At 38.9% G+C, this 64,300-nt stretch overlaps 3 protein-coding genes across 5 annotated transcripts in view; 2 read left to right on the top strand and 1 right to left on the bottom strand.

Moving 5' to 3' along the window:
* LOC142182181 (uncharacterized protein At1g51745-like) overlaps nt 1–2,823 on the top strand; it is a 3,846-nt gene extending 1,023 nt beyond the window's left edge. Inside the window, exons 1-3 of one of the 2 annotated variants that reach the window (XM_075256206.1) lie at nt 1–117; nt 1,240–1,464; nt 1,567–2,823. The exon at nt 1–117 is cut by the window's left edge and continues 1,015 nt beyond it. In XM_075256206.1, coding sequence (XP_075112307.1) covers nt 1–117; nt 1,240–1,464; nt 1,567–2,402 — 1,178 coding nt within the window. In that variant the 3' untranslated portion in view covers nt 2,403–2,823. Of the gene's footprint in view, nt 118–1,239 lie in introns of both variants that reach the window. The other variant, XM_075256205.1, reaches the window with a different exon arrangement.
* A 979-nt stretch (nt 2,824–3,802) lies between these two features.
* On the top strand, nt 3,803–12,399 carry LOC142182180 (large ribosomal subunit protein eL28z-like). 2 transcript variants are annotated; one of them, XM_075256204.1, is made up of 3 exons: nt 3,803–4,028; nt 4,356–4,519; nt 12,042–12,399. In XM_075256204.1, the coding sequence occupies exons 1-3, from the start codon at nt 3,881–3,883 to the stop codon at nt 12,045–12,047; spliced, it is 318 nt and encodes a 105-aa protein (XP_075112305.1). In that variant the 5' UTR covers nt 3,803–3,880; the 3' UTR covers nt 12,048–12,399. The 2 variants fall into 2 exon arrangements, with proteins under 2 accessions (XP_075112305.1, XP_075112304.1); XM_075256203.1 differs by lacking the exon at nt 12,042–12,399 and adding an exon at nt 5,615–5,964 and having other exon boundaries at nt 3,804–4,028.
* Nucleotides 12,400–21,093: 8,694 nt separating this feature from the next.
* On the bottom strand, nt 21,094–27,018 carry LOC107811566 (anoctamin-like protein At1g73020). The gene is given in 17 exon segments (XM_016636525.2): nt 21,094–21,473; nt 21,562–21,720; nt 21,798–21,905; nt 22,000–22,082; nt 22,228–22,358; nt 22,471–22,541; nt 22,620–22,733; nt 22,811–22,943; nt 23,686–23,855; nt 23,857–23,965; nt 24,068–24,172; nt 24,264–24,355; nt 24,482–24,582; nt 24,657–24,783; nt 25,275–25,390; nt 25,542–25,611; nt 26,646–27,018. Coding segments are annotated over 17 exon segments (2,001 nt in total). The 5' UTR covers nt 26,832–27,018; the 3' UTR covers nt 21,094–21,347.
* Between the last annotated feature and the right edge of the window lie 37,282 nt (nt 27,019–64,300).

Below are 64,300 nucleotides of genomic sequence, written 5' to 3'. Positions count from 1 at the left end.
TTGTTAAATGCAAACAGAAAGAGAGTGAAATTTCCAGCATTTTGGGGTTGTCTGAGAATGGCTCTTCTGACAGGTTGTTTGATGTGCCTTTAGTTACAGAAGAGAAGCATTCTGCAGGTATTCATGTGCAGTAGCAGAAATTTCTTTGCATTGTACTGTTTAAAATTTCATTGGAGTAGCAGTGTTATCAAAGGCTCATTTGAGGTCCGCTTAGCACTTAGTTAAAGCTAGGTTGTCCATTTGGCAAGCTTAGGTGGTGCTATAGTGTAGGCGTGAAGGTTCTAAGACGTGTGCCTCGATTCCAATGGGTCTGTCTTTAAGTGGACGATACTAAACAATAAATATATTTGTCAACTGATACATTAATTGTTAAAAAACGAGGTTTAGAACCATGGAATCTTAGGGTGGATAACGTCTGTGCATACTGCATAATATGGTTTAGAAGGTTTATATGCAATAGGATTTCCCTTCCCTTTGGTTATGGAAGACCCAAAACTAATGTGCTCCAGGTCTCATGGAAGCCCCATTGGCCTTTGTTCTTTGGCATAAGACACGACTTAGTTTAAGTGATTTGAAGTGGTAGATTTTGGGTGTGGTAGTTTTGGTGAATCATTCCTCTTAACTTCGCAGTTGGTTTGCATTATAAGAGTTTTAACTTAGAGTGGGACTCTCTCATACTTCCAGTTTTCTTCTCTACTTCATGTTGGGGTTTGTGGCTGAGTTCGGCAGATTAATTAGTAGAAGCACCCATTTCTGTCTCATGTTTTCTCATGACACTCTAATGTGTTATATACAAAACCTGATACACCAGCCTCCGCACGTCTTGGACTTCTTAGATCTCACTCTAGAAAAATTTCTAAACTCTCATTGTCGAACTTGGATTAAGAACTTATCTTCTAATGCAACTGTTCCCAAAAAAAATATTTTTTTCTTTTGATTTGTATTGAGGATACCTTTTCAGTGGGAGAACTTGTCATGACACTTCTTTGTACGTGAATTTGTTTTCAATTTCTTCTCTTATCAACGTTATGGGTTTCTAGTAGCTTTTTCACCAATGATTTCTGAAGTTATGTTAAAAAAGCTTTTCTTCCGCTGTTTATTGTTCCTTTTTCCGGTTTTTTATTTCTGATTTAACATGGTTGCTCTTCTGCTGTCTGATCTATCTATGTCTGCCTTTTCCCCATTGGATTGTTGTTCTTGTTATTTGTGTATGCTGATGTTCTTTATTTCTCCACACAGGCTTGTCTCCTATAATGTCTTGTACATCTCAGAAGGCTAAAGGTGGTGTTGGGGCACAGCCTAGCCAGGGCAGCCAAGTTGAAGCTATGTCGTTTGGGAGTGAGGAGCTTGATGACTCAGACTCTACTAGTTCTGGTAGTGACGATTTCCAATGTTTTAGCCAGAGGATGGAGAAAGGAACTTCAAAGTGGCAGTTGAAAGGAAAGAGGAATTCGAGGCAGACAAGTAAGATTACAAAGAAAGATTCTGTAAAACACAGAGACTTAAAAGATGAATCAAATGTATATTTGACTGCTATGGATCTTGATGCATTCCCTCTTTCTCCAGGTCGTAAAGTTGGTTGCTATAATACTGGCGGTTCCCATGCTTCAGAGAGTTTGACATATCGTTTAAAGTCGAAATCAGCAACAACTACGCCTCAGTCCGAAACAAGATCCATAGTGGATGAGTTGCGAGGTTGGGGCAGGAATGTTTCTCTCAGAGAGGCTCGTATGAAGGGGCCAACAGCTGAGCTGCTAGCTCCCCAGAGGTTGCTACCCTATCGCCAGTCTCGATATACAGTTAACCCCAAGTATGAGTCATCAGATTTTTCTCTTAGGCACCACATAGCTGATTCTTCACTGTATGATGTTAATCTTGAGGTCAAAGCCAGCTATCGTCCACAGCATGTTCCATATATTTCTCTAATGAGCAAATTGAATGGTCAGCCTATCATAGGTCACCCTCTCACAGTTGAAGTCTTGGATGATGGCTTTTGTGATAATCTGCTAGTCAGTGGATCTGAGTGCTATAGCAGCAGCTATGACTTGGATGAGGATCACAGTGAGAACAACTCAGCTTTGCAAGGTGCGGATATGGATTATGAATCCAAGCCAAGTTTGGCGGCCAGGATATCGACTAGGCATCACATGGTGCAACCTCGTGGTTCACCAACTAAGTCACCCAAGACGAGGAAAAACGGCCTCCTTTCAAAGAAGATTAGAAAATTGTCTTCCTTAACTGGTTCTCACCAACAAAATAAAGAGAAGAAACCTGTAGTAGAGAAGCTTAAAGGCCCTGCAGTAGCTTGTGTCCCCCTGAAAATAGTGTTCAGTAGGATAAATGAAGCATTAAATAGCTCAGTACGACCTGCCCACCGTTCTATTATACCAAGCATCGGTTGAATGATGCTCCATTGACCGGAAAGGCCAGAGTAGTGAACTATGAGGATTTGTTCTGTAGGAATTCTGATTTTTAGCAGCCCAGTCTGGGTTCTCGAGTTGAATCTTTTTTGTACAATAACAGGGTGTGATCACCGTTGTGGAAAATGTGGTGCTGGGGGAACTCTGCTGATTGGTTGCTTTGTCTGGTGTATATAATGTAACGTTAGGTGAGGTGTAAAAATGGTGGTCTGATTAGGATTGGTTCAATTTTTCGACTTTGATTTAGAGGGTTAATAACTTTATGCTTTTTATATTTATGGTACAGATTGCACTGGCTACTTCAGTGCATCATTTAAAATCTCTTCCCCGTCTATCTATTTTGTATTTTGAGACGTTGAGAACTGAGCCTCATTTTTGAGAATGAAATCCTAGTTTTGAGATCCTAGTTTGATGTAGAACGAGGAATTTCAAGCGTTGGGGAAGGGACATTCTCATTGCAAGAAGCAATGTCACTTCTATGTGGTGAGATGGTGGCACGTTATGTCATCTGTATGTAGATTGCAACACTTGGAATTCAGTTTTGGATCAACTGGAACTTCTTTAAATTTATGTGAATTTACTTATGTCGCTAGATTGCGTGTGATAATGTTAGTAATGTGTAGCTACATTGCAATTGCAAAGGAGAAATGCGTATGGTTTTGAGAACCAGGTTTTGTAGTTGCAATTTCACGATGATATTAGACTAGTTTTCTTCTCTTTGGCAGTAAAAACTAGAAACTCTAATGGGGTCATTTATGATAAATTTGCTTGTAAGTGTTCAAAAGCACTTTTACATTTTTTTTTTTTTGGCTTTAAAGTACTTTTAGCAATATCTTAGAGTTTATATAGATAACCTTTTATCCCCCTAGACATCCAAAATTGGATAAGGAGGGGCACAATTGTTTTAGTTCGCTATACCAAACAAAATAAAGTAAATTATTGATTCACACTTTCAAACAAATTAAAAGGAATTAAAAATAATAAATTTATATTAGACTCTCTTTAATAGGCATGACAACTGTTACATATACAATTCCTCCTCCTACCTTTTTTTTTTTAAAATTAATATAAAATAATTAAAGAATTTGTCATCATAAATGACCGTATGTTTGGACTAAATTAATTTCTCTCGAGAGCGTTTATACGTGAAAGAAAAAATGAAAAAGATAGAGCAAAGATCACTTCTAGCCCGCGATCAAAATTATTTATATATAGTAATCGCAAAAATGTATAAAATTTACTATATATTTTACATATATAGCGGCTATATATTGTCATTTTTACAAGGAGAAAATGGGCCATTTCCGTAAATTCAAATGTTCAGGCCCGTCCAATTCCTTGCCTAAGGGCTTTTAGATGCCAATATATAATGCAAAATTTACACACTTTTGCGATCTTAAGTTCACAACATCTTCCTCTACCGCCGTCAAAGCAAAACCCTAGGCTCTCAGTTAGTGGAAATGACAACAGTTCCAGGGCAACTTGTATGGGAGATCGTGAAGAAAAACAACTCCTTTTTGGTTAAGGAGTTCGGTAATGGTACCGCCGGTGTTGTTTTCAGCAAAGAACCTAACAATCTTTACAACCTTCACTCTTACAAACACTCTGGTTAGTCCCCTTACATTTGTACCTCTTAAAATTGTCTAATTGCTTTTATAGATCAGGATTTTGTTTCGTTGATTCCAATCCGTTAAAATTATCTATTGATTGATGGTTTACATGCAATTTGTCATATGTCGTTCGAATGTTATTTAGGATTTTCATAGTGTACACATTTGGTTTTTTAATTGAAGTTGAGGTCTGTCATGTTTGGTATTGTTTTTAATTGTGGAAAGGTTTGCTTAATTCACAGCTTGTTTGGATTATTGTTGCATATTTGGCATGGGTTAAATTAACGTGAAGTGAATTTTGTTTTATGGTGTTATGATTGTTTAGGCCTAGCAAACAAGAAAACTGTGACTATCCAGGCTGAGGGGAAAGATAAGTCTGTGTTGCTTGCCACATCGAAGACCAAGAAGCAAAACAAGCCTTCAACTTTGCTGAACAAATCTGTGATGAAGAAGGAATTCCGCAGAATGACCAAGGCTGTAACCAACCAGGTTGGTTTCCCTTGATTATTTGCTATGTAATTGTTTGTAGCCAAACAGCATTATGGTGACTTTGTATCCTTGCAGTGTTTGTCATCAAATCAAATTTCGATAGCTTCTCTATTTTTGTGCTTACAGAGATGTGTTAGGATTTCTCACCTTCATAATTTTGAGGTTGAACTTTTCTCCAGAATCTGTCATTGTCCTTTTTATTAAGGTTAAGGGTTTTATGTGTTTGGACTTTGGATTGCGTATTATTTTGATTATTTAGAGTCTACACCCTTGAATTAATATAAATCGTTGATAATAGTCACATTTGAAGTAATGGTTGGTTAGCTTTGAGAATTAGTTACGTTGATAATAGTCACATTTGAAGTAAGGGTTGGTTAGCTTTGAGAATTAGTTATCTTTTTTATATAGTGCCTGATGGACTATTTTGGTTATTTGAAGTGATCAGATGAATAGTCCAAACCAAATAGGTTGTCAGGGTCTATATTTGGAATAAAGACAGTAGTACTACATTATGATGAGTTGCTATTGTTCTCTTGCGTTTGCCTTTTTCTTTGGAGATATATTTAAAATGTTAATTTATCAGGGTTTTCCCATTATGCCTTCTGATGTGTTAGTTGCTAGTTCTCAGTTCTTGCTGTATTCCACGAGTTGTTAAGGTTTTCTGGAGATTACTTCTGGTGAATACTTCTGAATACTAATATTGATGTCCTGTTAAATAATGTAGCAGTTGCTTTGTTTGAAGTAATGGTTGGTTGTTAGCTTTGAGAATTAGTTCTTTTGTCAAGGATCCATATGCAGACTGCACATGAATCATTTTGACTGAGTTGTTATTCTTTCCCATTTGCCTTCAATTTTCTTGGGAGATACTTGTGTAATATTTTATCTGCCAAGGTTTTTCTCATTGTTATGTCTGTCACATTATGTTTTTTAATCCTATTTTCTAGTCTGTTCTTACTGTATTGCATGAGTTAGCTTTTCCATAGGTTACTTCTAGTAACTACTTCTGAACATTAATTTGTCTTTGTTAAATAGTTATCTCAGCCTTGTCTATTTTCACATTTTGTATGAAGATATTTAACATAGCTAATTATACAGGTTGCAGACAACTACTACAGGCCAGATCTGAAGAAGGCAGCCCTTGCAAGGCTGAGTGCCGTGAACAGGAGTCTCAAGGTTGCCAAGTCAGGTGTTAAGAAGAAGAACAGGCAGGCTTAAGACTTCATGCTAGGAAATGCTATGGCGTGTGACTTGCAACGCATGGTCCTTTAAGTACCAAAGTTTTGTGTTAGAATTTTATCTTATATTTCTTTCTGAGGTAGCTATTGGCAAGAACACTGTTTTTCTAGTTTTGACTCTTGAGCAAATATTGGCTTCCTTTATCAGTTTAAAAAGATTATTAACATTAATGTATGGACATGGGGCTTTATAAATGCGCGTCACTTCCATTTGCGTGGTTATTTTTATTTTTTGCATCTGGTATAATTTTTTGCATGTCCTTAAGTAAAAATAGCTAAATTGCCGGTTTTAAATCTATATGTTTTAGTATTATTTTATGTGAATAAAGCACCAAAATGCGAATATTGTTATGAAATAAAAGCAATTTAGTGAAGCATGAACAAGAAATAAAAGCAATTTAGTAAAGCATGAACAAGAAATAAAAGTAACTTAGTAAAACATGAACAAGAATAGAGATAGAGAGAAGGAAGAGATTTTCTTCTTCAATTGTGTGTATTTTGCTATCTATTACAAAGCCTTTATATAGGCATGAAAAGTGAAGAAAATATGTCATGAAACATAGAAAATATGTCATTGAATATGTCATTAACCATTTGAGAGAAAGATCATGGAGGAAGAGTAGACATCCACCATATTTTGATTTTATCATAACACTCCCCCTTGGATGTCCATAAATAATGTGCCTCGTTAAAACCTTATTAGGAAAAAAACCCTATGAGAAAAAAAAAATCCTAATGAAGAAAAAAGAGTACACATATTTAGAAATACGCCTTTTGGTTGCCTCGTTAAAAACCTTGCAAGGAAAACCAATGGGACAAAACCTTGAAAGGGAAAAAGAGTACAACGCGTATTAACTCCCCCTGATGAGATCATCAGTTCACATCGTTGAGTCTTCATATCCCAATCTTGTACACTAGTTTCTTGAAGGTTGATGCCGGTAGATATTTGGTGAAAAAATCAGCCATATTATCACTTGAACGAATCCGTTGCAAATTAATATCACCATTCTTTTGAAGATCATGTGTGAATAATAATTTAGGTGAAATGTGCTTTGTCCTAACTCCTTTATGAATCCTCCCTTTAATTGGGCTATGCATGTTGTATTTTCTTCATACAAAACTGTGGGTAGTTTATCACACTTCAAACCACATTTGTTTCGAATAAGATGTATAGTAGACCTCAACCATACACATTCTCGACTTACTTCATGAATAACAATTATCTCAGCATGATTAGAAGAAATAGCCACGATTGATTGCTTAGTCGATCGCCAAGATATGACAGTGCCTCCACATGTAAACACATAGCATGTTTGAGATCAAGCCTTGTGTGTGTCAGATAAATATTCTACATCGGCATAACCAACAAGATCGGGATTGCAATCATTGCCATAAAATAAGCCCACATTGGTAGTCCCTTTTAGATAACACAATATGTGTTTGATTTCACTCCAATGTCTCCTTGTAGGAGCAGAGCTATATCTTGCTAAGACATTAACTGAAAACGTTATGTCACGCCTTGTAGTGTTAGAAAAATACATTAGTGCATCAATTGCACTAAGATATGGTACTTCAGGACCAACAAGTTCTTCATTATTTTCATGAAGTCGGAATGGATCTTTATTTATATCGAGTGATCTCACAACCATCGGGGTACTAAATGGATGTGCTTTATCCATATAAAATTGCTTTAAAATCTTTTTAGTGTATGCTGATTGATTGATAAAAATTTCATCTTTCATATACTCAATTTGTAGACCAAGACAAAAAGTCTTTCCAAAATTTTTCATTTCAAATTCTTTCTTTAAACAGTCTACTGCTTTAGGAAGCTGCCTGGGAGTTGTAATGATATTTGAATCATCAACATACACAGAGATTATAACAAATTCAAATCCAGATCTTTTTATAAAGATACAAGGACAAATTGAATCATTCTTGTACCCTTCTTTCAATAGGTACTCACACGGGCAATTATACCACATGCGCCCTGATTGTTTCAATTCGTATAAGGATTTTTGAAGCTTTATTTAATAAATTTCTTGGAAACATTAATATGCTTCAGAACAATTTTAATCCTTCAATGATTTCCATGATACACATATCAAGTTTTCATGTATTGCCAGATTAAAACCTGAAATGATTATATCCGCCATAAGAGAACATGTCTCCATATAATCAATGTGAGGATATTCACTATTTTCTTGTGTCACAAGTCGTCTGTTTGTCTATCGACTTGAACTTTTTGCACAAGAATACATTTATACCTCCATTGGCTTTATACTTTCATGTGTTGGGACTATCCACGCAACTTCACATTTTTTCAAGTGAAGTCAATTTTCATTGCTTATTTTTCATTTGGCCAATCATTTATGTGTCCAAATTTCATGACAGATTTGAGCTCAAGATCCTCGTCAATATTAATAATATTGAGCGCTACATTATGTTAACAATATCATCGACGATCACTTTACATCAGTTCCATTATTACCTAATAAAGACATAACTTATTGAGATCTTTTTATCTCATTATTTTCAGGTACCTGAGCCTCTCCCATGAGGTCTTATGAAGTGTTATGTCGTGGTGCTCTTCTAGGGCACTTGCCTCCTTATTATGACTATTTTGAATATTTGCCCCTCTCCTTCTTCAAGGAGTTTTATCTTTGGAACCGATTGGTCTGTTACACTTCATACGTGCCATAGACTTTGTCCCTCATAGACTTTATTCTATTTGGAGCATTAGCAGCTGAAATATGACATTTAGCTTTGGCTCAGCAAATGCGTCTGACAATAATTTGTAAATGAATTATCACTTGAACTTCAAGTTCATATTTTCTTGTACGAGGATCTATATGTATTCATAATAATTCATTTCACGTATCACTTTCTCAGCTGCCCATTTTCTCCCCCTAATGTTGGGATCACCAATACATTTCCCAACCTTCTTTGGGAACTCATCTTTGTGCATTTTGGTGGCATAATTAAATCATATAGCACATACATATTTCTATATAGAAATTATTTTCTTCTTGACCCTGAACCGATTGTGATAGGGAGAAATTTTTATAACTTGGCTAGATGCGTACAAGTGCTGCTGTATATTAAATAATAAATCTCATACCAAATTTCGTTTTTGGGAGTTTTGTTCTCATAAACAATGATTTAGCTATAATTGGAGGCATACAATTTCTGCTAAACCAACTTGGATTTAAACCAGTATTATTAAGATAAATCATCATAATTTATATTCTGGAATTGTGCTCTAATAATTTGAGCAAGCAATCTTGCAAAAACCAAATTGCAAGTTGATAACAAATGCACATGTGACCATAAAATAGATGCATCTATTAAAATCATATAATAGTAAATGGTTCACATGGCAGGTGACTGGGCCCATATATATATCACCTTTTATTCCTTCCAGAAATCAAAGGATTCAATCCCAACCTTTAACTGATATATCATGAGAATAAGCAGCACAAGAGAATTCTTGAAGAATCTTCTATTCTTCAATATATGTCAATGTAATTCTTAATTAATTTTTCGCATCATAATTGAACCGAGATGGTCAACCGGTCATGCCAATTAATATTTGTTTTAGTAAACCTCTAGTTTACTTGTGGCATATGATTCCAGCATCATGCTTATATTTGTGTAGTACAAATAGAAAGAAGATCGGGTAACCTTTCATATTTACCCGGTATGATTATAGAAATATGAAGATATTCAATCTTCCTTTCATTTATAGTCTCAATATGTCAATCACTTTGACTTATATAGTTGAAACTCAAAAAGTTTCTTTTGAGACTTTACAATATCAATGTCATGAATAAGTTTATTCATCCAGGTAGTAACAAATTAGTTTTTTCGGAGTTCTTAACAACTTTTGTACTAAAAGATCTTTTATCATACCATTCATATGGTAAATGTCTCCTTCACGGAGAAAATTATATCATAATAAATTGTCATGGTCAAAATCATCATAAGCAAAATCATTTCTTGCTTTAACTTTGCCTTTAATAACTTTTATAAGGCATGACAAAATAATATTTGGCATATCACATGTACACGACAATTTACATATTCATGTAACCACACAATAATATTTATTCTCTTTATTTTTCTCAAACCTCCCTTAGAGGTGAGTTGTGTGATATTCATATAATCATGAATTGCATGTCTTTATTCTTTTATCACATATTGCCACATTCAACTTTAGGAATGGGTTTGCATTCTCAATGCTTATCACACGTCACATTCTCTTCAAGGAATGGATCATAATCAGCGACATGCTTTATTATTTTCATACCAATTTGATGGTAAACATTGCCTTCACATTCACTACAAGAATGGAGCAAATCAAGTGGGACAATTTTTATGCCTTTTCATGAAAAATTTATTATTTTTCTTTAGTCATCATTATATCATCAATATGGTACATTGGGACTCAAACCCAATGTCTTACCAATATAAAGGCATGTTAGGCCATAATAAATTGGGACTCAAACCCAACTCTTATCATTATGGAGCATCAGGACTTGATCCCGATGTCTTATCCTCAATTAATGGCATAATAGGCTAAACAATATTGAGATTCATTCTCAAGCCTTAATTTCAATCACATGCCAAGAAAGTTATACACAACTAATTTGCAACTTAGCAAATTAAATTTGCTTTCTTAAATAAGTGTACAAATCTCAAATCAGCGTAAAGCTTTATTAATTATTTGTAGCATATATATAAAATACAATTGTTTGTAGTCAGAATATTTCTTCTAAATTCTATTAGAGTTTAAAAGGATCATAAAATCATTATCTTAATATTTATTGAGTCTCTCTAAAAAATATTGTTGTTTTCGGGGTATACCCTACCTATTGGATTTGATTTAACGCCATGACTTTCATTCACTCAATTCAACCAAACAATTAGTGAATAAATTTATCAAAAGTACATCATATAGGTAACAACACATATATAGTATTAATACATAAATTCAGCATTTATATTACCTGAAAAGTGACATTATATGTAACAACTTACCAGTTGTAGCTTGTGCATCATTCATATAAAATACTTAAAAATGGTAAATCAGTAGCAAACATCAAGTAGGTCATGGATACTCAAAAATACCTCTTCTAGTAGTCATACTAATCATTGTTTGTTTTCAAATGATACGACCATAAATTATGAAGTATACTTTCTCAATAGCTGGTTTGTTTTCCAAACTTCAAAGAAGTAATTAATCAACCTAGATAAAGATGTGAAGTATTTCTTGTTTTCTTCAAGATGATTTATGCTTTTAATCAGTATGACCAATTTTATTTTATTTTTTATTCCTTTTTTTTGGTACTATATGCAAGTGTAAAAATCCAAAAGGAAAAAAATATTCATCCAAGTAAAAGAAAATGTTAAAAGCGGCAGGACAGATTGAAGATAGTTAACACATAAATATGTATAAGACAATTTATATAAAATATCCTTGGTTACCATGACATGCATCATATCAACAATTAACTGCTACTATGATTTTAACATATAGAACTTCAAAAATTTTATTCCATTCATGTGATATAAAAGATGTAATATTAATATGTGCTTATGCAATACAGGTGTAGTACGAAGTTGTGTGCATATGAGATTTTAAAGGAATGACAAGTATAAGATAATCATACCTTCTTACATTTCATTACTTACCATATGTAGTTTCTCTTTACATTTAACCATGTGATGATATGTATGGCTTCTAATTGTAATCTTTCTGGATGTAGGAAAATTTTTGTAGATATATATATACAATATAGACAATTGGTTAGAGACTCGTGCTGATAACGTGTTATGAAATAAAAGCAATTTCGTAAAGCATGAACAAGAAATAAAAGCAATTTAGTAAAGCATGAACAAGAAATAAAAGCAACTTAGTAAAACATGAACAAGAATAGAGATAGAGAGAAGGAAGAGATTTTCTTCTTCAATTGTGTGTATTTTCCTATCTATTACAAAGCCTTTATATAGACATGAAAAGTGAAGAAAATATGTCATAGAATATGTCATGGAACATAGAAAATATATCATTGAATATGTCATTAACCATTTGAGAGAAAGATCATGGAGGAAGAGTAGACATCCACCATATTTTGATTTTATCATAACAAATATGAATTATTCATTGCGCTTGTTTGGGGTTGAAAGAGTCCAACTTCTGTTGCCCATTGATAAAATAAGTCTGATTGGTAAACTATCAGAATCATGTCTTGAGATAAAATGAATGATTAATGCCAGTATGTTCTCAGGTTTAGGGAGGTTGATACTATTCAAACTAAAAGGATGGGGCAGGCTAAGCAAATGATATCGTCATTTTGCAGTAAATCAAAAAGGTCGCAGCGAGGACTGAATTTTTTTTTCGTTTTTAATGATTTGGAACTTTTGGATTATGTGATGGAGTGATTGACATGTTTATGGCTGGTTTGCTAAAAACAGCCCCTGTTGTCAGTCTTGTATTTAGAAGTTGGTTACTTCTAATCTAAACTTTATAATTCAAAGTTATAATTGGGACTAGGCTAATAATGTTTCGCCTTGGGTTGTTAGTGATTTATGTAATTTCCACACTATATTCTATGGCATTATTATGGGTTATTATTATTGTTTTTCTATGGCATTATTACGGGTTATTATTATTATTTTTACATTTATTTTCTATTTCTTACGATACTGATATTATTTCTCCGGCTTCTGTTGCTATGACTGATCTATTGTCTGTTATTTATTTTCTTCTTCTTAAATCAAGGGTCTTTCGGAAATAGCCCCTCTATCCCTCCGGAGTAGGGTTAAGGTCTGCGTACACTCTACCCTCCCCTAAGGGTAGGGGTGTTCACAAAAACCCAAAAAACCGAACCAAACCGAAAACCAAACCAAACCGACCAAAAAAACCGATACTTTTTGGTTTGGTTTGGTTTTGGTTTTGAAATTTAAAAACCGATCAAATTTGGTTTGGTTTTGATTTTAATCAGAAAAAAATCGAACCAAACCGACTATTTCAAATTTATTATTACACCTATATATATGTATATTATTATACAAAGTTTCAAAAAATTTATGGTAAATGTTAATAGTTTGCACTTTTAATATAGTTATTTACCTTTACATTCTAGTTTGATTGGTAGTTTTCTTTTGTTTAGTGTAAGAATCCATTTCGTGTTAAAAATAACATATTTTTAATTGAGTCCTTAAATTATTCATCACTATTTGATTCAATTATCATCAATATATTTTGGTAAATAATAGATTTCTCAAAGGGTAATTGATTTGATAGTGTTACATTGAAAATGTGGTCGCCAGAATATGTGTTTGGTAGTGTATGTCTTATATTTAAGAAAAAACCGACAAATAACCGAAAAAACCGAAAAACCGACATAAATCGAATCGAGAAAAACTGACTTAATTGGTTTAGTTTGGTTCTAATATTTGAAAAACGACTTACTTGGTTTGATTTCTTTTTAGGGAAAAACTGATCCAAACCGGACCATGAACACCCCTACCTATGGGTGTCTAACGGGTGGGTCTGGCCGGGCCGAACTGGGTAGGAAAATTTAAGAACCGAACGGGTTGGGGTTCGGGCCGGTTACGGGTTGGGACTTACCGGGTTTAATGGATTCGGGTTCATACGGGTAAAAAATGAACTGTAAGGGTTACGGGTACAAGGGGCCGGGCCGGGTTAGTGTATTTTTTTTTGTTTGTATTTTGTATAACTATTGTAAGTTATATTAATATAAAGTAAAAATATAAAGAATACAATGAAGATGAGAAAAACTTGCACTTATAAATTGCAAGTGCTACATTTATTTCAAAATTACAAAATTGAAGTTTGCATTTAATAAGTAAATTAATAAAAAAAGAGAAACTAAATTTTCATGCATAATAATACTTCAAATTAATCTAACAAACTAAAACATTAAGCATAAATACGTCTAATAATTTTAAAATAACACAAATTGTCTCAAATCAACTTAAATACGAATTTCCGGAGGACGCGCTCAAGACAACTCTTCATATGCCTCCTTAAACTGCCTGTGCCACACTTTGGGCGAAGATTTAAGACTCGACCACGGTTGCAGTTATCATGGGCTGCCCAATCAACAATTTAAAAAAGAAAAAAGAAAAAGAAAGAAACTAGCCGTTAACCGGTCTGGGCCGGGACGGTTTAACCGGTTCTACAGTATTTCTGTTGACCGGTCCGGTAAACCGGTTGAAAATAGGTGAATGGACCAAACCCCCCTACCCCTTTAACCCAGCCCCACCCAGCCCCCTTGTATCGGTCCGGGCCGGTCCGAAAACGGATTGACCTGGCCTGTTAGACACCTCTACTCTCCCCAGACCCCACTTCTAAAATTTTATTGGGTTGTTATTGTTATTATCACCCGTGCAAAGTTAGCACGGGGTATTGTAGGATAAACTACTTTACACTGTAGGTTTTCTCCCTATCAGTAATTTTCAAAGTAACTGTCAGGGAAGGAGAGGATGCTAGGCAGTAACTTTAGTTTATTTATCTAACCTGGATGAGAAAGCCGAGTACGCCCCAAGTGTTTGGAGACCTCTGTTACTTAAATAAAAAAAGAAGAAGAAACGATGGTAAATAATTCAAAGAGAAAAGTGTTGATCTTTTTGGCTCCAAAATATCCTTTTTGATAAGGAAACTTCATGATTAGGAAATTGTAATTCCTTGAGTAGTAGTTTTGTTTTGATTTGACAGTTGGCCACTGGAAGAAATCCAAACAAAGTCCAAACGTGCAGAGAACCTAATATTAGTATATTAGATCCGTCACTTCAAGGTTGTTAACAACGATTCCTCATTAAAGAAAATAAGAGATACGAGAAGTTTAAGTTTTTGTAGTTGAAACGTTCCGCGAGGGTTGACTGAGTTGGTTGGGTGAGTGATTTCTCACATGGAAGACATGTGATCGATTTCTCTCACCAGCTGTCTCCAAGCTCGTTGCGCCAGACTTATCTGATGCGGTTTACGTTTTTGGTGTGATTTGCGAGCTATTGCAAGCAAGAAACTAATGACTACATCAAAACATGAGTACCTCTACCTTCCGTCCGAGAATAATGAACACCAATTTAACACGCTTTTACCAACCTGGGCATTTGACTAGTAGCAAAAGTCACCTGCAGAATATTTTGAAAAGTATATTGTTGCTTATTCCTTGCTGCATACGCCCTGTTATTGCATTTTCTTTCGTATAAAAGTGGCTAACAATACCATTATTCTCAATTATAAACAACATAAATGATCTCATTCTAGGAATCAGTTGATGAAAAGGAATTCAATTCCCAAAAGACCAGCTGCTTCATGCAGCAAAGAGAAGCAAATTATGAAGAGCGATGAAACTGCAGCAAAGCGTGGAAGTTTCAACCGCTGCTTCTCTTTCATGGAAATCTCAATTGATCCTGGAATGAAGTCGTTGAAACATGTCGATTCAAAGAAGTTCAAGGAAGAAATCAAGAAATGGGCTAAAACCGTAGTCACTTATGCCCGCCAAGTCAGTGACCGTTTTGGGAGCTCTCGTAGTAGTTGATACAACAGTTAAATATTAACAAGTTGATCAACATCTCTTCTACCAAATCAGGCAGAGTACTGTTTGAGAGATCTCGTCAAATAAGGTATGCGAGGAAACAGCTGCCTCGTCTGCTCTCTGCCATATGCCAAAATCAAAGAGCAGCACAACAGAAAAACAAATTAAGCAGAGAATGCTTTGAACCATAAATGCAGCGACCCAATAAAGATCCAAGAGGCTGCGGGGTGTATATAACGTTTCCCTTTTGACCGTCCATTTCGCTGTATATAATTTGCTAGATACAAACATGGACTCTATTCTGTAGCAACTTTATGCAAATTTGCGTTTTTCCTTTTTAGGAGTCAAATGGCATTTTCGTGCGAAACTGGATCAGATGAAATGTCATAGCGATTGTATTCCACAAACATACATTTAGGAGGCTGTTTTCGGTTTTTGTTTCTTCTGTTGCTTGTCCTTTATATTTTGAGGGCAAAGACCCTATGTCAGCGATTATAAGAGAAATACACTCGTTTTTGTTTCTTCTGTTGCTTGTCCTTCACCTCTCTTTCTTTGTCTCTCTTTGATATTTCTGGGGTTCAGGTTGAGTTTGTTGAATTTGGCAAAACATTTTGTCCCACATCGGTGGGAAAAGAAGGGTTGGAGGGATTTTCCCCCTATAAAAGAAGGCTTAATGTTTAGGATTTATACAAATGCCTTAAACAGATGAGAAGACAAATGAGAGGTATGTATAAATCCTAAACATTAAGCTTTCTTTTATAGGGGGAAAATCCCCCCAACCCTTCTTTTTGGCCTGCTGGTTTCTATTGATTCAAGTTGTTGTTGAGGTTCCTGAGTTGGAATCTCCTCTACTGGCTCTCCTTCCAGAGGGTAATCTTCATTTGTTTCCTCCTCTGCTTCTTGTGTAGGAAAAATAAATTTTCCCTCAAACTCCACCTGCTTAGAAGCACATTCATTTTGTTTGGTATCTTCTGTTACCTTATTTACCATAGCAGATTCATCAAAGGTAACATCCCTGCTGAATATTACTTTCTTTGTCATAGGACACCATAAGCGACATCCTTTGACTCCAGAAGTAATTCCTATAAAAATAACCTTCTTTGCCCTTGGATCCAATTTTGACTCCGTCACATGATAATATGCAGTTGAGCCAAACACGTGCAAAGAGTTATAATCTACAACAGGTTTTCCATACCATTTTTCAAATGGTGTCTTGCCATCAATAGCAGCAGATGGTAGACGATTAATGAGGTGGCATGCATATGTAATTGCCTCAACCCAAAATTCTTTGCCCAAGCCAGCATTGGACAACATACACCGTACCTTCTCCAGCAAGGTCCGGTTCATACGTTCTGCCACTCCATTTTGTTGTGGTGTATGTCTAACAGTGAAGTGTCGGACGATGCCATCATTTTCACAGACCTTACTGAAATGATCATTTTTGTATTCACCTCCATTATCTGTGCGAATACACTTGATCCTCTTGCCTGTTTGATTCTCCACCATCGTCTTCCATTTGAGAAAAATTCCCAACATTTCATCTTTGCTCTTCATTGTATACACCCATACTCTTCGGGAAAAATCATCAACAAAGGTTACAAAATAGTGCTTCCCACCCAATGAAGGTGTTTTGGAAGGACCCCAAATATCAGAGTGTACATAATCCAAAATGCCTTTAGTATTATGGATCGCTGTACCAAATTTAACCCTTGTCTGTTTCCCTTTAACACAATGCTCACAAAATTCCAAGTTGCAAGCCTTTACTCCTTTTAACAATCCTTGATCTGATAGAGTTTTCAAGGATTTTCCTCCAGCATGTCCCAAGCGCATGTGCCATAGCTTGGTTGCTTCTGCCTCTTTGTCGTCACTGGATGTCACTGTCGCTGTCCCAATAACTGTACTGCCACGATAGCGGTACATATTATTATTCTTCCGATTAGCCTTCATTACCACTAGTGCACCGGAGCATACTCTCATCACTCCATTTTCTGCAATGATTTTGAACCTTTTTGATTCTAGGGCTCCTACAGAGATGAGATTCTTCTTCAAATCCGGTACAAATCGAACATCTGTTAATGTTCTGATCATTCCATCATGGTTCCTTAATCGTATCGAACCAATTCCATATGAGGTAAGAGGGCTGTTATCCGCTGTGTGGACGACTCCATATTCTCCTTCTTGAAATTCCACGAACCAGTCCCTGTTGGGACACATATGACAGCTACAAGCCGAGTCCATCAACCATATGTCTGATGATGTTGATGACTCTGTTGTAACTAATGAGAAGTCTGAATCATTACAATCAGCTACATTTGAATCTATAATGGCCTTTCCATTGTTATGTTTGGCCTTATTCTTCAACTTCGGACAGTCTTTCTTCCAGTGCCCTTTTTCTCGACAAAAGGCACATTCATCTTTGCTGGGTCTGGATCTTGACTTGGATCTTCCCTTCTTTGTCCTCGTTTGACTTTGAGGACGACCCCTCACAAACAGTGCTTCTCCTTCTCCGCCCTTCTGTTTTTCTCGCTTTCTTTGTTCATAGCTGTACAAAGCCGAACAAACTTCTCTGAGAGAAACTTCGTCATTTCCATGGAGTAGAGTAGTTTCAAGGTGCTCGTACTCATCAGGAAGTGACGCCAACAACATCAAGGCCAAGTCACCATCTTCATAAGTTGTATCCATATTTTGCAAATCTGTGACCAACTTATTGAAACTGGTGATATGTTCATTCATAGTGGTACCAGGAACATAGGTGAAGTGAAACAGTCTCTTCTTCATGTACAGTTTATTTTGACTGTTTTTCTTCAAAAATTTATCCTCCAGTGCTTTCCATAATTTACTTGCAGAAGTTTCCTTTGTGTATGGATATTTCTGCTCTCTAGCAAGGTAGGATCGAATGGTACCGCAAGCAACACGATTGATAATTCTCCAATCTTTTTCTCCAATAGCATCTGGTCTCTTTTCTTCAATAGCAAGATCTAGCCCTTGTTGAAAAAGTACATCTAGAACCTCGCCTTGCCACATCCCAAAATGTCCGGACCCGTTAAATATTTCTACCGCAAATTTCGCATTTGACACAATTCTTGTCATAAGCGAAGATGCCAATGATGACGTATTGTTGACACTTGATGTAGATTCTTCTTGTTTATTGTCTCCCATCTTTGATACAAATATTATTTAATAGCTGACGACACAATCAAGATTATTTCCTTTCTGGTGTGGAAGATCAGACTAAGCTGCAACCACAGAGCATACTAAGACAGAATCTTGACACAGTTACCAAGATAAATCTTTTCTTATGTGGAAGATGAGACTATGCTGCAACCACAGAGCATACTAAGACAGTACCTTGGCTCTGATACCAATTGTTGCGGAAGCCAAATGTATATAGTGTGAATAAGTCACAACTACTATACCAAAAATTATGACAGCCACCAAATAATAAATAAGACAATAAAGCAACAATAAAGGGAACACCAGAATTTACGAGGTTCGGCTAATTTTGCCTACTCCTCGGACACAACCAATATTTTATTTCACTCCAAAAATACAAGTGAAATAATACTAAAGAGAGAAATACAAATGCCTAAAACAGATGAGAAGGCAAATGAGAGGTATGTATAAATCCTAAACATTAAGCCTTCTTTTATAGGGGGAAAATCCCCCCAACCTTCTTTTCTGGTATCAGAGCAATAACGAAACCTGTTCGTCTCATAGAGATGGTTGCTTGTGCAACCTCAATTGCAGCTGATGATGTTCCTACTACTTATAAAGACGCTGTCCAAAGTTCAGAAGAAGATAAGTGGAGGATTGCCATGAATGATGAAATACAGTCCCTTCATCAGAATCATACATGGAGATTGGCCAATCTCCTGAAGGAAAAGAAAGCAATTGGGTGCAAATGGGTATTTGCAAAGAAAGAAGGATTTCCTAACCAAGTAGATGTTCGCTACAAAGCAAGATTGGTGGCCAAATGATATGCTCAAAAGGAGGGAATTGATTACAATGAAGTGTTTTCTCCAGTTGTAAAACATTCCTCCATTAGAATTATGTTGGCTTTGGTAGCACAATTGGATTTGGAACTAGTTCAGATGGATGTAAAAACTGCGTTTTTACATGGAAACTTGGAGGAGGAAATCTACATGACTCAGCCAGAAGGATTCAAAGTTGCTAGAAAAGAAAATATGGTGTGCAAACTTGAAAAATCGTTGTACGGTTTGAAACAATCTTCTAGACAATGGTACAAACGATTTGACAAGTTTATGTTGCAGCAAGGGTACAAGAGAAGCAAATACGATCATTGTGTGTATTTGCGCAGGCTTAAAGATGGTTCCTTTATATATCTTCTCCTATATGTTGATGATATGTTGATAGCTTCCAAGAATTCGGAAGAAATTGATAAGTTGAAGATTCAACTGAAGAAGGAGTTTGAGATGAAGGATCTTGGCGAGGCAAAGAAAATTCTTGACATGGAGATAATTAGAGATAGACGTTCAAAGAAACTCTGTTTATCTCAAAAGGAATATTTGAAGAGAGTACTTCAACGTTTTGACATAGATGACAAGACTAAGCCAGTTAGTACTCCACTTGCTTCCCATTTTAAGCTAAGTACTATTATGTCGCCAATGGATGAAGCTGAACGAGAGTATATGTCAAAGGTACCATACGCAAATGTTGTTGGTAGCTTGATGTATGCAATGGTTTGCACTAAGGCCTGACATTTCACAAGCTGTTGGAATTATTAGCAGATATATGCACAATCTAGGGAAGGAGCATTGGCAAGCTGTGAAGTGGATTCTACGGTATATTCATAATACTGTAGATGTCGGGTTAGTTTTTGAGCAGGAAGATAATCAGTCTGTAGTTGGATATTGTGACTCCGATTTTGCGGGTGATCTGGACAAACGAAGATCAACTACTGGTTATGTGTTTACTTTTGCAAAGACACCAGTTAGTTGGAAGTCTACTTTGCAGTCAACAGTTGCTTTGCCTACAACAGAGGCAGAGTACATGGCTATTACAGAGGCTGTGAAAGAGGCAATTTGGCTTCAAGGATTGCTAAAGGAGCTTGGTATTGAACAAAAAGGTATCACAATTTTTTGTGATAGTCAAAGTGCTATTCAATTAGCGAAGAACCAAGTTTATCATGCAAGGACGAAGCACATTGATGTTCGGTATCATTTCGTACGAGAAATCATAGAAGAAGGTGGAGTCACAGTGAAGAAAATTCATACTACGGAGAACCCTGCTGATATGCTGACAAAGGTGGTGACTGCGGTCAAGTTTCAACATTGTTTGGATTTGATCAACATTGTTGAAAACTGAAGATTGAAGATGAAGACACAATCAAAATTTGTTATTGAGAGAAAATTGAAGATGTGGAATTTTGCCAAGGTGGAGATTTGTTGAATTTGGCAAAACATTTTGTCCCACATCGGTGGGAAAAGAAGGGTTGGAGGGATTTTCCCCCTATAAAAGAAGGCTTAATGTTTAGGATTTATACATACCTCTCATTTGCCTTCTCATCTGTTTAAGGCATTTGTATTTCTCTCTTTAGTATTATTTCACTTGTATTTTTGGAGTGAAATAAAATATTGGTTGTGTCCGAGAAGTAGGCAAAATTAGCCGAACCTCGTAAATTCTGGTGTTCCCTTTATTGTCTTATTTATTATTTGGTGGCTGTCATAATTTTTGGTATAGTAGTTGTGACTTATTCACACTATATACATTTGGCTTCCGCAACAGAGTTGACGGGGAACATTAATACATGATATGAGATGGAATCCAAGTCTAGCTTCTCAATCAAATACAAAACTTCTTTACATCAAAGTAAGAAAACTTCACTTTACACTGGCACCTAAAATCCACTAACAAGAAATTTAAACATTGCACAATTACACACAGCTCAAAATCGTCATATATGCTTCCATGCCTACCTTCAAATTTGGTTTTCGGGAGAAGGGGGAGGGAAGGTGACACCGCGCTGTGGATAGGAACATGCCACTCGTAAGTCCTTCAACATGTTCACTATTCATCTTTTTTAAGTTCAGCATTAATCTTTTCACCAGAAATGCTCCTTAAAAGCTGCCTGGAGCACATATCATGTACATGAGTTGCATTCTTCATCCGATTAGCTCTTATCCAGGCCGGCTCCTATTCAAGATGCAACAAATGAACAATGCTCTTTACTCACAATGGTACATGTAATTTCTGAGATCGGTCTAGCTATTAGAAATCATACCTCTGGAACAATGCGAGAGAATACAAATTTTATAAGCAAAAGCACATGCTCCATAATGAGAATAGCAGCAAGTCCAGGTGATATTTTCCATTGCCCGTCACGATCATATAGGCAAACGAGGAGGATGCAGTTTGTACATATGGACATGACAATCAGAAACTGTATTCCAAGACATTAAGCCATTGTAAGAACGAGTAGTTAGGAAGGACGGCACGGATTGAATAGTCGGGTTGTACCTGAAATATGTTTAGCCAAGCTCCGATTGTCGCATCAGGACGTGGAATGGGCCTTCTTAACATGGCAAGCAATTTAAGTGCATCCGTTCGTATCTCTGTGATATTGTTCTGCAAAAGCAAAATATAATAAGGCTTCTTTTTACTCATTAAAAACAAATAAGTGAACTATGTAAAAAAAAGGGAGGCCAGGTGCATTATGTACCAAAGTAGCAAAGGCAAAACCAAGTGGAAATACACAAGCAAACATCATGATCATTCCAAATTGCAATGCCAATTCCAGAAAATCTGCAATGATTAAGAGTTTCAGTTAGCTATGGGTATTTAAAAACAGTTGCAGTTGCAGTAATTCAAACATGGACATGTTATTAAGGTGTTTAATAAGATTGAAACTCATTTACAATCTTTAACAAGAATAGGAGGCATGAATTACCATCGAAAAGTCCGTCTTCGAGCTCCTCTCCAATACTAGCAGAATAATCAGGTTTAAGGTACTCCTTTTCTACTCTAGACATGTATTGGGTCTTTTCCGAAGGCCTTCCTTTCTCACGTTTTCTCTTGTTTCTTCACGTAAAGGGACATATCAGATGGACCAGAAAGTAGCAAACAAATAATAAGCCAGAAAATCTCCAACAAAATACGGTGCAAACCACCCGAAACGAAGAGAGTGCCTTACCCCACAGCTCTATATTTCTTGAAGCTGTATTTTAAATAAGGTAGAGAGTTCTCCAACATATTCTCCAGCACCTGGGGAAACAGTAACAACATAGGTTAATAAAGATTCAGATGGTATATGTGAAAGGAATCAGAAACGATCCCATCTACCTCCGATATAATTAGACGTTGAATGAGAACTTGGCGAAGTGTCATAATATTGCGGTGCAATAAAGCATGATAGAAAATTCCAATGTAGGACTGCATGAAGTAAAGACCAAAGACCTGCAGAAGACAGCAAATTCCCAATTAGGGACAAAAAGTCCGGAAATTAAGAAAGATACTAAGTTTCTCATAACCACCTTGTAAACCCAGCTGTCAGCTCTCCGTTCTATGTTTTTGTTGTTCTCATATTTTACAAGCTTCACTGATATCTTTCCACCAATTTTATTAAAGTACTGAATGGTAAAGAGGTATACAGCTGTCAGACAAAACCTGAAAGAAGCAGAGAGCATATTTATTTTGTATGTGGCAGGCTAAAGTGAATTAAGAGCAGATAAAGCTATGTTTATTTAAACTGTGAAGTCAGCAAAGATTTGCAAGGTATAGGTAAGAAAATTGAATATTTGGAGGATAACTACTTACTACTTTCCGTGGTGTTAAGACCAACATTTTGCAATTGCAATCTGAATACCAGGATATGTAACCCCCAAGAGTGAACATAGAAAAGTTAAATAAAATATTGGCAGTCGTTTTATGAAATAAAACTGCGTGGTGGGAGGTCAGAAGAATTTCAACGTCAAAGAAAAAGTACTTCTTAGTTCATTCCAAAGCTGGTACAGTTCTAGGCCCTAACAGAACATGAACTAAAATAGGACATCAAATAGATGAAGTAAGGAGTAACAATGAAAAAGAAATTTTATCAATATTGGTATCTCTTTAATAGTATTAAGAATTAGGTAACTCATCCTGCTCTACTGAACTGGTTTACTTAAAAGTAAGACATCCAGGCTTATTTACATTAAAGATGAACACCAAAGAGAGGATCTTGACGTGGAATTAACCAATCAACTTGAAGACATCTCAGATACTGGGATTTCAGAAATTCAGACATAAGCAAGTAGTATATTTTTATTATTTTATTTGTAAGAAAATGACATGTACATATAGATAAAACATGTATTTCTGGACAAAGTGCTCTAATGCCATGGGTTAAGAAGATTATAAAGTTTCTTACTTTGATATATCAGACCTCAAAACCTCATAGACATGAGCGAAAGCCAATTCAAAAGGCAGCTGGAGACATATAATGCTCAGTATAATCATGGCATCATTTCTGAATCTCATGAAATGACCAAGCCATTCCTCTCTTTGAAATGCTTCTTTCCCCCTTGGTTTATCAGTTTTTGTCAGCCCCCTGTTTCTTCATGAGTTCCACAGGGGACTGAAACTGATACCATTCACCTTCCAACAATCTAGAACCATTGTCTACACCAGCCGGATAATTCATCTGCCACCTGCACTCCAGGCAGTGAAATACGAACGAAAATATGTCAATCCAAATAACTTCAATGGAAGATTGACAAAAACAAATGGAAAAATCATGTGGAATGTGTCACCTGACAAGAAGCGCGGAGTTTTTACGCTTCCAGAATTGCAAAAATAACACAGCCCAAGAAACTATGCTTATGAAGAAAGCAGAAAGGACAAACAACTGCAATGACCTGGAAGAATATATAAGAGCCTGTTCAGAACCGGAATCAAAACTAAAAGAAACTTTGACAGTAACAGGCACAGAAAGTGGGATTGACCTACCCAAAATCCACTAACTGCACTGTAAGTCCAAACGCAGCTGGAAAAAGCATCCATTTTGTGTACATCCCAAGAAACGCAAAATAGGAAGCTATCTGTTGTTGACATTATGCTAGTCATTGTTAAGCAAGTTGAGAATTGTGCATTGTGGAGAACATGGACACAAATAGCAATGGAATTAAGCATGAATACAGAATGCTAAATAACTCCAAATAGTTCACCTTCGTGCCATAATAGTTACAAATATCATCTATAGGCTGCACAGTGAAGTCCCACCAGTTCAATGCCCAACTTCTTAGAAGCTGCTTCCTCTTTTTTTCATCTGCAAAGATATTTTAAATCTGCTTTGGTTGTTTCTAGACCACTGTTAACTTGAACATATCAGAGAAAACTTACCATGCACAGGGAACACTTCTTTAACAATGCCCACTGACTCCAATATTCGCAAAAGAGGCTTCCCTGGCTCCCAGTGCGCTTCAATTCCATCAGACTTTAATACAACTGTTGAGGTGCTTGTGTTCACCTGCAATTTTCGACTTCTCAAACATGAACTGAGAGTATGGGGAGGAATATAGTGAGCTATATTACATCACAAAAGAATTTTTATATTCCAGTCTAGATTGCAATATGACACAGAAGACTCTTTTTTGAATAAACTAAGACACAGAAGACTCTCTTTTTTGAATAAACTAAGACACAGAAGATTTATTTGTGATAAAAGGATAAGAACTAATAGTTACACCACAAAAGAATTTTTATATTCCAGTCTAGATTGCAATAAGACGCAGAAGACTCTCTTTTTTGAATAAACTAAGACACAGAAGATTTATTTGTGATAAAAGTATAAGAACTAATAGTTACAAAGATGGGGAACCTAAAGAGCATTCGAAAAGACGCGCTTCAGACTTGCCTAATTTGATACAGACAATCAAATGAAGGCGTGAATAAACTTATGCATCAATTAGGACAAGAAAGCACAAATACTAAAGCGGGCCAGGATGCCAGTTAACTCACAATCCCATATATTATGTGGCGGTAGCAACAGTAGCGTTCAAACCAACTAAACAACGAGCCATCTGGCTGCCTTTCAAATGCTTCAACCTCATCCCAGTGAAATTGCAAATCCACTCCTGAAACAAAAATTGTGTGCTCAGAATTAAGCAAAATCCTGCAAATTTATTGGACAGGTGAATCAGCTTGTAATTGCATCAGATCATACATAGAAAGGAGAAACTAGAGAAATTTTAATAGGTAACTGAAGAAAGATTTCATGATTATCACCGATATGAGTCCGTTTCTTCAACTGCAACTCTGCTGCAGCCTTGCCAAGAGTTTCTAGTGGCGATCCCAACTGGAAATAAAGAGCTTATGATTATTAAATTTTATATGCAGAATCGAGAACAAAACAGCAACAAGGAGATATTTGTCTAGTGACCAGACCTATTTTGTTAATATGAAGCAATTATATATATCACGCCCATAGTGGTATTTTCTAGTTAAAGAGAATTAGAATCATAACAAAAGGTACGACCCACATATTGTAGAATATGCGTGGATACATGCATAACCACGGGCAATTTGTCTGGTTCAACGTGTGACTCTTCAATGCCTTACCCATCTTGCTATCTTTCTTAAGCAAAAAGACCTACTACCTCTATCCGTCCCAATTTATGTGACACACTTGACTTTTAGTCTGTCCTAAAAAGAACTACTCAATCAAAGAAAAATCCATTAATGAGGTGATTTATAGCCACAGAAAGATCTACGACATGTTTTAGATCACAATTTTCAAAACTCTTTCTTTCAAACTCGTAAGTAGTCCTGTACTAGGTCTTAGTTTGTATGCAGCAACAACTATGGGTGCATTTTCTCAGTCTCAAGGATCCAAATTTCAGCTCTAAACTTTTGGGGTATCCCACAAAGAAAGACCAAAGGCTACCACACCCTTATCAATGTGAGCCAAGCTTAATTAATACTATGCTGTTCTTACGAGCTTGTTAGTCATTTCTGATGTGACTAACAAGAATAGTATATTTTGCAAAATTCCTACTACAATTGTAGTATGCAGGGCAGCTTCAACCTACTTCAGTTTTTGCCTAGATCCTCCACCCATTCGAGTATATGACTGTTTATTGTTACACAATATTACAGAATAGAAATGTTAAATAACCCAGCATAGTAAGTAAGAAAGCGACTGCTTAGAGGAAAATAAAACAAACGTAAATTAAACAACGGGGATTTCTCATGCAGTAAATTCAAACAAGAACAGAAACTATCTAGTTTGATATTAGTACTAAGTTATTTCAAGGAATTGCCCTCTGTGAATATTTTAGTAATCGTAACGTCAACAATAGTAATACAGCTGAATTTAGAAGGGAAACGGACCCTGATGAATTCATTCTGAAGGCCAACAACTCTGTCGACAATTAATCCCGCTTTTCGAAACTCTTCAACGAGAACCTCAATGCAGTCACTACTCTTATTATCTCCATGCTTGTAATTTCCTGAACTCTTCGGAAGAACCACGCCTATTTCAAAGGCCGTTTCTTCCTCCGCACCATTCCCGTTCATTTCCTAAAGCCCTAAAAAAATGTTCAACAGCTCCAACGAGGGAAAGTGTGAATCCTCGCTGAAGCTAAAGGAACATGAAATCGAATAACGTCAATGATGAAGACGAGCGTTTCGGAGCAGAGAGAAAATGGCGGAGAAATACAGGAGAGCTGTGAAGGCAAGGGTGACACATAAGCTGAGGGGAAGAACACGTGGAATTGGCGCCTGTTGTTTTTTTGTGTAACCGTTTTTGGATACCCTTTCAGCAATAAAAAACAGGTCAAATTTGTAGGCACAGACCACAATGCATTGCTGTGCTCTATGTTTATTTTCTTTTATTTTATATAGATGAGTGTTCTTTCTATGTCTCTTCTAATTTGTTTAACACGTTTCCTTTATAATGACTCACCTCAACTCTCTCCTTGTTCAAAATTAAGATAATTGTTAATAATAACTATATACGCACAACAACTTTGAAATAAATTTAATTTGGGTGAGCGACTACTTGAATTAATTATATTGTTCATAAATTTATATAAAATAAAAGATTATATCAAAGCATCCATGTTACAATAGTTAATAGTAATTCAGAATATCTAAAAGTCATGCTAAAAATGTATTTAATTTATCAAATAATAATAATATCACATAAAATAGAACAAATATTATCTTTTTGAACAGAGCAGATTAAATTCGTTTACTCTTCTTAAATGAAAAAAATAGATAAATCCGAGAGATACAAATAGTATTACTCCCTTGCATAAAAAAAATACTACTTCTAGTCATCATTTTGCCAAACTACGTATAACTTTTTAGGTAATGTTAGTTATTTTGGCAATCTGCATACTACTACACTTACACGGTTTCAAATATTAGTTAAATTACATTTACTTCAAAATACTTAAAATTTTAGATAAATAGGAACTCATTTATTACTGTTTTAAATAAATAATAAATCACTAATAAAGTGAAAAATTCAAAAAGAGATCAAAAGTAATTTTATTAGACAGATATTCTTATGACTAAAGTCATTATCTTTCTTTAATTACTGCATTTTTCTCAAATATTTTCTTTTATTATTTCATCAACTATTAAAAATTATTCTTTATATTACATTTCAGGTGTTAACATGTAAACTTTATTAAATTACACAATTTATATTCAAACTTTTCGTTTAAAACTTTTCTCGTAACAATTTTTTTTGTTGGTTTCTCATCCATACTGGGCCCACCAAATTTGGATTCGCGCCGAAAAATCTCACATAGGAGAGTAAAATATCCCTAAAGACCCTAACAAATGCGATTCCATATCTCGGACTCGAGCCCAAAATCTCTGATTAAAGATAAAAGAATACGTATCATTCCACCACAACCTTGTTGGTGAACTTCGAACTATAAAAATGATAGTGTTTTTGGGCGACGGATACAACTCGTGACCTCCCATACTTTCTCTTTTATCTCCAGGCTTCAGAACAAGTTGCTTGGGAATAATGATATCAGTGATGCAGAGAAAAAGATGCTCTATTACCAAGTATTTTTATGGTTGACATAAGGAATATATGTCTTCGAGACTTGGATATATTCAGAGGGTGACAAAATTAAAGGTGCTGCTGCGCCTTAAATTTCTTTACTAAAAGGATTGTATTAATTTCATTTCATCCTAACTAAAATGGGACTATGCCATCACTTTTGCTACTCAACCAACTTGAAAATAAAGAGTTCAAATTTTGAATTTAATGCAAATGGTGGGAGAATTATTTTTGACGAATTTGCTCCTCAAATTTTTGTCGTGTCTAATCAAAGAATAATGGTCAATCAAACTCGTAATTAAATTTTTGACTGTCGTCAAGCCATTAGGAATTAATTGTAATTACTTTTGACTTTCATCAAGATGTTAGGAATTAATTCTCACGAACATGCGAGGATTCAAAGACTCTGATAGTTGAATAACGGATCCTAGGGGAATTTGCATCTATACCCGCTTTTTGAGTCACGTTTTACATTGTATCCGCTTTGCAAGAAAAATTACAAGTGTACCCACTTTTTTGCGTAACTTCAGCATACGAGCATGAAGTAGTAAAGACTATTACGCAAAACTTCAGCATTTTAGTAGACGAGCCTGAAGTAGTAAAAATTGCTGAACCAAGTGTGCTGAAGTTTTTGTTTGTAATTGCTGAACTTAAGCATAGTAGCTGAAGTTTTGTTCTCTATTTGCTGAAGTTTTTATTTGTAATTGCTGAATTTAAGCATAATAGCTGAATTTTTGTTCTCTATTTGCTAAACTTAAGCATTCTAGTAGCTGGAGTTTTGTTCTCTATTTGCTGAACTTCAGCATGTTTTAGCTGAAGTTTTGTTCTATATTTGCTGAACTTTAGCATGTTTTATGCTATCATGTAATTGATTTTTTGTACAGATAATAAGTTTATCATAAGTAGGATTAATAACTTAAAAACTAGATAATGATTTAGCATAATAGGTTAAAATGCATTGATAATGTACAAAGCTGAATCCAAAAAAAAAAATAATAGAATGTGAATTAGAGGAAATGGACTTATATTTACATATATGTACGTACTTACTTTAGAAAGTTGTTTATAATTTATTTTTAAATAATCTGATAAACATACTTATGAAAATACCATCCCCATGAACTGAAGTTTCATAACAATACCAATAGCAGCAGAAGAAAGAAGAAGAAGAAGAAAACGAATGAGGAGAAGGAGGAGGAGAAAGGGGGCTGAAGTTATTTAAAAGTGAGTACAAATTAAAACTTAAAAAAATGGGTATAAATTAAATGGGGACGACCAAATAGGGCGCCCTGTGCAATTTTTACGGCTCCTGGGAAAAGCTAAGACATGGTACATAAGATAGTATATGTTATTCCATATATTATTATCTACTTAATTATATTTTTTTTGCTAAGATGTCAGTAGATATTAAGGAATAAATAGTGTTATGAACATAGTTAACATTTGGGAGGGCATGGATAGAAACTCAAAAACTTGTTTGTGGGACCCATGTTAGGAACATGTGAGGTATGAGGAATTAATAAATAGCAGTATCTTAGGCCAAAAATAGGAGCCGATTATTGTTGAGTAAAATGTTTGAGTCATCCAATCCCCAATTCTAAGTCTAGCTTCTCATCCTCTTCTTTGGAGCTCTCCTATCTTACTTAACTTCTGTATTTTGTATTTTCGTTAATGTTGTTCTACTTATTTAAGTTGTAATCGTTAGTTACTACTAATATAATCTATATTTTGGAGTTGTTACAAATAGGGGTTTCGAAATAATTTCCTAAGGCTTGTCCAAATTCCTTACCTGAAACTCGTGACATACGCAAGAAAATTCATAATCGTTCTGCTTATTACAAATTTATAATTTTTATTGGAGGATCTTATGTGATCACTTGTATATATTACAAAATCAAAAAAATATGTTTTCTTAGTTATAACAATCATATCATAGAGATATATTTCCTTAGTTGAAGTAGTCAGATCACTTGTAATAAATTGTACATATATGTTAACTTAATTACTTATAGTGATACGACTTGTATATATATTAGAGAGGTATTATCAATGAAAGAAGCACACTTGGGAAATCTTATTTTACATGGTATCAGCATGACCCATCCCGATTTCCGATGTTGGGCCCTCATAATTATCCATACTCTAGATGTCCAGTCCTGGGCGTGAGAGAGGGTGTTGAGTCCCACATCAACAATGAAGGAGATGTGTGGTCTCCTTATATGGACTTGGGCAATCCACACCTCTTGAGCTAGTTTTTGGGATTGAGTTAGGCCCAAAGTCTATTTACATGGTACTAGAGCACGTTAAGAGATCCTGAGATTTTATTTTTTCAGCCATGGGGACAAAAGGACGCACTGATAAAGGCATTGGAGAACAAGCAGGTCTGCCTCAACTCAAAGTCGCAGATGCTTCTCCCTATTCCCTGCATCCATTCGATCACCCAGGTTTGATTTTCGTTACCAACTCTCTTAGTGAAAATGGAGAAAACTATTTCACTTGGAGACAGTTTTTTGAATGCACTGCACTCTAAAAATAAAGTTGGATTTGTTGATGGGACCATCAAGAAACCGAAAGAAAACTCTCAGGATTTTCAGTTGTGGATACAATGCAACGCCATTGTACTTTCATGGCTTACAAATGTAATTTCCAAGGAATTTCAAGGTAGTGCCGCACATGTCGAACTGCCAGAGAAATTTAGGTAGATCTGGAAGAATGATTTACTCAAGGAATTGCACCAAGAGTGTATGGATTGAAGCGTGCCATAGCTCTCTTGCAACAAGAGAGAGCTTTTATTTCATCATATTACGGTAAACTTACGTCCATTTGGGGTGAGTTGCAAGGTCTTCTGCCAACTCCTTCTTGCACATGTGTTGCAGTTACGGGCAACAAAGAAGATGCAATCCATGAGGGAGGAGGAAAAAGTTTTTGATTTTCTAATGGGACTTGATGACACATATTCAACTGTGCATTCTCAAATATTAAGTGTCGACCCATTGCCAAACCTAGGAAGAGCCTATGCTATCGCGGCTCAAGAGGAGAAATAGAGGTCTGTTGCCGCAAATCACACACCCACTATTGAAGCAGCTGCCTTGCTGACTAAAGGCGTTAAATTACGACAAAGGAAAAATGAAGATGGGGCTCGACATCAATTTTCACCTTGCATACATTGTGGGAAAACAAATCACAACAAAGATTATTGCTTCAAAGTGATTGGATATCCTTCAGATTAGCGCAAACTAGGAAAGAAAAATAGCAAGCAAACCAATAATGATCAGATGCAGTCTCGTGCGCATCAGAAATATTAGATGGAATCAAATCCACTCCCAGGTGTGGTCCTGGCTGCAACTACTGAAGGGCATATTTCACCAATCCCAGGTTTGACATATGATTAACACCAACAACTATTAGTACTATTGGGAAACCATGGAGCTTCTACAGGTAACCCATTATTAAATATGGCAGCATCTAATTTTTCAGGTAAGACAAAAGAGGTGTGGATAGTTGATACGGAGGCTACAAACCATATAGCTCGTGATATAAATTCATTGTCAAATAAAATAGTTCGTCCAGATTTACCGCCATTGCAAATTTCAAATGGTGATATGGTCAAAGTTCATGCCTTGGGCCAAGTGGCTCTTGGGAAAAGATTGATTTTTGAACATGTTCTTGGAGTTCCTGATTTTTGTTTTAATTTATTGTCAGTTAGCAAATTGATAGATGACTTACAATGTACAGTAGCCTTTTTGCCTAATTCTTTTATGATTCAGGACTTACCTTCGAGGACGCCGATTTGAGTGGGTAGAAAACGGAATGGTCTTTATTACTTTGAGTCGATGGAAGGGGGGCAAACATTGATGGTGAAGAAGTCTGTTAGTGCAAGTTTATGGCATCAACAGTTGTGGCATTTACCAATAAATCGTATTTCTCTAGTTCCTAGTTTATCTGTTAGCCTTGATGGCAAGAAAACTATGTTTTGTGATGCTTGTTGTAAGTTAAAACATACAAGAATATCTTTCCCCACTAGTATGATTAAGACAAAGCATGCTTTTGATTTAATACATTGTTACATTTGGGGGCCATACAAGACACAATCTCTTTCTAGATCTCATTACTTTCTCAATATAGTTGATGATTTCAGTCGAGCAACATGGGTTTTTCTCATGAAGAATATATCAGAAACTAAAGTCTATCTGTTACAATTTTTTAATTGGGTAAACATGCAATTCAACTTGCGAATTAAAATCCTAAGAACAGACAAAAGACTAGAATTTAAGCATGAAGATTTAGTGTCACATTATTTTGATTATGGCATGAAACGTCAAAGTAGTTGTACAAATACTCCACAACAGAATGGAGTAGTCGAACAGAAGCATAGACATCTCTTGGAAGTGGCTCGTGCATTGGGATTTCAAGCGCATCTGCCCATCAAGTTTTGGGGAGAATGTGTCCTTACTGCGACATATTTAATTAATTGAATGCCTCTTTCTAATTTACAAAATACAACCCCATATGATAAGCTACTTGGTAAAGTACCTACATATGATCATTTGAGAAACTTTGGTTGTCTTTGTTATGGACATATGAATAGCAAGCCTCGAGATAAATTTGCTCCACGTGCAAAGCGAGGCATTTTTGTTGGATATCCTAGCGGTCAAAAGGGATATAAAATTTATGATTTTGAGGATAAAAAAAATTATATTTCACGCGATGTCCAATTTTTTGAACATGTTTATCCTTTTGAAGGTTCTAAAAAGACAAAGATTATGCCATAAATTGACTTGAGTCAACCGATTACATTTGATGAGCCATATGGACAAGAACCCAACTACATAGAGCAACATGAGACGAATGAGAATTGTACAACGGTTGAGAATTATAGTGCCATTGAGAATTCAGAAAATACATCCACAAGCACTTTTCCACCACCAACAACTGATGTCATACCCCTTTTTGCACTCCTTCACTGATGTGACGACCCAGACAGTCGTCTCATGAGTTATCGCTTCGTTTTTCCTATTTATGCTTCGTTATCCTTTGTTTATCTGTGTTATATGGTATCAGGTTGGTCGGATCGTGTTTGGAAAGTATTTGGTAAGGCTTGAGACACTTAATCTCTTTAGAGTGAGTTTAATTTGGAAAAGTCAATCAGATGTTGACTTATGTGTTAGAGGGCTTGGATGTGAGTTCCAATGGTTCGGTTAGTTTTGGGAGGTGATTTGTGACTTGGTAGCGTGATCGGAATGAATTTTGGAGGTCCGTAGTAGATTTAGGCTTGAATTGACGAAATTGGTATTTTGGCAATTTCCGGTTGGTAGGCGAGATTTTGATATAGGGGTTGGAATAGAATTTCGAAAGTTGCAGTAGTTCCGTTGTGTCATTTGGGACGTCTGTGCAAAATTTCAGGCCATTCGAATGTGGTTTGGTTGGGTTTTTGATCGAAAGCGTAATTTAGAAGATTTTAAAAAGTTTGGCTTGAATCCGATGTGTTTTGGGTGATTTGATGGTGTTTGAGGTGTTTGATGATTGGAACAAGTTTGAATAAGGTATTAAGGCATGTTTGTGCCTTTGGTTGAGGTCCCTAGGGCCTCAGGGTAATTTTGGATGGTTGACAGAGAGGTTTGAGACTTGTTGCAGCTGCTGAACTTTGTTGTTTCAGGTATTTCCGCACCTGTGGATGGGGACCGCAGGTGCAGCGCCACATGTGCGAGAGAGGAACCGCAAAAGCAGATTTTGAGAATTTGCCAGGGACCGCACTTGCGGAGTCGTAGGTGCGGAAGACTGAGCGCATAAGCGGCTTGGGCTTTTAAGTGAAGGACCACAGAAGCGGCGATTGGACCGCATATGTGGTGGGATGGTCGCAGATGCGAAAATCCCTAGGCAGAAGGTATATATTGCTTTCTACGCGAATTTTGTAAATAACTCCATTTTTTGAAGATGGGAAAGAGGCTAAGGCATAGGATTTCAAGAGGAATCAAAGGATATCAGGTGGGTAAGTTCCTTAAGCTTAATTACTTGGGTTTAAGACCATTTTTCCACTGATTAATCATGGTTTTAGTGGGGATTAAAGAAGGAAAATTGGGGATTAAGGCTTGAGTTTAAGAGGCTTTTAAATGAGGATTTGAGGCGTCATTTGGACTCCGATTTTAGTGTTCTTGATATGCATAGACTCGTGGGGAGACGAGGAATCTACTAATGTAAAAATTTTTGAATTTCGAGACGAGGGCCCGGGGGTCGGGTTTTGGTAATTTCGGGATATTTGGTATTTTTCGATTGTTTTTGCTTGGGCTTCGTTCCTTTGGAATATTTTGATGTCCTCGTTCTGATTTTGGATAGAGTCTACGCGCGTGGAGGCTGATTCGAGGGGCAAAGGCATCACAGAGTAGTGTTTTCACCGGTTTGAGGTAAGTAACCATTTGACTGAGAAGCTGCCCGAGGGGCCATATTTTGAGTGATTCCTTGCCCGAGAGGCCTTATTATGATGTTTTCACTGATTTCACTCTTCTTTTAAATAAGCCTCTGTTTGATATACCACTAAGTACTTGATTTCAAATGTTTAAACTAGAAACGTGATTTTATAATGGAAACGGATTTTAAACTGTAAAGATGACCTAATATTCTGTTGATTATTTAGTTATGTATTTTTGAACTGCTCGTCACTACTTTCAGTCCTAATTTACTCTAGTTACTTACTGAGTTGGCGTACTCACGTTACTCCATGTACCTTGTGTGCAGATCCAGGTGCCCGAGCGACCAAGTGAGGGCTTTAAGCTGTTTCAGTATTTGACGGAGACTTTGAGGTAGCTGCATGGCGTCCACAACCTTGTTCTCTCCCTCCTATCTTACTATTTTTTCGCATTTCCTAGACTATTGATGTGTTAGGTATTCAGACTTGTATTAGAGGCTCTAGACTCATGACACCAAATTGTTGGGGCTGTGTAGTTTATTGTTATTTTGACTTTTCGCATATCTTTGTTGTCGTAACACTTATAATGAATTTGGTATTTAAAACTTGCGTTTGAAAATGGCTTAATGTTATTAGAAAGAGAGTTGTGGTTATTGATTAGTTGGCTTGCCTAGTAATGTGATAGGCGCCATCACGGTCGATATTTAGGGTTGTGACAAGTTGGTATCAGAGCCTAGGTTACATAGGTCTCGCGAGTCATGAGCCGGTTTAGTAGAGTCTCGCGGATCGGTTTGGAGACATCTGTATTTATCCTCGAGAGGCTATAGAACTTTTAGGAAAATTCTTCATATTCTTGAAAGTCTTATCGTGCGAACTTGTTGATCCGAATACTAAACTTCTATTATTCCATTCTCTCATAGATGGTGAGGACACGAGCTACCGGGCAGGGTGGACGACCACTAGTTCCACCAGTTGGGGCCACCAGAGGCCGAGGCCGTGGTAGGGGCAGAGCAGTTAGGGCAACACCTGCAGATCCACCAACTACCCCAGTTCAGGATCATGTCCCAGTTGTGGACGCTACAGTAGCACCAGCTCAGACACCAGCTATGCCTATGGTGATTCCAGGCCTTCAGGAGGCTTTAGCTCAGATCTTATCAGTGTGTACCGGTTTGGCTCAGGTGGTTTTAGTTACTACGGTCGCAGCTACTTCTCAGGTCGAGGGAGGAACCCAGACTCCCATTGCTCGCACGCCTGAGCAGGTTGTACAGGGACTCCAGACACTGGGGGCATCTCTAGCCTAGCTGGTTGCACCAACTTAGGAGTTTGTGGTACCAATTATGCCGGACGACGAGCAGCGTTGACTTGAGAGGTTTGGTAGACTCCAGCCCCCGACTTTCAGTGATGCAGAGGTCAAGGATGCCCAGGGTTTCTTGGATAAGTGTTAGAGGATGCTTCGTACAGTAGGAATTCTAGAGACCAGTGGTGTGGCATTTACCACCTTTCAATTTTCTGAGGTTGCCTTCACTTGGTGGGAGGCTTATGAGAGGCGTAGGCCTGTTGGTGTAGTGCCTCTTACTTGGCAGCAATTCTCTGTTCTCTTCCTGGAGAAGTATGTACCATAGTTGTGCCGAGAGGAGATCCGTAGGCAGTTTGAGCAGCTGCGTCAGGAGGAGATAACGGTGACGCAATATGAGATGCGGTTCTCTAAGTTAGCCTGTCATGCGATTTGGATGGTTCCCACAGATCGAGGGAGGATCAGGAGGTTTGTTGATGACCTTACGTACCAGCTACAGATTCTTATGACTTGGGAGAGGTGACAGGTGCTACCTTTTAGGAGGTTGTTGATATCACCTGTGAGATTGAGACGGATCGCCGGTAGGAGCGAGAGGAGAGGGAGGCCAAGAGGCCTCGGGGATCTGGTAGCTTTAGCAGTGCTCCTTAGAGGGGTCAGTTCCAGCAGGGTAGAGGCCGTTCATTTAGGCAGGCCCATTCAGCTCGCCCAGGTTACCATGGAGCACCATTAGGTCATGACTTTCATAGTTCTCATCAGGGCCACTCATCACTTGGTGCCCTCCCAGCTCAGAGCTCGTCTCGTGCCCCATCAGTCTAGGGTTCTTCCATGCCATATACTGTTCATTTCGGTGCTAGGGGTTCCCTTCAATCCTCATCTCCAACACCGGGGAGTTGTTATGAGTGTGAAAAATTTGGGCATATGAGGAGGCAATGTCCTCATCTTCGTGATGGTCAGTCTCAGCAGAGGGATCAGCCCTTAACTTCTGCTCCAGTTACTTCACCACTCGCCCAGCCAGATATGGGTGAAGGTCAATCAGCCAGGGGCCGCCCTAGAGTGGGAGGTTGATCAAGTAGTGGTCAGACCCGTTTCTATGCTCTTCCGGGTAGACCCGATGCTATGGCTTCAGATGCTGTTATTACAGGTATTGTTTCAGTCTGCCACAGAGATGCCTCTATATTATTTGATCCTGGTTCCATCTTTTCTTACGTGTCATCATACTTTGCTCGTTATTTGGGTACGCCCCGTGAGTTTCTTGCCTTACCTGTTCATGTATCTACCCCGGTTGGCGATACTATTATTGTAGACCGTATGTACCAGTCATGTGTGGTGACTATTGGGGGTCTGGAGACCCGAGTAGATCTAATATTATTGAGAATGGTGGATTTTGATGTCATTTTGGGCATGGATTGGTTATCTCTGTGTCGCTCTATTCTGGATTGTCATGCTAAGACAGTCATATTGGCTATACTAGGTGTGCCATGGATCGAGTGGCGAGGTGTGACTGATTATGTTCCTAGTAGAGTGATATCATTCTTGAAAGCCCAGTGTATGGCTGGGAAGGGTTGTCTTTCATATCTAGCGTTTGTGAGGGATGTCGGAGCTGTGACTCTCAGTATTAATTCTGTTCCAGTTGTGAGGGATTTTCCAGATGTGTTTCCTGCTGACCTACCGGGCATGCCACCAGACATGGATATTGGTTTTGGTATTGATCCGGTGCCAGACACTCATCCCATTTCTATTCTGTCGTATCGTATGGCACCAGTGGAGTTGAAGGAATTAAAAGAACAACTTCAGGAACTCCTTGATAAAGGGTTCATTCGGCCTAGTATGTCACCTTGGGGTGCGCCGGTTCTGTTTGTGAAGAAGAAGGATAGCACAATGAGAATGTGCATTGATTATAGACAATTGAACAAAGTAACAATTAAGAACAAGTATCCTTTTCCTCGCATTTCTATTCGACCAGCTTCAGGGAGTGAGAGTGTTCTCCAAGATTGATCTCCGTTCGGGTTATCACCAGTTAAAGATCAGGGATTGAGATATTCTTAAGACGACTTTCAGGACCCGATATGGTCATTATGAGCTCTTAGTGATGTCTTTTGGGCTGACCAATGCCCTATCAGTGTTCATGCATTTGATGAACAGCGTGTTCCGGCCTTATCTTGATTCATTTGTCATAGTCTTCATTGATGATGTTCTGGTGTATTCACGTAGTCAGGAGGAGCACACGGAGCATTTGAGAGTTATATTGTAGAGATTGAAGGAGGAGAAGCTTTATGCAAAATTCTCCAAGTGTGAGTTTTGGCTCAGTTCAATGGCTTTCTTGGGGCGCATGGTGTCCAACGAGGGTATTCAGGTTGATTCGAAGAAGATAGGGGGCGGTTCAGAGTTGGCCTAGACCGTCCTCAGCCATAGAGATTCATAACTTTCTTAGGTTGGCAGGCTATTATCGCCGGTTTGTTCAGGGATTCTCATCTATTGCATCGTCCTTGACCAAGTTGACTCAGAAGTGTGCTTCATTTGTATGGTCGGATGAGTGTGAGGAGAACTTTTAGAGGCTCAAGACAGCTTTGACCACATCTCCAGTACTAGTTTTGCCATCAGCTTCAGGTTCATACACCGTGTATTGTGATGCTTCGAGGGTTGGGATTGGTTGTGTGTTGATGCAGGAGGGTAGAGTTATTGTTGATGCAGGAGGGTAGAGTTATTGCGTATGCTTCTCGTCAGTTGAAGCCCCATGAGAAGAACTACTCCGTTCATGATCTGGAGTTGGCTGCCATAGTTCACGCATTGAAGATTTGGAGACATTACTTGTATGATGTATCTTGTGAGGTGTTTATTGACCATCGTAGCCTCCAGCACTTGTTCAAACAGAAGGATCTCAATTTGAGGCAGCGGAGATGGTTGGAGTTGCTTAAGGATTATGATATCACTATATTGTATCATCTGGAAAAGGCCAATGTGGTGGCCGATGCTTTGAGCCGAAATGCGATGAGTATGGGGAGTCTGGCATATATTCCAGTTGGGGAGAGACACCTTGCAGTTGATGTTTAGGCCTTGGCCAATCGGTTTGTGAGATTAGATGTTTCGAAGCTCAGTCGGGTATTGACTTGTGTGGTTTCTCGGTCTTTCTTATATGATCGCATCAGAGAGTATAGGTATGATGATCCACATTTGCTTGTCTTGAAGGACAGAGTTCAGCATGATGATGCAAGAGATGTGACTATCGGTGATGATGGGGTGTTGAGGATGCATGACCGAATTTGTGTGCCCAATGTGGATGGGCTTCGGGAGTTGATTCTGGATGAGGCCTATAGCTCGCGGTATTCTATTCATTCGAGTGCTGCGAAGATATTTCAGGATTTGAGACAACACTATTGGTGGTGGAGAATGAAGAAAGACATTGTAGGATTTGTGGCTCGGTGTCTCAATCATCAGCAGGTGAAATATGAGCATCAGAGACCGGGTGGCTTGCTTCAGCAGATGGTTATTCCCAAGTGGAAGTGGGAGAGGATCACTATGGACTTTGTTGTTGGACTTCCACGGGCTTTGAAGAAGTTCGATGCTATTTGGGTGAATGTAGATCGACTGACCAAGTCCGCGCACTTCATTCCGGTGTGTACCACCTATTCTTCAGAGTGGTTGGTAGGGATCTATATCCGAGAGATTGTTCGTTTGCATGGTGTCCATGTTTCCATTATTTCAGATAGGGGCACTCAGTTTACTTCGTAGTTTTGGAGGTCTGTGTAGAGAGAGTTGGGTACTCAGGTGGAGTTGAGCACAACTTTTCATCCTCAGACGGACGGGCAGTCCGAGCACACTATTTAGATATTGGAGGACATGTTACGTGCTTGTGTCATTAATTTCGGAGGGTCATGGGATCAGTTTCTACCGCTGGCAGAGTTTGCCTATAACAACAACTATCAGTCGAGTATTCAGATGGCTCCATATGAGGCTTTGCATGGGAGGCGGTGTAGATCTCCAGTTGGTTGGTTTGAGCCTGGTAAGGCTAGGCTATTGGGGACTGATTTAGTATAAGATGCTTTGGAGAAGGTGAAGGTGATTCAGGAGAGGCTTCGTACAGCGCAGTCAAGACAAAAGAGTTATGCTGATAGGAAGGTTTGAGATGTGTCCTACATGTTTGGCGAGAAGGTTCTGTTGAAGGTTTCACCCATGAAGCGTGTTATGAGATTTAGGAAGAAAGGGAAATTGATTCCTCGGTTCATTGGGCCTTTTGAGGTGCTTCAGAGGGTTGGGGAGGTGGCTTATGAGCTTGCTTTGCCACCCAGCTTGTCGAGTGTGCATCCGATATTTCATGTTTCTGTGCTCCGGAAGTATATTGGGGATCCGTCTCATGTTTTGGATTTTAGCACGGTTCAGTTGGATGATGATTTGACTTATGATGTGGAGTCTGTAGCTATTTTGGGTCGGCAGGTTCGAAAGTTGAGGTCAAAGGATAGAGCTTCAGTGAAAGTGCAGTGGAGAGGTCGGCCCGTGGAAAAGGCTACCTGGGAGACCGAGCGGGAGATGCAGAGCGGATATCCTCACCTATTTGAGGCTTCAGGTATATTTCTTGACTCGTTCGAGGACGAATGTTTGTTTAAGTTGGGGAGGATGTGACGACCCGGACAGTCATCTCATGAGTTACTGCTCCGTTTTCCCTATTTCTGCTTCGTTATGCTTTGTTTATCCGTTTTATGTGGTATTGAGTTGGTCGGATCGAGTTCAGAAAGGATTTGGTAAGGTTTGAGATACTTAGTCTCTTTAGAGTGAGTTTAAGTTGGAAAAGTCAAACCGGATGTTGACTTATGTATTAGAGGGCTCGAATGTGAGTTCCGATGGTTCGGTTAGTTTCGGGAGGTAATTTGTGACTTGAGAGCGTTATCGGAATTAATTTTGGAGGTCCGTAGTAGATTTAGGCTTGAATTGGCGAAGTTGGTATTATGGCAATTTTCGGTTGGTAGGCGAGACTTCAATATAGGGGTCGGAATGGAATTCCGAGAGTTGTAGTAGTTCCATTATGTCATTTGGGATGTGTGTGCAAAATTTTAGGTCATTCGGACGTGGTTTGGTTGGGTTTTTGATCGAAAGCGTAATTTAGAAGATTTTAGAAAGTTTGTCTTGAATCCGATGTGTTTTGGGTGATTTGATGGTGTTTGAGGTGTTTTGATGATTGAAACAAGTTTGAATAAGGTAATAGGATATGTTTGTGCTTTTGGTTGAGATCCCGAGGGCCTCGGGGTGATTTCGGATGGTTGACAGAGAGGTTTGAGACTTGTTACAGCTGCTGAACTTTGTTGTTTATGGTATTTTCGCACCTGCGGATTGGGGACCGCAGGTGCGGAAGACTGAGCGCAGAAGCGGCTTGGGATTTTAAGTAAAGGACCGCAGAAGCGGCGATTGGACCGCATATGCGGTACCGTAGAAGCAGTGGGATGGTCGCAGATGCGAAACTCCCTGGGCAGAAAATATATATTGCTTTCTTCGCGAATTTTTTAAAGAACTCCATTTTTTGAAGATGGGAAAGAGGCTAAGGCATAGGATTTCAAGAGGAATCAAATGATATCAGTTGGGTAAGTTCCCTAAGCTTAATTACTTGGGTTTAAGACCATTTTTCACTGATTAATCATGGTTTTAGTGGGAATTAAGGAAGGAAAATTGTGGATCAGGGCTTGAGTTTAAGAGGCCTTTAAATGAGGATTTGAGAGGTCATTTGGACTCCGATTTTAGTGCTCTTGATATGCATAGACTCGTGGGGAGACGAGGAATCACTTGATGTATAAATTTCTGAATTTCGAGACGTGGGCCTGGGGGCGGGTTTTGGTAATTTTGGTATTTTTCGATTGTTTTCGCTTGGACTTTGTTCCCTTGGCATATTTTGACATCCTTATTCTGATTTTGGATAGATTAGACGCGCGTGGAGGCCGATTCAAGGGGAAAAGGCATCGCGGAGTAGTATTTTCACTGGTTTGAGGTAAGTAACCATTGTAAATCTGGAACTGAGGGTACAAAACCCTGGTATTTGACTTGTTTTGATAAACGCAGTGACGCACATGCTGGGTGACGAGCGTGTGGGCATGCACCGGTAGGGATTGTGACTTGGTCCGTCCCGTAGCGACTATTAAGCCGCGTATTTGATTTGGAAATATTATGTTATTCCGTATTTTGGATATTATACTGTATCATGGGTTGTATGCCCTGTTTGGGGCCTTGTGCCAACCTGTAGAAACCCTTAGGGGCATTTTGACTCTTTTACCTCACTTTACTTGCTAGAAGCAAATCCTCAGTCATGTTTTACCTGCTTAAATATTTAAAACTGGTTTTATTACTCTACTCCCAATTGTGAGGATTGTTTGGGCTGAGTTCCCCAATTTCCATTATTGTGCCCGAGAGGCTATGAGGTTAAAGACCGAGAGCGGTTGAGAACCCAGTTGTGAGGATATTTATATATATGAGAGTTATGGATCGGGTTGCACGCCGCAACAATACATATATAGATCGGCCTGCACGCCGCAACGATATATATATTGGATCGGGCTGCACGCCGTAGCGATATGACACTTGGGCGGTAGGAGCCCCTCCGGAGTCTGCACACCCCCAGTGAGCGTAGTCGAATATTATATATGGATCGGGCTGCATGCCGCAGCGGTTACTATGATTTCTATTAATATGAGATACTAATGAGCCGAGTGCTGAGAGTGAGTACTGTGTGACGAGAGTCAAGTCACGAGTGACTGAGAGACTGCCCGAGGGGCCATATTTTGAGTGATTCCTTGCCCGAGAGGCCTTGTTTTGATGTTTTCAATGATTTCACTCTTTTTTAAGCCTTTGTTTGATATACCGCTGAGTACTTGATTTCAAATGTTTAAACTGGAAACGTGATTTTATAATGGAAACAGATTTTAAACTGTAAAGATGACCTGATATTCTGTTGATTATTCAGTTATATATTTTTGAACTGCTCGTCACTACTTTCAGTCTTTATTTACTCTAGTTACTTACTGAGTTGGCATACTCACGTTACTCCCTACACCTTGTGTGCAGATCCAGGTGCCCGAGCGACCAAGTGAGGGCTTTTAGCTGTTTCAGTATTTGACGGAAACTTTGAGGCAGCTGCATGGCGTCCGCAGCCTTGTTCTCTCCCTTCTATCTTACTATTTTTCCGCATTTCCTAGACTATTGATGTATTAGATATTCAGACTTGTATTAGAGTCTCCAGACTCGTGACACCACATTGTTAGGGCTGCGTAGTTTATTGTTATTTTGACTTTTCATATATCTTTGTTGTCGTAACACTTATAATGAATTTGGTATTTAAAACTTGCGTTTGAAAATGGCTTAATGTTATGAGAAAGAGGGTTGTGGTTATTGATTAGTTGGCTTGCCTAGTAATATGATAGGCATTATCACGGCCGGTATTTAGGGTTGTGACAAGTTGGTATCAGAGCCTAGGTTACATAGGACTTGAAAGTCATGAGCCGATTTAGTAGAGTCTCGCGGATTGGTACGGAGACGTCAGTATTTATCCTCGAGAGGCTGCAGAACCTTTAGGAAAATTCTTCATATTCTTGAAATTCTTATCGTGTTATCTTGTTGATCCGAATACTAAACTTCTATTATTCCATTCTCTCACAGATGGTGAGGACACGAGCTACCGGGCAAGGTGGACGACCACTAGTTCCACCAGTTAGGGCCACTAGAGGCCAAGGCCGTGGTAGGGGCAGAGCAGTTAGGGCAACACCTGCAGATCCACCAACTGCCCCAGTTCAGGATCACGTCCCAATGCTGGATGCTACAACAGCACCAGCTTAGGAACCAGCTGTGCCTATGGTGATTCCAGGCCGTTAGGACGCTTTAGCTCAGATCTTATCAGTGAGTACCGATTTGGCTTAGGCGGTTTCAGTTACTACGGCCGCAACTACTTCTCAAGCCGAGAGAGGCACCCAAACTCCCATTTCTCGCACGCTTGAGCAGGTTGTACAGGGACTCCAGACACCGGGGGCACCTCCAGCCTAGCCGGTTGCACCAACTTAGGAGTTTGTGGTTCCAGTTATGCCGGACGACGAGCAGCGTCAACTTGAGAGGTTTGGTAGACTCCAGCCCCCGTCATTCAGCGATGCAGAGGGTGAGGATGCCCATGGTTTCTTGGATAAGTGTTAGAGGATGCTTCGTACAGTAGGGATTCTAGATACCAGTGGTGTGGCATTTACCACCTTTCAGTTTTCTGAGGCTGCCTTCACTTGGTGGGAGGCTTATGAGAGGCGTAGGCCTGTTGGTGCAGCGCCCCTTACTTGGCAGCAGTTCTCCGTTCTCTTCCTGGAGAAGTATGTACCACAGTCGCACCAAGAGGAGCTGCGTCAGGAGGAGATGACGGTGACGCAGTATGAGATGCAGTTCTCTGAGTTAGCCCGTCATGCGGTTTGGATGGTTCCCATAGATCGAGAGAGGATCAGGAGGTTTGTTGATGACCTCACATACCAGCTTCAGATTCTCATGACTAGGGAGAGGGTGACAGGTGCTACCTTCGAGGAGGTTGTTGATATCGCCCGTGAGATTGAGACGGTTCGCCGGCAGGAGCGAGTGGAGAGGGAGGCCACGAGGCCTTGGGGATCTGGTAGCTTTAGTAGTGCTCCTTTGAGGGGTCAGTTCCAGCAAGGCAAAGGCCGTTCATTCAGGCAGGCCCATTCAGCTTGCCCAGGTTACCGTAGAGCACCATCTGGTTATGGCTTTCATAGTTCTCATCAGGGCCACTCATCACTTGGTGCCCTCCTAGCTCAGAGCTCGTCTCGTGCCTCATCAGTCCAGGGTTCTTCCATGCCATCTACTTGTCATTACGGTGCTAGGGGTTCCCTTCAATCCCCATTTCCAGCACCGGGGAGTTGTTATGAGTGTGGGGAGTTTGGGCATATGAGGAGGCAGTGTCCTCATCTTCGTGATGGTCAGTCTCAGCAGAGGGATCAACCCTCGACTTCTGCTCCAGTTACTTCACCACCCGCCCAGCTAGATAGGGGTGTAGGTCAATCAGCCAGGGGCCGCCCTAGAGGGGGAGGTCGATTAGGTGGTGGTCAGGCCCATTTCTATGCTCTTCCGGGTAGACCCGATACTATGGCTTCAAATGCTGCCATTACAGGTATTGTTTCAGTCTACCATAGAGATGCCTTTGTATTATTTGATCCCAGTTCCACCTTTTCTTATGTGCCATCATACTTTGCTTGTTATTTGGGTACACCCCGTAAGTTTCTTGCCTTACCTGTTCATGTATCTACCCCGATGGGCGATACTGTTGTTGTAGACCGTGTGTACCGATCATGTGTGGTGACTATTGGGAGTCTGGAGACCCGAGTGGATCTATTATTATTGAGCATGGTGGATTTTGATATCATTTTGGGCGTGGATTGGTTATCTCCATATCGTTCTATTCTGGACTGTCATGCTAAGACAGTCACATTGGCTATACCGGGTGTGCCACAGATCGAGTGGCGAGGTGTGACTGATTATGTTCCTAGTAGAGTGATCTCATTCTTGAAAGCCTAGCGTATAGCTGGGAAGGGTTGTCTTTCATATCTAGCGTTTGTGAGGGTTGTCGGAGCTGAGACTCTCAGTATTAATTCTGTTTTAGTTGTGAGGGATTTTCCAGATGTGTTTCCTGCTCACCTGCCGGGCATGCCACCAGACAGGGATATTGGTTTTGGTATTGATCTGGTGCCGGGCACTCAACCCATTTCTATTCTGCCGTATCGTATGTCACTAGTGGAGTTGAAGGAATTAAAAGAACAACTTTAGGAACTCCTTGATAAAGGGTTCATTCGGCCTAGTGTGTCACTTTGGGGTGCACCGGTTCTGTTTGTGAAGAAGAAGGATGGCACAATGAGAATGTGCATTGATTATAGACAACTGAACAAAGTAACAATTAAGAACAAATATCCTTTGCCTCGCATTGATGATCTATTCGACCAGCTTCAGGGAGCGAGAGTGTTCTCCAAGATTGATCTCCGTTCAGGTTATAACCAGTTAAAGATCAGGGATTCAGATATTCTTAAGACGACTTTCAGGACCCGACATGGTCATTATAAGTTCTTATTGATGTCTTTTGGGTTCACCAATGCCCCAACAACGTTCATGCATTTGATGAACAACGTGTTTCGGCCATATCTTGATTCATTTGTCATAGTCTTCATTGATGATGTTCTGTTGTATTCGCGTAGTCAGGAGGAGCGCTCGGAGCATTTGAGAGTTGTATTGTAGAGATTGAGGGAGGAGAAGCTTTATGCAAAATTCTCCAAGTGTGAGTTTTGCTCAGTTCAGTAGCTTTCTTGGGGCACGTGGTGTCCAGCGAGGGTATTCAGGTTGATTCGAAGAAGATAGGGGCGGTTCAGAGTTGGCCTAGACCGTCCTCAGCCATAGAGATTCATAGCTTTCTTAGGTTGGCAGGTTATTATCACCAGTTTATTCAGGGATTCTCATCTATTGCATCGCCCTTGACAAAGTTGACTCAGAAGGGTGCTTCATTTATATGGTCGTACGAGTGTGAGGAGAACTTTCAGAAGCTCAAGACAGCTTAGACCACAGCTCCAGTACTAGTTTTGCCATCAGGTTCAGGTTCATACACAGTGTATTATGATGCTTTGAGAGTTGGGATTGGTTGTGTGTTGATGCAGGAGGGTAGAGTTATTGCGTATGCTTCTCGTCAGTTGAAGCCCCATGAGAAGAACTACTCCGTTCATGATTTAGAGTTGGCTGCCATAGTTCACACATTGAAGATTTGGAGATATTACTTGTATGGTGTGTCTTGTGAGGTGTTTACTGACCATCGTAGCCTCTGACACTTGTTCAAACAGAAGGATCTCAATTTGAGGCTGCGGAGATAGTTGGAGTTGCTTAAGGATTATGATATCACTATATTGTATTATCTGGAAAAGTCCAATGTGGTGGCCGATGCTTTGAGCCGAAAGGCGGTGAGTATGGGGAGTCTGGCATATATTCCAGTTGGGGAGAGACCCCTTGCAGTTGATGTTTAGGCCTTGGCCAATCGGTTTGTGAGATTAGATGTTTCAGAGCTCAGTCGGGTATTGGCTTGTGTGGTTTCTCGGTCTTTCTTATATGATTGCATTAGAGAGCGCCGGTATGATGATCTGCATTTGCTTGTCCTGAAGGACATAGCTCAGCATGATGATGCCAGAGATGTGACCATCGGTGATGATGAGGTGTTGAGGATGCAAGAATTTGTGTGCCCAATGTGGATGGGCTTCAAGAGTTGATTCTGGAGGAGGCCCATAGCTCGCGGTATTCTATTCATCCGAGTGCTGTGAAGATATTTCAGGATTTGAGATAGCACTATTGGTGGCGGAGAATGAAGAAAGACATTGTAGAATTTGTGGCTCGGTGTCTCAATTGTCAGCAGGTGAAATATGAGCATCAGAGATCGGGTGGCTTGTTTTAGCAGATGGTTATTCCTGAGTGAAAGTGGGAGAGGATCACTATGGACTTTGTTGTTGGACTTCCACGGGCTTTGAAGAAGTTCGATGCTATTTGGGTGATTGTAGATCGACTGACCAAGTCTGCGCACTTTATTCCGGTGTGTATCACCTATTCTTCAAAGCGGTTGGTAGGGATCTATATCCGGGAGATTGTTCGCTTGCATGATGTCCAAGTTTCCATTATTTCAGATAGGGGCACTCAGTTTACTTCACAGTTTTGGAGGTCTGTGTAGAGAGAGTTGGGTACTCAGGTGGAGTTGAGCATAACTTTTCATCCTCAGACGGACGGGCAGTCTGAGCACACTATTTAGATATTGGAGGACATGTTGCGTGCTTGTGTCATTGATTTTGGAGGGTCATGGGATCAGTTTCTACCGCTGGCAGAGTTTGCCTATAACAATAGCTATCAGTCGAGTATTCAGATGGCTCCATATGAGGCTTTGCATGGGAGGTGATGTAGATCTCCAGTTGGTTGGTTTGAGCCCGGTAAGGCTAGGTATTGGGGACTGATTTGAGTACAAGATTTTTTGGATAAGGTGAAGGTGATTCAGGAGAGGCTTCATACAGCGCAGTCGAGACAAAAGAGTTATGTTGATAGGATGGTTCGAGATGTGTCTTGCATGGTTGGCGAGAAGGTTCTGTTGAAGGTTTCACCCATGAAGGGTGTTATGAGATTCGGGAAGAAATGGAAATTGAGTTCTCGATTCATTGGGCCTTTTGAGGTGCTTCGGAGGGTTGAGGGAGGTGGCTTATGAGCTTGCTTTGCCGCCCAGCTTGTCGAGTGTGCATCCGGTATTTCATGTTTCTGTGCTTCGAAAGTATATTGGGGATCCGTCTCATGTTTTGGATTTTAGCACGGTTCAGTTGGATGATGATTTGACTTATGATGTGGAGTCTGTAGCTATTTTGGGTCGGCAGGTTCGAAAGTTGAGGTCAAAGGATAGAGCTTCAGTGAAAGTGCAGTGGAGAGGTCGGCCCGTGGAGGAGGCTACCTGGGAGACCGAGCGGGAGATGCAGAGCAGATATCCTCACCTATTTGAGGCTTCAGGTATGTTTCTTGACTCGTTCGAGGACGAACGTTTGTTTAAGTTGGGGAGGATGTGACGACCCAGACAGTCATCTCATGAGTTACCGCTCCATTTTCCCTATTTCTGCTTCATTATGCTTTGTTTATCCGTTTTATGTGGTATTGAGTTGGTCGGATCGAGTTCGGAAAGGATTTGGTAAGGTTTGAGATACTTAGTCTCTTTAGAGTGAGTCTAAGTTGGAAAAGTCAACCGGATGTTGACTTATGTATTAGAGGGCTCGGATGTGAGTTCCGATGGTTCGGTTAGTTTCGGGAGGTAATTTGTGACTTGAGAGCGTTATCGGAATTAATTTTGGAGGTCCGTAGTAGATTTAGGCTTGAATTGGCGAAGTTGGTATTATGGCAATTTTCGGTTGGTAGGCGAGACTTCAATATAGGGGTCGGAATGGAATTCCGAGAGTTGTAGTAGTTCCATTATGTCATTTGGGACGTGTGTACAAAATTTTAGGTCATTCGGACGTGGTTTGGTTGGGTTTTTGATCGAAAGCGTAATTTAGAAGATTTTAGAAAGTTTGGCTTGAATCCGATGTGTTTTGGATGATTTGATGGTGTTTGAGGTGTTTTGATGATTGGAACAAGTTTGAATAAGGTATTACGATATGTTTGTGCCTTTGGTTGAGGTCTCGAGGGCCTCGGGGTGATTTCGGATGGTTGACAGAGAGGTTTTAGACTTGTTACAACTGCTGAACTTTGTTGTTTCTGGTATTTCCGCACCTGCGAATGGTTGAGAATTTACCAGGGATGGTTGAGAATTTGTTGTTACAACTGCTGAACGGATGGTTGAGAACTTTCCAGGGACCGCACCTGCGCAGTCGCAGGTGCGGAAGACTGAACGCAGAAGTGGCTTGTGCTTTTAAGTGAAGGACCGCAGAAGCGGCGATTGGACCGCATATGCGGTACCACAAAAGTGGTGGGATGGTCGCAGATGCAAAAATCCCTAGGCAAAAGGTATATATTACTTTCTTCGCGAATTTTTTAAGGAACTCCATTTTTTGAAGACGAGAAAGAGGCTAAGGCATAAGATTTCAAGAGGAATCAAAGGATATAAGTTGGGTAAGTTCCCTAAGCTTAATTACTTAGGTTTAAGACCATTTTTCACTGATTAATCATGGTTTTAGTCAGTATTAAGGAAGGAACATTGGGGATTAGGTCTTGAGTTTAAGAGGCCTTTAAATGAGGATTTGAGAGGTCATTTGGACTCCAATTTTAGTGCTCTTGATATGCATAGACTCGTGGGGAGACGAGGAATCACTTGATGTAAAAATTTCTGAATTTCGAGACGTGGGCCCGGGGGTGGGTTTTGGTAATTCCAGGATTTTTGGTTTTTTTCAATTGTTTTCGCTTGGGCTTCGTTCCCTTGGCATATTTTGACGTCCTTGTTCTGATTTTGGATAGATTCGACGTGTGTGGAGGCCGATTCGAGGGGAAAATGTATCGTGGAGTAGTATTTTCACCGGTTTAAGGTAAATAACCATTGTAAATCTGGAACTGAGGGTACAAAACCCCGGTATTTGACTTGTTTTGATAAACGCGGTGACGCACATGCTGAGTGACGAGCGTGTGGGCGAGCACCGGTAGGGATTGTGACTTGGTCCGTCCCGTAGAGACTATTAAGCAGCGTATTTGATTTGGAAATATTATGTTATTCCGTATTTTGGATATTATACTGTATCATGGGTTGTATGCCTTGTTTGGGGCCTAATGCCGACCTGTAGAAACCCTTAGGGGCATTTTGACTATTTTTCCTCACTTTACTTGCTAGAAGCAAATCCTCAGTCATGTTTTACCTGCTTAAATATTTAAAACTATTTTTATTACTCTACTCCCAATTGTGAGGACTGTTTGGGCTGAGTTCCCTAATTTCCATTGTTGTGCCCGAGAGGCTGTGAGGTTAAAGACCGAGAGTGGTTAAGAACCCAATTGTGAGGATATTTATATATATGAGAGTTATGGATCGGGCTGCACGCCGCAACAATACTTATATGGATCGGGTTGCACGCTGCAGCGATATATATATTGGATTGGGCTGCACACTGCAGCGATATACCGCTTGGGCTGTAAGAGCCACTCCGGAGTCTGTACACCCTCAGTGAGCGTAGTCGACTGTTATATATGGATCGGGCTGAACGCCGCAGCGGTTACTATGATTTCTATGAGATACTAATGAGCCGAGTGCTAAGAGTGAGTAATGTGTGATGAGAGTCGAGTCACGAGTGACTGAGAGGCCGCCCGAGGGGCCATATTCTGAGTGATTACTTGTCCAAAAGGCCTTGTTATGATATTTTCACTGATTTCACTCTTCTTTTAAATAAGCCTTTGTTTGATATACCGCTAAGTACTTGATTTCAAATGTTTAAACTGGAAATGTGATTTTATAATGGAAACATATTTTAAACTGTAAAGATGACATGATATTCTGTTGATTATTCAGTTATGTATTTTTGAACTGCTCGTCACTACTTTCAGTCCTTATTTACTCTATTTACTTACTGAATTGGTGTACTCACGTTACTCCCTGCACCTTGTGTGCAGATCCAGGTGCCCGAGCGGCCGAGTGAGGGCTTTCAACTATTTCAGTATTTGACGGAGACTTCGATGTAGCTGCATGGCATCCGCAACCCTATTCTCTCCCTCCTATCTTGCTATTTTTCCGCATTTCCTAGACTATTGATGTATTAGGTATTCAGACTTGTATTAAAGGCTCTAAACTCGTGACACTAGATTATTGGGCTGTGTAGTTTATTGTTATTTTGACTTTCCGCATATCTTTGTTGCCGTAACGCTTATAATGAATTTGATATTTAAAACTTGCGTTTGAAAATGGCTTAATTCTATTAGAAAGAGGGTTGTGGTTATTGATTAGTTGGCTTACCTATCGGCCGGTATTTAGGGCCGTGACAACTAACCCTCTTAAAATAAATAAAAATGTTTCGCAAAGCTCAAAAAGGTTTTTCAATTTTGAAAGTGACAAAAGATGGTGTTCAAAAGGATTAACTCAGAGTCGCCACCTAAAATTGGTTTTGGTGTGCCAGGTCACCATTTTTTTAAAAAAATAATTTTCCTTTTAAAACACTTTGGACTCCAAAACTAAGTCTACATCAGAGATTCGGGTAAGGGGGTTCATTTGACTCGGAGAGAAGGTGTTAGGCACTAAAAATTACGGTTGCGTATATGTTCAAGTTGGCTTTTAAAATATCCAAATTGAGGTGAAAACACACAAAAAGAGAATAGATACAAAAAGTTCAAGGTTATCCCTACCTAAATAAAAGACAAACAAATGAAAAAATAAAATAAAAATAGAAACAAAATAAGATATTACACCATGCTTCCTTCACAAGCTCGTCACGACCTCCAAAATATTTACAAAGTACTTCGGGGCATTCCCCGGACAATATCGACTAAAGGGACAACCTCTCACCTTAACAAAACTAAAATATAAACGTCCTAAAGGTTTGCCTACCCAAATGTGGTCGGCCTAAGCATGCTCCTAGCGGGGTAAACGAATAGTAAAACTATAAACAATAGCAATGAAGATTTAAGATCCAAATTATCATTCTTTTTAATGCCCCAAACCTTCGGCTTATTTCTCCATCCAATTTGATTAAATTACCAAGCCACAAAAAAACAAATATCACATCTAACAAATGTCTAGCAAAAATTGCGTTATCAATGACCAAACGCATAAGAAAGGGAAGCAAGACAGACAAAGATAAAATAAAGGAACATATATAAAGATAACATTAAATATCTAGATCAATGCATCATCCTAACAGGCATAAGAAGAAACGAGCAGAATGTATATACGAGCCGTTTAAGACATAAGCGCCTACTGTACCATTTTTAAAGATATCGTTACTACATGAAATTGGTAAAACTCATTTAAGCTAACCCATATTTTCTCAACAATGAGTGTGGGTGGAACTGTAATGCAAAGGCAAGTCAGACTCCTTCCAAATACGCAAACTACTCTAAAAGGACAAAAATAAACCCAGAATGTGCGATCAAAGAAAACAGATCTACATACTTATGAAATAGTTAAGCTAATACCAAATGACACAACTAGCTTAGACAACATTCAGGAAACATGCTTGTTACTTTCGATACAAATTGAAGGATCCAAGCAGTGGTAAAGCAAATTCATGGAAATACAATGATTCTATCTTGCATTAAAAGTCTATAAAGGTTATTGAAAAAAAACCTATCTATGTTTTAGAGTTTAGATCGAAAAAGGAATCTCAAACCAACGTGCTGTAATTTTCTTAGTGAATTGGCTTCAAACGTTCAAAACGAATCCAACACCATAGCTATATAAAATTGCGAACCAGAACACACTTTCAAGCTCATTTTGACTAAAAACAAAAACAACAAAAAAGATTTAAGAAAGAACAAACCAATTGACATGATCATCACCAAAAAGAAATATATTAATAAATCTGTAATCATCACTAATTAATCCATCTTCTAATGGCTTAGTTAAGGCTCAATTCGTAAGCGAGATAAAGAGAAAGAGGAAAGAATTGAACCTGTTGAGTAAGTTCTTCCACTATATGAAAATTCAACAAATACAGAGATTTCAACTCCCAAAATTTGAAACGAGAACAGCAAGCAATCGAGCAGAAATCGCGAGCTAAGCCACGAACCTCGAACGAAAACTCGAATCGGTACCGGAATTTCAAATCCAAACTCGGACTTCAATCAAATTCTATCTTTTAAAACGAAAATTGAAAGTGGAAAGAAGAAGAAACATATATTTTTTTTTGTATTTTTCTGAGATTTAAATTAAACTAAAAACAAAACTGGAAAAAAATGAAATCCGAAGATGAAAAGGGCTAAACTGAATTTGCTTTCATTTGTCTTATTCTGGTTGTTTCAAGAAGACCAAAATCAGAGAAGGAGATTGATGATTTTCCAAACCCTTCTTTTTTCCTCCCCCCATCTCTGTCTGTGACCTCTCTTTATTGTGCCCCAAATAGTGCTTAATTTTTCTATTATCTTCCACTCACTCTTTCTTTTCCCCAAAAATCCTCCCTTCCTCTCAAAGTCTTGTCCCCATTATCTATTCTTCTTGCTTGGAGAAAGTTGCAAGAAATCCAAAAAGATGTGTGGTCCCCTTTCATAAAAATGGAGTATGCTTATATAAAAATGAAAATGTGTAGAGTGCTGATGAAGTGAGGCAAATGAAGATAAAACAATTAAGAGTGCACCGTGTGTATTGTATATGTCTAAAATAAAAATAATTTATGAAAAAATAAAGTAAGTGGAGTGTGTCATTGTAGATTGAAAGGTAAAAAGGATTTGATTGTAGTATGTCATGTGAGTTGGTTAATTGATCATTTCCTTCTCTTTTTATTTTTAGATAAAATAGCTAAGTAAAATACTACTACTTATCTAAAGTTTTAAAAGAAAGATTAACATTGCTATATTAAAGAAAATATAAAATATTACTCAATGTTTACTGCATATGTACAACTTAAAATCAAAACAAATAAAAATATGTAATTTATTTTTTTTAAAAAAAACTTGCTTACTATCATTTTTTTTTCAATTTTATGAAAAGTAAGAAAAATTATAAGTTGATAGTCAAAACCAATTAGCTAAAATAAAGGAAAATATTTTTGTTGTTTTTATTTTTAATATAAAATAAAGCAAAAAAGTTTAAAATATTCAAAATAGTATTGTTAGACCTAAAACTAATATCTAAGCACTAAAAGGTATAAAATTTCGGGGAGGGTCAAAAATTACATGTCTACAGCTGCCCCTCTTTGACTGGAAACACGAAGAGATTTCAGACAAAGAACGACGAGACAGGTTTTTGACCCGACCCTTATTTGGAAAGACCAGAAACTAAAAGAAAGGAGAATGTGACCGAGCCCTGGTATTTGAGCAGCCTACATATCCTTGGCTATAAAGGAATCATGCCACGTGTAGTTCAGAAGTGAGAAGAGCGATAGAGTATACCGAGGTGGAGAGCCGGTTGAGGTGCTATCAAGGTTCCGGTCCGCGGTTCCTGCTATTACATCAAAATTAAAAGGAAAAATTACAGCAAAAATAAAAGAAAAATACAAGGTCCTATCAACTTCTTGTCTCGAATCTTCCTTGAATCCCTATTTGATCCTTAAACATGAAATTAAAAATTCACCCTATTCTTCAGGTGGGTATCCTGCTGACTTGAATTTGAAGAAAACTGGAAGTTTGACCCTGTTCTTCAGGCGGGCTCCTGATGCCTCTTGTATTTGAGAATTGAAAGTAAATCTGAAATGAATTTCTTCGTTCTCCAGGTGGGCGCCAATGACTCACATAAAACTGAAATAAATTCCCTCATTCTCCAGGTGGGCGCCTACGACCGACTTAAACTTGAAATGAATTCCCCAGTTCTCCCAGTGGGCGCCTGCCACTGACATAAAACTTTGAAATGAATTCCCTCGTTCTCCAGGTGGGCGCCTGATGCTTCTCTGACTTGAACTTGAAAATTAAAAGTTGACCCTATTCTTCAGGCGGGCTCCTGATGCTTCTTGAATTTGATAATTGAAAGTAACTCTGAAAAGAATTCCCTCGTTCTCCAGGTGGACGCCTGCCGCTAATTTAAAACTAAAATAATTCCCTCATTCTCCAGGTGGGCGCCTGCAATCACAATAAAATAAACAAAATAAAGAAAATTTTCTGCCCTAGTTTGTACCAGGAACATTTGTGACTGTTAGTTAAATCCCATTTTCCAGGAGGGTCCTGAAAATTTAAATCAAATCCCATTATCCATGAGGGTCCTGAAAACTTAAAGCCTGATCCCATTATCCAGGAGGGTCTTGAGAACTTAAAACTGAACTTACCTGGAACAGGCTTTCCTCATGGAGGATTCTTGTAAAACAAACAAAATTTCTTGCCCCTTTTTCAAACAAAGAAAATCTTGTTAGTTTAAAAATGTGACGGTTAGTTTGTGGCATCCTTACTGAAAGTGTTTGCTTCTGCCACTACCATGCTTCATTCTGATTAGTTGCTTCGGGCTAACAAAGAATTTTTGACCTTTTGATTGAAACTGGACCACAAAATCTCTGAATGGCCTGAGTCTCTTACACTCTCTTGTTGCATTGTGTTTTCATTCTGAAAGTTGCTAAACCTTTGTATTTTCTCAAATTTCCAGAATCACATTACCGCCTGAACTTCAGTTATCACCATACTGCTCATTCTAAATCATGTCACTTGTGATGTGCTTGGCCGAACTCCGCTTTGTGCAATTTAAAAGCTGGTAGTAGGATTTGGGATCCTTTCCTGCTTGTTCAACAAGGGTTGACTCGAAAGAGACTCATAAAGACAGACTCAAAGAGCACAGTGAAGTGATTTTTGACAAAAGGAATGAAGGAAAATTTTGAACAAAGATGACTGTGTGAAGAAGAATGGGAGAAAAATACTTATCTGAGTGAAGCGACTGGATCCAATGATCATGACATGCATTTCGGATTGATCAGCCTAATCCATCCAACCAATCATATTTTCAGTTCATGTCATGTCTTCATATTTCAAAATCGGGCTTTCAATGATCCAATTTCTCTGTAACGTCATGAGCTTCATTCGACTTGTAGTGCCCCAAAAGGTTTTCACCAACAAGCCTCTCTCATTTATTCATATCTCAACTTACTATCGCCTTACAGTTCCCGCGAGGATTTTCACCAATAAGACTATCTCATTTTAAACTTTCTCTTAGCTCACCATCGCCTTACGGTGCTCGTGAGGGTTTTCACCAATAAGACTCTCTCATTTTATTCATTTTTCATTTGTGCCCATGAACAAAGTGTTACCCATAATGTAAATCATACCTCTATCTCTCCTGACTTGGCATCCTCAAAGATTGATCGGAAGGTCTTTCTTTGGACCGTAATGTAGGATTTTGGACAAGGCTAGAAAAAAAAGGGTGTCATGAAGGCTTAAAATAGTTTAAAATGAAAAGGGTTCAAATTTAGAACTTTCGGAATCAGATCTTTTGCAAAACCAAAACTTCTGCCCCAGTTTATTTGGGTCTGGGGTATTTTAGGTTTTTATTTTGAGGGGACCGAACCGTGTAAGGTTGCCTACGTATCCTTAAAAGGAATCAGGTCGAACGTAGTTCAAACAAAAGTTGTTTGTTTTTGTTACTTTTCTTTTCTTTTTTTTCCTTTATTTCTTTTCTATTTTTTCCTTTTTTTCCTTTTTCTATTTTTCATTTTTTCATTTTTTTTCTAATTCTACTCCTGATTCCGAAAGAGGAGTATGAAAGAAAATAAATAAGGCTCAAAAGGGATAACAAATGATAAAAGTGTTTGGGTAGCAGAACAAAATACCTTCGTCATTTCAACTTTGAACATGCCAAGTACAAAATGCGAATGAAAATAAGAAAGAACTCATACATAGTACCTCTTGACTGCATCACAATTGATAGCCATATCTACACATTTGCCTTCTATATCTGTTAAATACAAAACATCATTGGATAACACTCTTGTCACCATGAATGGCCCCTGCCGGTTTGGGGCAAACTTGCCTTTAGTTTCAGCCTGATGAGGAAGGAAGCGTTTTAATACCAGCTGACCCATTTCGAATTTTTGAGGATGCACCTTCTTGTTGTATTCTCTCGCCATTCTCTTCTGATACAATTGACCATGACATACTGTAGCCAACCTTTTCTCATCAATCAAACTCAACTGCTCTAGCCGGGTTTTGACCCACTCATCATCATCAATTTTATCTTCTGCAATGATCCGAAGGGATGGAATCTCAACTTCCATAGGTATAACTGCCTCAGTTCCATAGACCAGCAAATAAGGAGTTGCACTCATTGAAGTGTGAATAGTAGTGCGATAACCCAGTAAGGCAAAAGGCAACTTTTTATGCCATTGCCTAGAACCTTTCACCATTTTACGAAGTATTTTTTATGTTCTTGTTAGCAGCCTCGACAACTCCATTCGCCTTGGGATGGTATGAAGTGGAATTTCGATGCATAATCTTGAACTATTGGCATACCTCTTTCATCAAATGACTGTTGAGGTTGGCAGCATTGTCTGTGGTGATCACCTTGGGAATTCCAAACCCATAAATGATATTTGAATGAACAAAATCCACCACTGCCTTCTTGGTTACAGACTTGAAAGTTATAGCTTCGACCCACTTGGTAAAGTAATCAATGGCCACCAGAATAAACCTATGCCCGTTCGATGCTGCCGGCTCAATTGGTCCAATGACATCCATGCCCAAGCAACAAATGGCCAAGGTGCAGACATTGTATGCAACTCAGATGGTGAGGAATGAATCAAATCACCTTGCACCTGGCACTAATGACATTTGCGAATAAAGCTGATACAATCTCGTTCCATGGTAAGTCAATAATAACATGATCGAAATATCTTCTTTGCCAAGACATACCGATTCATGTGCGGCTTGCAAACTCCAGAATGCACTTCGGCCATGATAGTTGAAGCTTCTTTAGCATCTATGTACCTCAATAGTCCCAAATCAGCATTCCTCTTGTACAAGATTCCCCCACTCAAGAAAAATCCATTAGCCAGACATCGGATGGTTCTCTTTTGATCACCTGTGGCATATACTGGATATACCCCTGACTTGATGTATTCCTTGATATCATGGAACCAAGGTTTGCCATCAATTTCCTCTTCAACCATATTACAATAATCATGTTGATCACAAACTTGGATATGCACGGGGTCGATATAAGCCTTATCCGGATGATGTAACATTAATGACAGGGAAACCAAAGCATCGGCAATCTCATTATAAATCCTGGGAATATGTCTAAATTCTACCGACTAGAAATGTTGACAAAAATCATGCAGATACTGTCGGTACGGTATGAGCTTCAAGTCCCGAGTCTCCCATTCTCCTTAAATCTGGTGAACCAACAAATCTGAATCTCCTAGAACCAGTATTTCTTGGACTCCTATGTCTACACCGAACCTCAAACCCAGAATGCATGCTTTGTACTCAGCCATGTTGTTGGTGCAATAAAATCGAAGTTAGGTTGTCACATGGTAGTGTTGCCCTGTTTCAGAAATGAGTACTGCCCCTATTCCGACACCTTTCATGTTAGTAGCTCCATCAAAGAAGAGCTTCCAACCTGGCTTTTTATCATGGTCAACCTCATCAACATAAATTATTTCTTCATCAGGAAAATAAGTTCTTAATGGCTCATATTCTTCATCTACTGGATTCTCGGCCAAATGGTCGGCCAAGGCTTGAGCTTTCATCGCGGTCCGAGTCACATAGATGATGTCAAACTCTGTGAGTAAAATTTGCCACTTTGCAAGTCTTCCTGTGGGCATAGGCTTCTGAAAGATATACTTTAGAGGATCCATACGAGAAATGAGGTAAGTAGTGTAGGACGAAAGATAATGCTTCAACTTTTGTACCACCCAAGTCAGGGCGCTACATGTCCTCTCAAGTGGAGTGTACTTAACCTCATAGGGAGCGAAATTCATACTAAGATAATAGATTGCTTGCTCCTTCTTTTCGTGATGTCATGTTGACCCAATACACAGCCAAAAGAATTATCCAAGACTGTCAAGTAGAGAATTAAAGGTCTCCCAGGCTCTGGTGGGACCAGCATATGTGGGTTTGACAGGTACCTCTTAATCTTATCAAATTCTTCTTGACACTCATCAGTCCACTTGACTGTAGCATTCTTCTTCAATAGCTTAAAGATGGGCTCACAGGTTATCGTGAGCTGAACAATAAACATGCTAATATAATTTAACCTTTCAAGAAAACTCTTCATTTTAGTTTTGTTCTTTGGCGGCGGTAACTCTTGGATGGCTTTGATCTTTGACGGATCCAACTCAATACCGCGTCTAATAACCATGAACCCCAGCAATTTCCCATAGGGGACACCAAATGCACATTTCATTGGATTGAGCTTGAGGTTGTACTCTGCGGAGCCTTTGGAAAAACTTCCTCAAGTCCTTGACATGGTCAGACTGCTTCTTTGACTTTATGATCACATCATCTACATAAACCTCAATCTCCTTATGTATCATATCATTAAATATGGTAGTCATCGTCCTCATGTAAGTTTCCCCAGCATTCTTCAAACCAAATGGCATTACCCGGTAGCAATAGGTTCTCCATGGCGTGATGAACGCTGTCTTTTCTGCATCTTCCTCATCCATCAAGGTCTAGTGATATCCCGCGTAGCAATCCATAAAAGACCCAATCTCATGCTTGGCACAATTATCGATCAGAATGTGAATGTTCGGCAATGTAAAATATCCTTTGGGCTCGCTTGTTAAGATCACGGTAATCGACACATACCCTGGTCTTACCATCCTTCTTTGATACTAGCACAACATTAGCTAACCAAGTGGGATATCGAGTGACCCGAATGACCTTTGCATCAAGTTGTTTTGTGATTTCTTCTTTGATCTTCACACTCATGTCAGTCTTGAACTTTCTTAACTTTTTTCTTGACAGGAGGGAATGCTGGATCAGTTGGCAATTTATGAACTACCAAATCAGTGCTCAAGCCTGGCATATCTTCATACGACCATGCAAAGACATCTTTGTACTCAAACAATGCTTTGATTATTTCTTCCTTAACTTGTGGTTCCAGATGCACACTTATCTTGATTTCCCTAACATTATCCTGGTTTCCTAAATTGATTGCTTCAGTTTCATTCAAATTAGGCTTTGGTTTTTCTTCAAATTGTTTTATCTCTTTACTAATTTTCTCAAATGCTGCTTCTTCATCATATTCTGTTTTATTATCATACTCCACTTCTTGGATTATTATTTCAGAATTAGATTGACTTTTAAGACTTGGTTGAAAATTCCTCATGCATGTCATGTCATTAGAACCAGCATAAAAAGAACTGCACAAAACAAAATGAAACCCTATTAGGAATAACGGAGAACAGAAAGTTATTTTTCATTGAAAATAAAAAGATAGAAGGGTTTGAACATCAAAACAAGTGAAAAATAAAAATTTGGATTATAACCCTAGAATAACCCAAATAACATAAAGGAAAACAAAGCAAACTATCAAAACTCCTTCCGGGTGGGTAGAAGAGTAGCTTCCTAATTGCTAAGCTTCACATTTGGCCCAACAAGCTACACATCTGTATTACTAGAACTTCCCCAATTTCTACCATATTAACCTCATCGAACAGACTCTGGAACCTCTTGATCATCTCTTCATCAACATCGACTATAGGTTTCGGAACTGATGATATTGGACGTTTTGCGACCCCTGGCTTGACAAAAAACTTGGAGATGTGTGGAATAGGTTTGGGTAGCGACCATACCTTCTGTTTCTGTTTTTAACCGTTTTCACGTCCCTCTCCTTAGGCATGAATCCCAAACCAAATGTGCCAAAATTTTCACATGGGCACACTGGATGCACAATACCCTGTAGAGATGAACCCAAACCTTTATCCGGCATAAAACCATTCTTCAAAATTTCATTTGCAACCATGACGGATGCTGAGGATAGACCCGGACCTAGAATGCATTCACCCTCAGAAATCTTCTCAACAGACATTGTTTCGATAGTTTGGTAGGCCCAAGGTCCTTTATCATCTTCAGTTTTAATAAAGGAACAGACATGTCATTATAAGCAGATATGTCCTTGTCACCGTGCACTACTATTTCTTGCCTGTCCCATTCGAACTTTACCATTTGATGTAGAGAAGACAGGACTGCCTTAGCCGTGTGTATCCAAGGTCTGCCCAACAATAAGTTGTAGGAGACAACCACATCTAACACTTGAAACTCCATAGTGAACTTGACTAGCCCTACTAACAATTCGATCATTATATCACCGACAAAATCTTTTCCTCTCCCATCAAAGCCTCGAACATATATACTGTTCATGTGGATTCTTTCAGTACCCATTTTTAACTTTTGTAAAGTAGACAAAGGACAAATATTTGCACTAGAACCGTTATCAACCAGTACCCTCGAGACAACTGACTCCTCGCACTTTACCGTGAGATAAAGAGCTCGGTTATGTTCTGTACCCTCCACAAGAAGTTCATCATCTGAGAAGGAGATCCTATTTTCTTTGAAGATCTTGTTAGCAATCTTTTCCAAGTGATTCACTGTGATCTTATCAAGAACATGTGCCTCATTCAAAATCTTCATTAGGGCTTTGAAGTGGTCATCTGAATGTATCAGTAAAGACAAAAAAGATATCTGAGCTGGTATTTTTCTTAATTTCTCCACAATGGAATAGTCTTGCACTTTCATCTTTTCAGGAACTCTTCAACATCTTCTTCGGTGACCGGCTTCTTTACTGGCATTTGACTATCCTTGAACGGCTTGGCCTTCCTTAATTCTTCCATGGTAAAACACCTCCCAGAACGAGTCAGTCCTTCAGTTTCATTGACTTTTTCCCCTACTTTTTTCCCATTATATGTCACTATCACCCGCTTGTAATTCCATGGGACAACCTTTGTATTAACCATTGGCAACTGGGTCACTGGTTCAATAACAACAGGGGTAATACGGGCCCCTTCCATGACTATGATAGGCTTTTTTTGGATACTTGGCATGACCACCTTTGTCTTTTCTTGACTTGCTCCCACATCATTCGGAAACCCTTTCACTACCAGCATAGGTGGCTTCACGTTGAGCATGTTTCACTTCTCCGTCACCCCTTCAACTGTCGAGGGAGTCACTTTTGTAGAATTTGGAGCCTTAACTGGATTACTTTCACTAGCACGAATCATCATGATGGACTTAGAAGAAATCTTAGGTTCTCCATCTTTACGGACTATTTAGATCATATATTTCTTTGCATGGGCTGGTAAAGGATTTTGGTTGATATTTGGCGCTTCCAAGCTCTGGACTACAATTTGATTTGTATCAGTAAGCTCTTGGATTGCTCTCTTTAAATGCCAACACTTCTCTATGTCATGCCTGGGGAATCAGAACAATATGCGCATCTGAGTGAATAATCAAGGTTCTTTGGATGGGGGTTTGGTATCTTTGACTCAATCGGCCTCAAGACGTCTAACTGCCTCAACCTTTGAAACAAACTGGTATAGGACTCTCCAAGCAGCGTGAAAGTTTGTTTCTATTGCTGCCTTTCTCTTTTATAATCCGGCCTTGGCCAAAAGCTTGGACCAATAGGGTTTCGATATGGTTGTGAGGATGGATAAAGGTTTTGTGGAGCTGGAGTTCGCCATTGCGGATAAAGAGGGGGTTGAGCATATGACTATGCATGGTAGACATGATATTGGTGTGGTCTGACTGAGTATTGAGGTTCTTATGGTGGGAAATAATGTTGGGGTAGATTATATGGAGCTTGAGTGCAGGCTCGAGGTTGGGATTGAGCCTGAGTGTACTGGTGAGGTGAAACCTTTGGTCCACGCCATGGTTCAAATTCAACCATAGCAACATCATCCTTTTTCTTCTTCCCCGACAAACTTCCTATGCCATTCTGGATTGCCTGCGCGGTTGCTTTTATGGCGGAATAGCTCATGATCTTGCTTGACTTTAGTCCTACTTCCACCATTTATCCCATCTTTACCACATCATTAGAGGTTTGCCCATGGCTGATATCAAGTGGCCAAAGTAAATAGGCTCTTGTACCTGAAGAAAGTACTTGACCATTTCGTCTTCTTCCATCGGAGGATTGACCCGGGCAGCTTGTTCTCTCTATCTGAGTCTGTATTCCCTAAAGCTTTCATTAGACTTCTTTTCTATCTTGGTCAAAGATAGGCGATCCGGGACAATATCGATATTATACTGAAAATGTCGAGCAAAGGCCTGAGCCATATCATCCCATGTATACCACCTGCTAGCATCTTAACGTGTATACCATTCGAGGGCTGCCCCATTCAAACTCTGACTGAAATAGGCCATTAAAAGCTCGTCTTTCCTACTAGCACCTCTCATCTTACTGCAATAACTTCTCAAATGGGCCACGGGATCTCCATGTCCATCATACAAATCAAATTTTGGCATCTTGAACCCAGTGGGCAGTTGGACATCAGGGAACAAGCACAAGTCCTTGCAAGACACACTTACTTGGTTTTTTATCCCTTGCATGTTCCTTAAAGATTAATCTAAACTCTTCACCTTCCTGAATATGTCATCTTTCCCCACATTCTTAGTAGGCTTCTCAATTTCAACAGGAGGCTCAAAGTGATGGGTATAGCTATAAGGATCCGAGACCTTGAAAGTTGGTTTAGGAGCATAGGATTGGGCATCAGGGATTTTGAATGTGGGTTCACTAGAAGATCAATGGATAGTAGCTTGTAAAGGGGCTACAAGAACAGGAGTGGATTTTGGAGTGGGATATGAGGTTGTTTTGGCTGGTGGAGTAGGGAAAGGTTGGGAAGAGGTGATAGGGTAGTTGTGATAAGGGGTAAATCCTGGAGCATATTGTGGGGAAAAATCAACAGTGGTGGGAATCTGGCCTTGTGATAGTGGTGGGATGGTAATAGGGTTTTCAGTGTAGTTAGTGGGAAATGAGGGTGGAGGATGCCCACTGATCCAAGCGTGATACATATCTGACATCTGTTGTTTCAACCTTTGAACCTCTTCATTCAACTCAGATTATGATTCCACAATCTCTCTTGATGGATCAACAACACCTGTATCCAATTCTTTGCTAGTTATGACTGCCTTGCTCTTTGACCTAGTGTTGTATGGATGACTTGCCAGAGTGCCAACAAACTAACCACATTCCTGAAGTTAATAGTGAAACAAAGCCAAAAGGAGCAAAA

Source organism: Nicotiana tabacum, chromosome 6 (assembly GCF_000715075.1).
Source record: "Nicotiana tabacum cultivar K326 chromosome 6, ASM71507v2, whole genome shotgun sequence".
NCBI lineage: Eukaryota > Viridiplantae > Streptophyta > Magnoliopsida > Solanales > Solanaceae > Nicotiana > Nicotiana tabacum.
This window is presented reverse-complemented; position numbering and strand designations above follow the sequence as displayed.

What these genes read in the sequence shown, in the direction of transcription:
- LOC142182180 (XM_075256203.1), top strand. Translation starts at nt 3,881, where the DNA reads ATGACAACAGTTCCAGGGCAACTTGTATGGGAGATCGTGAAGAAAAAC. An exon ending in TCACTCTTACAAACACTCTG is followed by an intron (nt 4,029 to 4,355) that starts GTTAGTCCCCTT and finishes ATGATTGTTTAG; the next exon opens with GCCTAGCAAACAAGAAAACT. An exon ending in CCAAGGCTGTAACCAACCAG is followed by an intron (nt 4,520 to 5,614) that starts GTTGGTTTCCCT and finishes CTAATTATACAG; the next exon opens with GTTGCAGACAACTACTACAG.